General features: G+C 42.7%; 3 protein-coding genes across 3 annotated transcripts; 2 read left to right on the top strand and 1 right to left on the bottom strand.

Annotated features, from left to right (window-relative positions):
* Window positions 1–330: 330 nt before the first annotated feature.
* On the bottom strand, window positions 331–23,552 carry ppl (periplakin). Its single transcript, XM_034226474.1, is given in 23 exon segments — window positions 331–3,387; window positions 3,509–3,601; window positions 4,015–4,131; window positions 4,222–4,305; window positions 4,412–4,562; window positions 4,706–4,899; window positions 6,143–6,281; window positions 6,371–6,549; window positions 6,655–6,714; window positions 6,716–6,813; window positions 7,868–7,974; window positions 8,061–8,212; window positions 9,313–9,459; window positions 9,946–10,068; window positions 10,766–10,861; window positions 13,905–14,012; window positions 14,105–14,266; window positions 15,032–15,073; window positions 15,445–15,570; window positions 15,974–16,094; window positions 16,936–17,090; window positions 17,453–17,552; window positions 23,306–23,552. Coding segments are annotated over 23 exon segments (5,277 nt in total). The 5' UTR covers window positions 23,356–23,552; the 3' UTR covers window positions 331–714.
* A 38,679-nt stretch (window positions 23,553–62,231) lies between these two features.
* Window positions 62,232–68,396, top strand: LOC117552819 (THAP domain-containing protein 4-like). Its single transcript, XM_034226473.1, has 6 exons — window positions 62,232–62,493; window positions 63,358–63,636; window positions 63,796–63,906; window positions 65,151–65,262; window positions 65,507–65,634; window positions 68,352–68,396. Exons 1-6 carry the CDS (start codon window positions 62,446–62,448, stop codon window positions 68,394–68,396), a joined length of 723 nt encoding a protein of 240 aa, XP_034082364.1. The 5' UTR covers window positions 62,232–62,445.
* LOC117552821 lies at window positions 67,798–70,699 on the top strand. The gene is made up of 6 exons (XM_034226475.1): window positions 67,798–68,556; window positions 68,717–68,900; window positions 69,078–69,335; window positions 69,660–69,822; window positions 70,167–70,315; window positions 70,483–70,699. The coding sequence occupies exons 1-6, from the start codon at window positions 68,419–68,421 to the stop codon at window positions 70,644–70,646; spliced, it is 1,056 nt and encodes a 351-aa protein (XP_034082366.1). The 5' UTR covers window positions 67,798–68,418; the 3' UTR covers window positions 70,647–70,699.
* Window positions 70,700–72,089: the final 1,390 nt, after the last annotated feature.

Genomic DNA, 72,089 nt, shown 5'->3' on the forward strand with positions numbered 1-72,089 from the left:
TGTTTTCCCAACTGTTTGGCATGTCGTTGTTGATATGTGTTGTGAAATGCTGTATTGTGAACACATCAGGGGTCCCTGGCTGGAACCATGGACAGTGTCAATTACAAAATACTTAGGGCTCATTGTTAAGTCTTACATAAGCACTTTTTACTTTTGTTTTGTGAGTGTTTTTTAAATAATTACATATCACTGTTACTTTTTGTATTATTAGGATTACCATTAGCTTCCATTTATAAATATACAATGCATTGGACAGCCATCGTCAATATATATCATAAAGAATCAAATATGTTTCACAATAATTAAGTCACACACATAAAATCCATACAATTTTTGCAGTTTGATTTGACTTTATTGAAGCTTACAGAGCACACAGCAAATACAGTAGACCATGGAAAACCCCACGAATAAATGAAACATTTAGTACCCATGCACATTTCAATGGCATTATTTAATCCTGATAATTTAAAAATGATTTACCATAGTACCCAGTGTAATACATCTAAACCCAGCTGAGCAAATCCAAAATGTTATGAAGTCAGTATAGTTATATCAATCCTTATATTTATTCCAGTACCACAACATTATATATGCATTAGCAAATACATTTATTGAGTAATCATAGATAAAGTAATGCCAATGGGAAGTACAATAAAAAACAAGGAGATGGGTTCAAACAGAGATGACGCTGAGGAAATATTTTCATGTTTGCATTCACATGGTCTTGCCCGATACCATAACACCAAACTCCTGGATGGTAATTTCTTTGTTCATGTACTGCTGAAGCTGGTGATTTGTGATATGCCCGAGACGCAACGCATCATCGATGGAGAACTTTTTCCCTGATTTTCTGTCGTGCAGAACTGAGGATTCTCCTTTGGGGCCCTTGACTGAGATCTCCTCCCAGTCACACTCCTGGCTCTGCAGGTTGACAAACATCTTCCAGTCAATCAGCCCTAGTTTGTAGGCCTCCTCTGGTCTCATCTCTTTGCCTGAGTCGGGGTCAATGATCACGATAGACCTACGGAGATGGCTCTCCCTCTGTTCCTTCTTCTGTCTCACTGCCACCAGGTTCTTCTGAAGCCTTTCGACCTCCTCATCCTTCTGTGTGGTAATGCCTCGGAGCTCTGCTAGTTCTCTCTGTAGGGAATCAAGCCTCAACTCCAGGTTCTTTCCATCATCCCTTGGTGCAGACTCTGTGATAAGCCTAGTCTCTTTGCTGGTGATATCGATCTCTGAGCGAATCTTGCGGATCTCATTCTGGAGCCTTTGGTTTTCTTGTTGCAGACGACTGCTTTCATCACGGATGTAGTGCAGTTCTTTTGAAGATTTGGTGCTTGAGAACTCCATATCAGAGAACCTAGAAGTGAGGGTGGTAAACTCCTGATCGAGTTCTCTCCTTCTTCTTTTCTCTTCTTCCAGAGTCATCTTTAGTTTCTCAATCTCAATCTCAGCCTCGGGGTCCCTTTCTACTTGAACTTTCTCGGTGCGAACAACTCTTTCTTTCACATCCATCTTCTCCAGGGTGATCTGCTGCTGGATGAGGACATTCAGCTCTTTCTCAAGCAGAGTGCGTTTGTGCTTCTCTTCATCAAGCTGTAGTCTGAGGATGGAGTGTTCTTTCTCCTGTTGGGGATCCTGCTGCAAGACTACCTTCTGTTTGACAGTCACCTTCTCACGGTTCTCTTTGTCGCGGATCTCGAGCTCATTAAGTGTGACACGAAGTCTTTGGATCTCCAATTCTGCATCGCGCCTTGCCCTACGCTCACGTTCCAGCTCTTCGAGTTGCAGATCCAGATCAGCCTTTTGTCTCTGCAGTTGGTAGAGCTCAGTTTTCAGGCTGTCCTTTTGTTTCTGCTCATTGTTGATATTTTGTAAGAAGGTGTCACACTCTGATCTGAGAATAGGATCTTCTTCCATCTTGACCACTTCCTGCTGAACAACCTTTTCACGGACTTGAGACAGATCAATTTTCCTCAGTCTGATCTTCTCTTCTTGAACTGATCGTTCTCCCTCAAGGTCAAGGCGTTTCTTCTGTTCATCAGCCAGTTTCCTTTTGAGAGTCTCAATTTCCTCCTTAGTCTTAGGGTCTTCTCTGTACTGCAGCACTTCATTGACCACCTCTTTGGTCTGCACTTGAGGTTTGGTGTCCTTCCATCTTTGAATTTCATCACGCAGTTGGCGGATTTCCATCTCAGATTTCTCAGTCTGGTGGGTTTTATCTACAATTTCATTGCGAAGTCTCTCCAGTTCCCGTTCAGTCTGCGGATCCGTCTTGTATTTGATGACTTCTTTAATGATCTCTTTGATCTCCACTTGAGGTCCTCGGCTCCTCAGCGTGGTATGCTCATCCTGCAGGGTTCTGATCTGGAGCTCTGAATCCCTATAGCGCCTCTGCTGCTCTACAAGTTCAAGCCGCAGATTGGCCACCTCATTCTCAGCCTTGGGATCTGGGCGGACGATCTCCCGCATCTTCTCCTGAATAATAACCTTAGACTTCTCCTCCTCTAGGCTGGTAATTTTCCTGTGCAAGTCAGTCTTTTCGCGCTGTGATGATCTTCGTTTGGCCTTCTCATCTTCATACTGCTTTCTGAGGTTTTCTACCTCTCTTTCAAAGACGACATCTTTCTCTACTTTCAGAACCTCTTTGATGGAAATCTTTTCCTCTGCCATTGATTTCTCTTTCTCCATCCTTCTGAGCTTCTCCTGAAGAAACTGAAGTTCATCCTCCAGCTGCTTCCTGCCATCTATTGCCTTCTGCTTCCTGTCCAATAGCACTCGGTACTCTGTCTCAAGCTGGGGATCATTTTGGACTTTGATCACCTCCTCTTCAGTGATGACCTCCTGTTCCTTGTTCTTTTCCTCAGCGAGGAGTGTCACCTGCTTTTGAATCAGAATCAGCTCATTGTCCTTCATCAACTTGTTCCTTCTTAGCTCATCCAGTTCCTCTCGAAGCTTGCGCATCTCCTCCTCCTGACCACGATCTCTCTCAATACGCAGGACCTCCTTGACAGTGTATTGCTGTGCCCCTTCTTTGAGTTCTGTATCAAGGCCACGCAGCTTTAGCTTCAGTACCTCAAGGTCATTCTCCATGACATGGGTAGTGCGGCGCTCCTCTGAGAGTTTCTGCTGGACCTTATGGACTTCCTCATCAAGCTGGGGGTCAGGAACCTTTTTGATAAGCTCCTTCTTGACAATTGTATCTTGGGGCCTCTGTCCTTCAAGGACATAGATGTCAGTCTGTATAGTTTCAATTTCTCTCTCTAGCTGCTCCCTCCTCTGGACCTCATCATCCAGCTGCTTCTTGATTCTCCATGGCTCTTCTCCCGAGACAGAAGAATTTACTGACTTGACATTTGTAGCCTGGATCATAGAGATCTCAGGTTGCTAAGGAGGGGAAATAATTAATTGTAGTTATTCTTTTTAATGTTATTTATGTTGTGATTACAATTTACAAATTATCATGAATATTATTATTATTGTTGTCAATATTGTTAAAATATTTCACCTGGTTGAGAAGACTTTGAGTGAATTCCAGACTCTGAAGCCTTTGCTTGTTCACAGCATTCACCTCAGTGAACTTGGCCTCAATAGCAGCTTCCTGTGAACAACATGGAAAACACTGACAGTGAACACTTGCTCCATTTTCTAGTTGCACCTTGGAAAATGTAGAATCACATGTTTCTGGTGGCATGATTAACACTAGGGTGAGGATATCTCTAATGCTTTCATTATTATAATAATTCTCTCACTAAACCGGTCTTTTGGTGGGGGGTGGGGGTGCTGTTGTGGGGCAATACCACATTTAAAGTGCCCCTTTTAATGTGTGTGTGGATTCACTGGCTAATCTATCCTGATAAAGAGCACAGCTGTGATTTACTTCTTTACTCATGCATATGGATGAAGAAGATGGGGACAGGATGTTTCTCTTCACTGTGTACTATACTCGTTCATGTCACCTAACCAAGATGTTCTGAGTGATGTGACAGAGACATATCTGATGCTGTGCCTCACCTCTGCCTTGACTATCAGTGCAGGTGATTCCAGTCTGTTCCTCTTGTATGTCTGAGGAACAAGTCCATCCTCAAGGTCAAGGATGGATCTGAACTTCTCAGTTTCATTCTCGTAGTCCTACAAAGAAAAATGAATAAACCATCAATTAACATCTTATTGTATTTCTGCAAGTTAAATGTAGTGATGTGGTGGTAACAAATATCTCACTTTGACAGCTTGTTGGTAGAGCTGGGCATTTTTTGACACGTTGTTCAATTCAGACTCTTTTCTGGCAATATCAGAGAGCAAGTTCTGTAGAAGACAGAAGTCGTTATACACAGCACCACTGACACAACATGTCTCTACATCAGGAAATGTGTACATAAGAATGAATCTCCCTGTTGCTCATCAGTCTTACCCTCTGATTCTTCAGCTTGGTCTCCACTTGTCTCGGGTCATCAGTTTCATTGGGCTCGTAGTTTGGGACACGAGACAGCCAGTTGTTCAGATTGTCATAATCATTGCGGTAATTGCTGTAAGACATCTTGGCTCTTTGCAAGCTCTGAGACCTGCAACACACAGCACAAGAGATTATTATGAGGATCTTATGTATGAGTCTATATGATATGCATTCATGTGATGTCATGCTCAGTATTTCTTTCAATATTTATTGATGCACAGATCTTTGTGAACTCTGCCCTGAGCCTCTCACCTGGTGTCGGTCTGCCTATTGAGGTTGTTGAACCGCTTGTTGAGCTTCTGGACGTCCGCCTCCTGCCTCTCGATGTCGGGGCAGTGCTCTTGGAATTTAGTTGCCATGGTGTCACAGCTGCCTTTGGCCAGGCGCAGGCTCTGCTCCGTCTCAGCGATCACTGACCTCTTGGTCCGCAGGTCTGAAGCAATATTCTACCAGAGTAACAAGGCAGTGTAAATACCAGTGATGAACCGTGTCTATCACAACTGGACCTTCTGTAGACACACACAACCGCCGCCACCGCCCCCCCCCTCCACCGTTATAATGTCCGTCTTTTCACTGAATTGTCGTCTTGAAAAGGGTACTCACAACAATTCCGCAACAACATCATCTTCACCTGTTGCACTTGCCATTTCAACGTTAAAAACAATAAAACGGCATGAATTGCTTCGTCGCATTCATCTAGATCAGGGGTCGGCAACCTTTTTGATATGAAGTGCCATTAAAAATTTGTATTGGGATCAGTGTGCCGACAATCGCGAACTGTCAACGGGGGGGGGGGAGCCTCGCTGCGGGGAAGCAGTGTGTGGACCTCTTTCACCTGTCAGCGCAACCTACATGATGCGGTTAAAACACATTTAAATAATTTGTTTAAACGGCATAATAATAATGACGGCCGTCCGTTCTGTGATTCTCCAGAACACACAGATGGCCAGCCCGCCCCTGTGTATTAATTTAGATGAGAGATGAGCAGATCGCCACTGGGCTTTCAACTAAAGACACAGCCACGCAAAAACTGCGGCATTTGTACAGCTCCTTATGGGTACTGCAATGTGTGAAGTGCCGGTGCGCTCCGGCAGCACTACACCCCTGATCGTTTCACCACGGAGGAAAGCAGCAGCAAGTCGACTGGATTTAAAGAGAGCGGGGATGCGTTGCATGCATGGCTTCCTTCTGCAGGTAACGGGGAGACGCGATCTGGCGGCGGTCTCGTTCAGGATCCAAAAATAAAATGTATGGAGGCACGCAGTGTATTTAAGTATAAGAGAGTCAAATCTAAACTATAATAATATTTCTATCTATTTATAACTAGTTTGTTACATTGTGTTTTGGGGGGATTGGATCAATAGCATTGTACAATATCTAAGACAACCTTATGCAGGTTCCATTTGAGTTAATATTGTAATAGCCTATTGTATTATAGAGTGCTACGACCGTTGCCCGCTTTGCTTATTGATAAGCCACAAAGCCATAAGGGACCATAATCCATTAAGGGCCACAGTTATAAAAAACAAAGCATGCTCTTTATAACCAGCTTCAGAGTAAATGAAGACCTGCTACACAGTGTGATGGTTCATAACACTGCTAGTGATCAAAGACTTGTGATTCTTTCATTTCCATTTCAAAGTGGGATCTCATTGTAATGTGATCCAAAGTCTGAAAGAGCCATCTTACCCCAAGTTCCCGCTGAGTTTTCTCCAGAGAGGAGATGTCAGATGGAGCCACCTCCTCCCTGGCCAGCTTGTTCTCGTAGGACGACAGCAGAGTCTTTCCATTTTGAAGAGAAGTCTCCAGCTGGTTGGAATTTTTCAGTCTGAAATAAAGGTAAGTTGCACAAAATGTTAAGTATACAATTGTTTGAATCTTTGAAGGCAGATTTCTAAGTGAAGATGAGACACATACTTCTCCTGAGAGCTCTGCAGGAGCAGCTCGATGTTGGAGAACTTCTTGTTGGCTTCGTCCACCTTGCTGTGAAGTTGAGGAGCGCTGGCACAGGTTGGGTTTGAAACCAGGAAGCTCTTTGACTCCTGCACTTTAGAGGACTTCTCTGGTTCGATCTTACTGACAGCAGCAGCGATATCCTGCAGGGAAATGTCTTTGGTTTAGTGATTTCAAATGCATAAATTCCCTCTGTTAGCTTTTTTAGCTGAATTGAGAAAGTAGACATTTGGAGAGGATTTCATTACCCTCATATCCTGCAGGCGATCAGCGCTGTCCTGCAGGGGCCGGGTCTGCTCCAGGGGGGGGGCGAACACGAGCTTGGATGGCCTTCTCCTGTTTGTCCAGGTCACTCACCACTTTGTCCATCCCGGCCATCAGCTGGCGGCACTGCTGCTCCTGCTTATCTGAGGACACACACAGTCACACACACACACGTGGTGAGGGGCCGCTCTTACAGTAGAACATACGAAGCCTTTGTCTGACACATGGTACATTCCAGTAATAATAATAATCCCTCACAAAGCAGGAAATCTGAGCGTGCACCAGTGAACCAGTGGCGGAAAGTAACTAAGTACATTTACTCAAGTACTATACTAACAGTAAGTAAACATTTGAGGTACAGTACTTGTACTTTACTTGAGTATTTTAATGTTATACTACTTTATACTTCTACTCCACTACATTTTCGACGCCAGTCTTTTGTACTTTTTACTTCACTACATTTATTTTACACGTTTTCTTTACTAATAACTTTATATATATATATATTACGATTTTGAGACAAAATACTTGTTTAAAATATGATTATTTGCTATAGATTAAACCATCCAACATTATAATCAAGTAACTAAAACCATGATTTTAGTAGTAGTATACAGTATACTCAATGGAAGAATATGAATATGTTTTCCACCACAACAACTAACGAAGGTAAGAAGGCCGAAGTCTCCAACCTGTGATGGATCTTTTCTCTAATAAATGTAATCTGACCGTCCCGTAATCTTTACCAACCAGTTAGCAGATCTCAGTGATTCACTCATTGAGAAAAATAGTATTAATGCTAACGCAACATTACAAGCTCTATGATCTAACCAATCAATTCCGTCACTATGTTATCTGTGTCATTTATTATGTTTCTGGCTGGAACTTAATGATCTTGAAATAGTTACAAAAAAATGTTTTCCTAAAGGCTTCAAGGCGTCAAGGTGTTAGTCATTTATGTACAAATGATGAACCTGCTTGCTGTTAGCGTCTCAATCTTAAATATCACATAGGCCAAACCCTGTACCTTTGTTGTTGGTTAAGCACACTTTCATAGAGGAATATAAACAGTATAAGCACAGTGTCAAATGAAATTATTTATATTAAATAAATAAATTAGAGTTTACACAGGGATCATCTTGAAGACAAAGCAAACATGTGTTCCTAGCAGCTGCAGTCCGTCAGAATGTTCTGTACCTGTGGTGCCGGTCCCGCTCGCCTTCTTCAGCTCGTCGAAGCGTTTGGCCAGAACGGTCTTGCTGCCGGACATCCTCTGCTTCACACTCTTCTGCTGGCCAGCCAGGCTGCACACACAACACACACTTATATAGCCTCAGAGGAACCTGGTTAAAGGAGTATGTCCTAATGTGAATGTTGTTCACACACTCACTTGTCAGAGACTGCCACTGCCTCGGGGTCGGTGGGGGGGACCATGAAGCAGACGGCAGGGGCTGTGAGCTGATGTCCAGCAGCGTCCTTCACGTCCCATTTAGTCCCGTTGTTCCGGAGCAGAGTGTACCTCTCCCCACGCAAAATCGCCCCCTGTATACATCAGACTATTATTATCTATCATCGGCTACTGGACATCAAATGTAGTTTAAACAATCCCAGTCAACACACAGGCTGGCAGACTGGTGTGCACACTTTACAGGAAAAGAAAATCTGAAAACCTTCTCAACATTAACGCTGCTAATCCTTTTTAAATTCACGTATTAATAATATGAATTGAATTAAAACACTCTAAAAGAGCCAGTCAGATATGTTCAACATCAACAACAATTCAAAAAAGACTAGACTGAGTAATATAAATGAATGAAGATATTGAACTAATCAATTATATTGAAACACAAACCCACATTCTATTTAATCCTTGCTTTTTTATATTTTAAGAAAAAGAGGACTCTCTCTATGCAAAGCGTCATTATTCACAAGTGATTTGACGTGCCTTTACAACAAGTCAAAGCTTTATAAATCTGACTAAATGGATTTATGTTTTAAGAATAATTCAGTGAGGTCAAACACAGCCTCCTCTGCTCTCCTCCAGAGAGAAGACTTGAAATCCCCTGCTCTGATCCTCACGGTTTAGATAAGGGTCACTGAAGCATGGAAAAGCATAAAGATGATAAAGATGAAGGAAATAATGTAATAATGAAATAATGTTCATTTCCTCCAAAGAGGATTCAAAAGAAGGAATCAAATGCTGTTTTAAACTGTAAGGTAACAGCAAACATCCAAATATCTTCTCTTTGGTCTGAAAACAACTTGAGCAAGGCACCGGACCCCCCCCCCCACTCCCATTGCTCCCCGGGCGCTGTGCAATAGCTGCCCACTGCTCCTAGTACTAGACTCCTGGTACTAGGATGGGTTCAAAGCAGAGAACACATGTCAATGTGTGTGCTGTGTGCTCTGCATGTGTGACCATTACAGAGGGTTTCATCCCTCCCAATTCTATTGAACTAAACTGTGCATCCAACATGTGATGAAAAGGGGGACTGACAGTCTGGTTTCATATGATTAAAACTTTATCTATATTTCTAATACAGACCATAAGTTCTCACACTTCGAATCAGCGATGATTGCCAAATAATGGCAGCTCAGACTCCAAAATAATTAGCACTAGCTTCCAACAACACACTACTTACATCATCTGTGTCGAACTCGCACAGAGCCTCAACAGGCAGCATCTTCGGGGGGGTCTCCCGACGGTACTTCAGAGGCGAAACCTGCAGGCCGCGCTTCTGAAGAGCCTTCACCCGGTCATCGAAGTGGTCCATGGCCTTAGCTTGGTCCTACACACACAAATTAATACATATTTCATGTAAATCTAGGATTAAAGGACTAATGTCACAGCAGGATTTGGAAAAACTTGTCCATACTATAATCTTTAGTAGTCTCGACTACTGTAATGGTGTCTTTACAGGTCTCATAAATATATGAGAAAGCTGCAGCTGATTCAGAACGCTGCTGCTCGAGTCCTCACTAACACTAAGAAAGTGGATCAGTCCAGTTCTGGGGTCTTTACACTGACTTCCTTTGTGTCAAAGAACTGATTTTAAAATACGGCTGCTGGTTTATAAAGCATTGAATGGTTTAGGGCCAAAATACATTTCTGATCTTTCTCTTTTGCTTTTTTTAATGACTCTTTAATTGTATTCAAATGTCCTTCTCGATGTGTTTATTTGCACTTTGTCTCTATGCTTTTATCTCTTTATGTAAAGCACTGTGCATGGCATTGAAGCTGCTGTGTGAGTACAGCTGTCTGAAGAGATACTCACATCCAGCTCTCTGATCAGACCCTCCATCTGATATACGTCTTTGAACTCCGGGTTGTACTTCTGGCTGAGCTCCGTGTCCATTCTCTTCAGCAGGTCCTGAGTGTCCCGTGCCTCCTTGTGGTACTACACACACACACACACACACACACACACACACACACACACACACACACACACACACACACACACACACACACACACACACACACACACACACACACACACACACACACACACACACGCACACACACACACACACACACACACACACACACACACACCACACCACACACACACACACACACACACACACACACACACACACACACACACACACACACACACACACACACACCACACAGCACACACACACACACACACACACACACACACACACACACACACACACACACACACACACACACACACACACACACACACACACACACACACACACACACACACACACACACACACACACACACACACACACACACACACACACACACACACACACACACACACACACACACACACACACACACACACACACACACACACACACACACACACACACACACACACACACACACACACACACACACACACACACACACACACACACACACACCACACACACACACACACACACACACACACACACACACACACACACACACACACACACACACACACACACACACACACACACACACACACACACACACACACACACACACACACACACACACACACACATTGATGAGCTTTAGCTGTTTGTGTGTTTGATTGTGTGTGTTTGATTGTGTGTGTGTGTCACCTTGTGGTACTCGTCCATGTATTTGAGGTGGTTCTCCTCACAGATGAGCAGGTTCAGGTACTCCTTCCAGTCAGCGTGCACAGCCTCCGTATGAGCCTGAAAACCAGAATGTGTGTGAGCATGTGATCAGTAAAATTGAAGTGAACACTTTATTTTTGGAGTAAACGGTTTTGAAGTCACATCCCACTCGCAAACTCCACCACCCTGTTAAGGTGAGTGAAGCAAGCAGGACCCAAATGCAGAATAAACAGAAACAATACCTTTTATTTCAAGGTTTCTAAGGAACAAACAGAACACTACCTCGTGAACACAGTCAACGACAAACAATGAACCAACAATGACAGACAGAAAAAACAGAACTTAAATACACACAAGACTAATCACACAAACAAGACACAGGTGAGGAGGGAGGAGAAAACACAGGGGCACCAGGTGAACACAATCGGGTAATCAGGTAGGAGGGAAAACAGACAGAAAGCGACAGGCAAGACAGGGGGTGAAGACTTTTCAAAATAAAACATGAAACCAAAGACAGAAAAAGACAAGACAAAACACAACACAGACAGATTGTGGGGGGCCGGGCCCGAGGACCACGGCCAGGAAAGTCAGGGGGCCGGGCTCGAGGGCGAAGACCGCGGCCGGGAAAGTCAGGGAGCCGGGCACAAGGACGGGCAGGAGCTGGTGGAACACCTGGCGGGTCAGACGTAGACGAGACCCTGGACGGAACCTGGGCTGGTGTCAGTGGGACCCACGACGGAGCAAGGGCTGGTGTCGATGGGACCCGAAACAGGACAGGACACGGTGTTGGCAGGAAACCCGGTGGAGCAGGTTTCGGCGGGACCCACAACAGGACAGGATATGGTGTTGGCAGGACCCCCGGCAGAAGAGTAGTCGGCGGGAGCCCCAACGGGACAGGACACAGGGTTTGCAGGACCCCCGGCAGAAGAGTAGTCGGCGGGGCCTGCAACGGGACAGGACATAGGGTTGGCAGGACCCCCGGCAGAAGAGTAGTCGGCGGGGCCTCCAACGGCACAGGATATAGGGTTGGCAGGACCCCCGGCAGAAGAGTAGTCGCGAGAGCTCCAACGGCACAGGACATAGGGTTGGCAGGACCCCCGGCAGAAGAGTAGTCGGCGGGACCCCCAACGAGACAGGACATGGAGTTGGCAGGACCCCCAGCGGAACCTCCAACGGCACTTGAGTAGGGACTTGAGTAGGGACTAGAGAGGGAACTTGAGAGGAGACTCGAGAGGTGACTCGAAAGGAGACTTGAGAGAGGACTCGAGAGGGGACTTGAGAGGGGACTTGAGAGGGAACTCGAGAGGTGACTTGAGAAGGAACTTGAGAGGAGACTTGAGACGGTCGGTTCACCGACAGAACATGGGGGGCTGGAGTCGGCCGGAGAGCCAACAGGACACGGGGAGCGGTGTCGGCCGGAGAGCCAGTACTGGAGCCGAAACCATGGCTGCTGTGGCCGGTTCTGGAGCCGGAACCATGGCTGTTGGGCACGGAACAGAAGCCTGGACCCTGGCTGTGTAAGCCAGGTAATGGAGCACGGAAGCATGGCTGTGTGGGCCGGTACTGGTGCACGGATCCATGGCTTTGTGGGCCGGTTCTGGAGCCGTAACCATGGCTGCTGGGGCCAGGACTAAGGCTGGAACCATGGCTGCTTGGGCCAGAACTGGGGCCGGAAACATGGCTGCTGGGGCCAGAACTGGGGCCGGAACCATGGCTGCTGGGGCCGGAACCATGGCTGTGTGGGCCGGTTCTGGAGCCGGAACCATGGCTGTGTGGGCCGGTACTGGAGCAGGAACCATGGCTGCTGGGCACTGAACCGGAACACGGAACCATGGCTGTGTGGGATGGTACTGGAGCACGGAACCATGGCTGTGTGGGCCGGCACTGGAGCATGGAACCATGGCTGCTGGGGCCTGTACTGGAGCCCAAAGCATGGCTTCTGGGGCTCGGGCTGCTAGCCTGGACTTGCGACTCCTTCTCTTAGGAGCCTTTTGGGGGCTCAGTGGACCTCCAAAAGGCAGACGAGTACCCGAGAACGGCTCCTGGACAGGAGCAGGAAATGGGGAAGAAGCAGGGGCTGACTCCAGACGGAACACACAGAGACGTATGGTGTCAGGTTGGGATTTGGGAGGCAGGGAGCTAGCATGCCTGGGGCTAGCAGGCTGGGAATTACATGTCTGGAGGAAGTCCATAATGCAGCCAGGTAAAAACTTTACTAAACATGGTTTCTCTGCTGCCAACCGGTGCGCCTCTACCAGAGTGGCCCTCTTCTGCCGAACACTGGACGCTCCCTTCCACCAATCAAAGCAGCAAGCCAAAAAAAAGGTAAAATTACTTAATTCCACCTCAAATGGATAATCTGCTGGGTCCATCTCTGGTTGGTTCATTATGTTAGGGTGAGTGAAGCTGGCAGGACCCAAATGCAGAATAAACAGGAAAAAAACCTTTATTTCAAGGTTTTAAGGAACAAACAGAACACTACCCCGTGAACACAGTCAACGACAAACAATGAACCAACAATGACAGACAGAAAAACCAGAACTTAAATACACACAGCATGCTCGTGAACTGTCAACGGGGGAGGGGGCAGTTCACATGCGCCGTGTTATGCATGGCTGCTGCACCTCGCGGGAGCGTAAACTCACAGACATTTCAATGATTTGTACGGCAAAGTTAGGTTTGGAAACGGTATAATTTCCTTCTTGGAGGGCATGCATAACACGGCATAACACCGGAGCCTCGCTGCGGGGAAACTTTGGCGCTGTTCCAAGTTTGTTCTAATCTGTCAAAATGACGGACTGCTTTCAGATTTGTCCGTCATTGTTACAAAAAATCCGTCATAGACGGAAAATATTCGGTTAACGCGACCTCTGAAGGCCCCCCTCCCCTGAACCTCTCCACCCCCCCATCCCAACATGGAGGCCTCACAGTTGGAACTCCTCTCGTTTGACCATGTAGCAGCTTTAGATCACATGGCCTACGACACCTAGATGAGACTTTAAGTCTGAGGGCCTCTGAACATATATAAATAAAAACAGTCCAAGAAGTCTGTACCATCATACAGGGAATAAAGGGAAGCATTGAGAATACACATGGATTGGTTCTGCTGGTGAGCCTGTACCTCGATGACGTTCTTCCCTGGATGGTCCGATGCTATCAGCTTCTCTCCGTCGTCGTTCAGTTTGGTGATGGTGGCCTCTTTGGACTCAAGACATTTACCAATGAAGTTCTGTTGGGGCAACGTAGATAAGTAAATAGAGGATCACATGTTGTATTTGTTCTAGTGTATTTGTAGCTAGCTGTGATGTGTGGGTGCGCTACCTCGTACTGCCTCTGGCGGGCGGGGTAGTCGAGGTTGGTGTCGCTCCAGTCGTAGTTGACCCTCTCCTCCGCCTGCTGGTCCATCCAGTACAGCTCGTTGGTGCAGCGCTGCATGTAGTCCCGCAGGCCCAGCAGGTGGCGCTGCCGGCTGCTGGAGCTGGCCTGACAGAGGAAGGAGTGTAAGAGCTAGAACACACATTCACATTCCCTGGATGCTACAGTGCTAAGCTAACACATTCTAATATAAAAAATGGTATGTCAATATTTAACAACATACTGTAAGTAGAGCTACGTTTTATGGAAGTTCGTTAAAGTAAAAGTAACTCAAACCAGTAAATATTAAACAGTTTTAAATCTTTTTTAAATTGGACATTTTCACCTGAAAGGACAATTACAGCATCCTGGTAAAAAGGGGACCACTCTATATTTTCCCTTCAGCCAATACTCTTTTATCTGCAGAGCAGCAGTTTCGAATACAGTATGTCTGTAAATCTTTAATAATACCTCATTAATGTCCAGGAACAGGCACAAATTGTGAATTTGTTGGGGGCCATTTTACCCTGCATATTCATCTCCATTTGGTGCTTCAGTGAGTATTTGTGGCAGAAGGATGATTTTGATGAAACATAAAAAATCCCCATCATTTATTGTTTTGGACTAATGTTATGCATAGTTTATTCAAATGTCAAACTTTTGAGGAGAAGACACATTAGGTGTGACCCCCCACAGGCTGCAGGCAGGCGTATAACTACTGGGATTAATAAAGGTCCATCTTATCTTATATAAGAGCAGCCCTCAGTCTCAGGTTATTCTGATTAGAGGAACACACACAGGCTTTAAGAGTACATGTGTGAGGGTGTGTGAGGGTGTCTGTGTGTGTGTGTGTGTGTGTGCGTGCGTGCGTGTGTGTATGTGGTATCTATTTACCAGTAGTTTGGCGTACTTCATCTGGAGGCTACTGACGTATTCCTGCAGAAACAGAGAGAAAGGAGAGTGAGCAGGAGAGGGTCAGAGAACCTTTCAAACTGCAAACTACTGTTAAATAATATGTTGCTAATATTATTTAGTTAGCATTACAGTACCTTTTGAAACTCTAATAAATAAGGCAACATATAATATCCATCTCAAACTATATTTTGTAATCAACCAACACAGTTATAGTTATAATTCTTACATTTTTTATATATTTTGAAGTAGTAATACAAGTAATGTAGAAACATTTTAGCAAACAAAGAAAAAGAGGGGAAAAAATTGTAAAAGATAACTTAAACAAAGTGGGACACTATGAATACATGTATTGAAGGTAAACATGTATTTATTCTGAGGGTCTAACGTTGTACCTTGTCTCCGCCGGAGGAGATGTGAGGGGCGAGAGCCTCCACCTCGCTGTGGAAGATGTTGTGCTCCTCCACCTCGTTCTCCACTGACGGCAGGTCCTGGCCAAAGCCCTTGTTGTTCAGGTTGTCCTGAGCAGGAAGACAGCATGTTAGTCCATCCATCACTCCTCTGGTCTGGCTCATACTGAACTTCCCTTTTTTTTAAAATAATGTTTAAATTGCCAAGCATATAAGTAATCGACAGTGCAGAAGTGTAAAGCTAAAATGTTAGGAAACAGCTACATAAGGACACAAGCACCAAAACAAAGCAACATTATTATTCATTTAGAGTCTTGATGTGTGCAACTGATGAATTGAAATCCAATATTCACTCTCCTTATGAGAGGGTGGGATCATCCATTTTAAACAATGATTCAAAAGAAACAGCAAGGTAACATAAGGAAATTGTTCAGATGACTGACATAGCAAGATACTGTGGAACAAGATGTGTCCTCTAGTCCTGAGTGACCTCTATGAAGGTCATGCTTCCTACCAGCTTCTCATCCATCATGTTGCCCCAGTTGATGCTGGGCAGGCCCTCCGTACGGGTCAGGTGGTAGATCCGGTCGTGGTCCTCCTTCAGCTTCATCACCTTCTCTCTCAGCTGCCTCATGCTGAACACACACACAGCACAATGTTTTTCTTTTCTTCTTCAGCTTTATATTGTCTGTGTGCACTCGACTGAAAGACCAACAGTTTCTTCTATCCGTCATGTCCAACAATGTAAAGCCCCATATAAAAGCTGCTATGGGGGAACCTGCTCATTTAGACTGACAGCGGTCTTCTGACGTTAGCCGCTCTGCTGCACTCACTTTCTATCTCAACACACAATACTATTTCCATGTTACTGTCAATTCTCAAATAGTTGTTTAATTCAAGAGAGGAACAGGCCTTCAAATCTCATGTTTCCAGTCAATGCAAGGCATCTCTTCTCCATGTGTATCTGCTGTCTGGGACATTACAGTGCTCGAAGTCTCAATCGTTCCACTTTGTCTTTTTCAACACTTATATACAGATTTTAACTTAAATATAAATATTTATATTCAATTTATTGTATTTTATCTTTGTATTCACTTCTTTATTTTAAGTGCAGCAGCTGGATAAATAGAGTCCAGATCTGGATAGTGATTGTAATGTCACATAGTACCAGGCTTGGGGAGTGACAGATGACATGTAACGGGGCTAAGTAATCAGGATACAAAAAAAGGCAACTGTTACATACATTGTATTTAAATGGGGATTATTATTATTACAATGTTTTAATTTGTTTCTAATAAAGAATTATATATTATAGGTAGACTCACTATTTTTAGTTTTCAGGTTACATTACTTTTATATTGTGATACTCAGATTTGTTTTTTTCACAGGTTACTAGTAATTGTAACGGAGTACATTTTGAATGTAACCCCCCAACCCTGCGTGGTCCAGTATAGTTTCAGGTGGGGGAGTACTCACTCCTTCTCGATCATCTCGGCCTGGGGGTGCTGCAGCCGCTTGGCATTGACCGCGTCGTCGTCCAGCCCGTTCAGCAGCTCCAGAGACACCAGAATTCTCTTGTTGGTGTCATCCTGGTACAGAGGCTGCTTCCCCTCGTTGATCTTACTCACATCCTACACACACACACACACACACACACACACACACACACACACACACACACACACACACACACACACACACACACACACACACACACACACACACACACACACACACACACACACACACACACACACACACACACACACACACACACACACACACACACACACACACACACACACACACACACACACATACACACACACACACACACACACACACACACACACACACACACACACACACACACACACACACACACACACACACACACACACACAAGTGGAATGTTGATGATAAGGCGTTGACACACACATCAATAACATTGTGTTGCCAGATCTCTGAGGAAGACTTTGCTATCACACTGTACCTTGTTGAGGTTCTGCTCGATGTCATAGCTGTTCTTCTCCACTTTGTCAGCATTCTTCTGCAGCTTCTCGATCAGAGCGCTGAGTTCTGTGGACGGAGCGCTGCAGGACAAACACAGAGTCGGTTACATCCACGGTTTCTGTTGTCGGGACTAAAGTTCCAGTAAATGAAGTTGCTACATTTGGCTAAATAGAAAATAAGTACAAATGTAATTAAAACTTTGATGAATTCCAAAAAAGATGTTCCATGATATTTAATGAAAACAATAAAACACTATTACTTAAGAAAGACCATAGCTTGGAATTGTCTGCACTTTATGTTTTATGAGAATGTCTTGGAATAAAAAAACACCATAGCAGGTTAGATGGGTCCAAATGACTCAAGGCATCAGAGTTTGTCCCCACTGTTATCTACTTTTATAGCTGTTAATGACTTTATGAGTCACAGTTTGACTTCTTCTTGGAGCCCGGCCCTCATCACAGATAATGCCCGTCACTGTGTCTGCTGCTCTGTTTAATGAACCACTGCCTGGTAGGTTAGGACGCCTGCAGACACGCAGGGTTCCTCAGGGTAACAGACTAACTGAGCAGGTTTTATTCTCGTATCATGCAGCAGACATAATCATCCCTCAGTGTAATGTGTGCCATAGTGCATGCTGAAGTGTGTATCACAGTGACAGTCACAGTGAGTAAAGTGTAGAGTGTTAATATGGAGCACCGTTTGCTCTCCTTCACAACTTTCTAAGAGAAAGTAAGAAATAACACAAATATGTTGAAGGTCATTTAAAGTGGACCTATCATGCTATATTTGAATAATATATTGTAGGGCCATACCTATATAAAACATGTCTGTGAAGTTTTTTTCTTCAAAATACCAAACAGATCCTGCATTTTAGCCATGCCTCATTTCGCTCTATTTGCTCTTTTCCAGCCCTGTTTTTGCAGGGGCTGAATCTGGGAAGTCTTCTTCACTGCTTTTGTGGGAGACTACAGCGCCACTTACAGGCCTGGCATATGTACTACAGCGTCTCCAGCGCTTTCGAAAGGGCAATGGCCGTGGAGCTCCTCGTTCCTGACGTCAGAGATATTTCAAATCTGTATCAGTCTGTATCAGATCTGTTTTTAGAGATTTGGGTATGGAGGAAAAGAGAGAGGGTTGTGTTTTCTGACACTTGGTGAGTTCCCTGACACCGGGGACACATATTCATGTATAAAAGACGTACAAAAGTGCATTTAGAATGATAGGTCCACTTTAAGTAACAGTGTGTCCATTTCACAGTTTGTCCACCAGAGAGCACTGTCAAATACCACTCAGTGCACCTGTGTCAACTTTTGACCAAACTAACATATGTTGTGTTTTTGGCAGACATTGTTATCAGACTCTTTGGACCTCACATGGTGGTATTGGTACCAATTTATATTTGTCAGTTAAATAATTGTTTTATTTTTAATCTTTGATTACTTTTTATAACCTCCATGCATTGATTTTTGTTTATTCTATTTTTAAATAAATGTTTGAAGGAATTCCATTTAGGTTATGTCCCCAGTAAATGTTGGACAATAATGTTACAGATTAACACCATGTAAGCAAATACCATGTGTGTGTGTGTGTGTGTGTGTGTGTGTGTGTGTGTGTGTGTGTGTGTGTGTGTGTGTGTGTGTGTGTGTGTGTGTGTGTATTGGTGGGGGCAAAAAGAGACCATGTCTGTCAACTTGAAGCCACCATCCATCTCCTCCCACACACACACACACACACACACACACACACACACACACACACACACACACACACACACACACACACACACACACACACACACACACACACACACACACACACACACACACACACACACACACACACACCACACACACACACACACACTCACACAGGTCCCTGACTTTAATATGAAAGCTGGGCTGACATTAAATGAAATGAAAGACTGTCAGAACAAGTTTGAACCGGTATAGTGTAGAGTTCAGAAGAAGCAGCAGGCAGTTTGTCTGGTGAAGGAAAAACACCCTGAGGAGTGTTTCTGTCACAACAGCTCATTGTGATAGCAAACACGTGCAGTTCTCTGTGAGAGCTTCAGAGCAACACTCACACCTCACACCTGTGATGTGAGCATTAAAGAGATCAGCTGGCTGTATGATATGCATAGTGGCCAATACTCTTTTCTTGCATGTTTACAAATGATCAAACCACTGCTTATGAAAAGAGCATATAGAAAAAACACAGATATTCTTGTTCTAAATTTGAGGACAGATATAAACTAATGCTTCCTTTGTCGTTATAATGTTAGGACTGCAAGTGAATGTGTCCAACAGCTTTATATTACATAACTAAAACTGTTTTCTCAAATGCAAGATTACTGCTCTTTAGCCATGATTCAGAGGTCTGAACACAATGTAACAATAATGAACCCACTACATATCCTGTGCTCCAAAACATGCTGTCAACAGTTTCCATGGAGGTTCACTGGCTGTAACTAATGCTTGGAGTTGATGTTTCTGGGAAGCACAACTCTCCACATGGAGAGGGTCCAATCAGAAGCAGAGAGCTCCTGCCCTCAGTCACAGAGTGGGGGGTGCTGTCCCACAGCCTCACAGGAGAACACCACCCATAGCAGTGCTGACACATGGCCGGATGATGAAACACAGTGTGCTTTTAACGTGTCTGTGTATTGTTTCCAGCCTCTTTGGGAGTCATGTTGCTCTTTATGTTTACATCTTTTTGTGATTGTTGTGTGCCTCTTCGAGGTTGTTTATGTCTGTTTGTGTCTCCTGGCCGTCTGTTTGTCACTACGTTCATTTGTTGATACATTACATCTCTGTTGGAGGCTCTGAGCCCTGTAGGCCAAAGGAGAGCACATTGATTTCAAACAGTTCCTCTGGATACCCGGCCTTGTTCACTACCTTCAAATAAGAGTACACCGTAACAGGTCTAAACTAGCCTTTCACTTTATTATTGTTTGGATGCACAGGGAGGCACTAATCCCCAGCTTCAGGAGATAGCCATGCTCAGATCTCATTAGCCTGATACCTGAGATCACAGCAGCAAACACAACTGAATAAGAAGAGGGTGGAGCTGCATTATTCAGATTCCAACACTGCACCTACATGTGTGTGTGTGTGTGTGTGTGTGTGTGTGTGTGTGTGTGTGCGTGTGTTTGTGCGTGTGTGCGTGTATGTGTTTGCGTGTGTGTGTGTGTGGGTGTGCGTGTGTGTGTATGTGTATGTGTGTGGGTGAGGGTGTGTGTGTTTGCGTGTGTGTGTGTGTGTGTATGTGTGTGTGGTATGTGTGTGTGAGTGTGTGTGTGTGGATGTGGTGTGTATGTAGGTGGTGTGTGTATGTGTTGTGTGTGTTGTGTGTGTGGTGTATGTGTTGCGTAGTGTGTATGTGTGTGTGATGTGTTGTGTGGTGTGGTGTGTGTGTGTGTGTGTGTTTGCGTGTGTATGTGTGTGGTGTGTGTGTGTGTGTGTGTGTTTGTGTGTGTATGTGTGTGCGTGTATGTATGTGTGTGTGTGTGTGTGTGGTGTATGTGTGTGGTGTATGTGTGTGTCGGTGTTGTGTGTGTGTGTGTATGTGTGTGTATGTATGTGTGTGTGTGGTGTAGTGTGTGTGTGTGTGTGTCTGTTATGTGTGTTGTGTGTGTGTGTGTGTTGTGTGTATGTGTGTGTATGTGTGTGGTGTGTGTGTGTATGTGTGTGTGTTAGTGTATGTGTGTGTGTTGTGGTGTGTGTGGTGTCTGTATGTGTGTGTGTGTGTGTGTGTGTGGCTGTATGTGTGTGTGTGTGCGTGTGTGTGTATGTGTGTGTCTGTATGTGTGTGTGTGTGTTGTGTGGGTGTCTGTATGTGTGTTTGTGTGTGTGTGTGTGTGTGTATGTGTGTGTTGTATGTGTGGGTTGTGTGTGTTGTGTGTGTGTGTGTGTGTGTGTGTTGTGTGTGTCTGTTGTGTGTGTGTGTGTGTGTGTGTGTGTGTGTGTGTGTGGTGTGTGTGTGTGTGTGTGTGTGTGTGTGTGTGTGTGTGTGTGTGTGTGTGTGTGCTTGGTTGACAGTGTGAAGCTGTTCAGCAGTGAATACAATGAGGATATCTTTACTGATGCATCCTTATTGTCTCATGGCCTGATGAGTGGACACCAATGCAATCTACAAAATGCAATTACATGGTTTAGTATGGACTAACTATGTGCCTGCTACATAAAGTTCTTATTTCTTTAAAAAAAGTGTCTTCTCAACCCCATCACTGTTTTGTTAATATGCATAAAAGAAGAGTAAATTCCTCGTATGTGCAAACCTATTTGGCAATACAAGCGATTACAATTCTTTAAGTAAATGAGATTCCATTTCAGAGCCAAGTACAAAGACTCTGAGTTGCATGGCAGGAGATAGATAGGGCATTCCTTTCCTCTCGCAGGTGGGTGTGGCAGTGAGAGGAACACACCTTGCACTGAGAACCATCTGAGAGGTAGATTAGTTAATCTTTTGGAACTTGACACTGTCAGTGACTTGTTTCCCCTAACCCCCTATTACCTGCTGAGTGACAGGAGCAGGTGCTCTGTACTGTCTTTAAAGGCAGAGAGCTGGAAGGACATGTGTTGGGATGCAGTGGGACCAATCTCAGCCTCAATATGCTCTAGATCGTGTCCAGGGTAAGAAACCAGACTGATCTCCCCACATAACTGAAGCCCAGATAAAGGGACAGGGAGCAGAGGTGGGAAGTAACTAAGTACACTCAAGTACTGTACTTAAGTACAATGCTGAGATATTTGTACTTTACTTGTGTATTTCCATGTTTAATGCTACTTGGTACTTCTACTACAAATCAGAGGTAAGTGGTGTACTTCTACTCCACTACATGTATTTAATACCTTTAGTTACTTCACAGATCTGGATGAATGATGTGAAATCTAACCAAGTGTTGAATCAGACTTTAGTTCCACCTGGAGTAAATCCACCAGCTACCCTGCAGTATACAAAGTCATTCAAACTAGCTGCACCTTACCAGGCTTTGAGAACACTTTAATGATCAATCATTATAAATCATATCATATATATTATTCTGAAATGGACCAATCTGCACAACGACTACTTTTACTGTCGCTACTTTAACTATATTTGGATGAGAATACTTTTCTACTTTCACTTGAGGAACATTTTGAATGTGAAGTATTCTCTGGTACTTCTACTTTTACTCAAGTACCAGATGTGAGTACTTCTCCCTCACAGGTCTTGGTGCAGTGGGAGAGGCCGTTCCTCACATTGTCTCCGAGGAGGAGCGAATACTTAGCAAACCAGTTACTACGACTTTACTGCCGCCTGTCCACCACACCCTCCCTGAGTTAAAGCTCACATTATGCAATCTGATCCACAACCTCTTATTTGTGTCTACCGACACATTCTCATTAGGTAATCATGATCAAATAACTCATTGACTTTTAAACGTCAGACCATACTCTGTTAGAAAATATACTGAATCACAATGACGGCATTTAAACGATATGGTTTAAACAACTTTTCTGTTATTAAATGAATCAAGGCGGAAATATGTTTAATCCGGCAGGTGTGTCATACCATTTATTAGCCTACTTTTCACTTCTATTTTCATAGCAGACCAACTACCGAGTAATTCAGTGGAAGAGGTTTGTCCAGAACCTTTGCGGAAGTATTTCCTCGTCATGTTACTCCATTAAATCATACAGGTTTAAGGATTAGTTCAAGTTATTTATGTGACTTTACCGCAGAGCAAGGTCACTTTAAAGATTTTAAATGAAGTTTGCAGTACAAGTACAACAGCCCAGCTCCGCGGGATAAGACACTCCGCCACAGGTCGGTAAAGTAGTCCCTGACTCACCTGGTCTGAGGCTGTGTTATCGCCGTGGTCTTGCTCTTTTTCTTGAACATGTTGACAGGTCACCTGTCAGAGGCTTCCGAAGAGAAAACAATCCAGCAGCACAGGTGAACCTCGGCGGTATGTGTCTGTGTGTGTGTGTGCTCTGCTCGCTCCGCTCCTACAGTATATGTGTGAGATGTGTCCACACTGTCAGAACCTCCCTCCCACAGAAACTGCACTGAGCCTTAACTTTTAGTTTACACACACACACACACACACACACACACACACACACACACACACACACACACACACACACACACACACACACACACACACACACACACACACACACACACACACACACACACACACACACACACACACACACACACACACACACACGCACACCCGCACGCACACTCGCGCGCACACACACACACACACACACACACACACACACACACACACACACACACATACATACACACACACACGCACACCCGCACGCACACGCGCACACACACACACACACACACACACAACAGTATTTACAGCTAAACCCTTACCTATGGTGGAAAGTAAATAAGTACATTTACTCAAGTATTGTACTTTAGTACTATTTTGACATATTTATACTTTACTTGATTATTTTCATATAATGCTACTTTATACATGTACTCCCTACATTTCAGAGGTGTTGTACTTTTTACTCCACTACATTTGTTTACACTCACAGTTACTATTTACTCTGTACATATAAAAACACTTATATGCTGGTAAACACTGAAAAACTGAAATGTTGACTTTAATTAAATGTATTATATACAATCTCACATAGCTGTCTATCTATTATGTTTAAATAAAACTAATCATTGCTTTCAACTAACCTAATGCGGTAATGTAACATTTGTAGACATAATACATTTATTTGGTGGATCATTATAGCAAACAAATGCTAAATTCTACAAGTGTATTTTTGTACAGTGAACGTGCTGTTATGTGTATATATTTATAGCTTTACAGAATAAGTGGTATTACAGAGTGAAGTGTGTGTGTGTGTGTGTGTGTGTGTGTGTGTGTGTGTGTGTGTGTGTGTGTGTGTGTGTGTGTGTGTGTGTGTGTGTGTGTGTGTGTGTGTGTGTGTGTGTGTGCGTGTGTGTGTGCTTGGGTTGGTAAAATGCTTTGTAGCTGGGGGTGTGGTAGCAATGATAACACTGGTGTAACCGGTCAGACTCAATAGTGTCCTCCTATATTGTGTGTGTGTGTGTGTGTGTGTGTGTGTGTGTGTGTGTGTGTGTTTCTCAGTCACTGTAAGATGTGTGACAGTGATACAATGACTCTCCACAGGATTTCCAGGTAGCTTTATGTCCCACCAGAGCTCAGCAGCAGGGGGACATCAACAAAGACCTGCTGACTCAGCACATGTGTCCTGTCATCTCTACAAATAGATGTATAGAAAAGCATCATGTGTAGGGAATGGTACAAGATCTTTGAATTGGAAGCACTGTAGTATCTGTTTTTAGTCAGTTAGTTAGTCGGTATCAACCAATCATGTTTGACCAGCTTTGGTTGAATGCAGGTAAACTGTCCATGAGGGGAGAACGAAGGGTCGATGGACATCCCCAACCAATTGGCTGACAACGATTGAACTTTTTATTAACTTAAGAATGTGCTTGTGAGCAACTTGGGAAACATCATATCAAAGAAGTTGTTCGAAATCCTTTCTCACATTTCAAGGTGCAAAACAAGCGGCGCTTAAAACCGGAAACCCGGATACTTTTTTCTGATGAACTGGAACATCTTATTTCCAGGAGGGAAGAATAAAGGAAAGTCAAAGTGATCATTTCTCAAATTTGTATTATGAAATAAAGTTCAGTGGATCTATAACTCATGCTTTATTTGGTGTCATCGAAGCAGCCTTCACCAACACATCCCTTTGCAGTGTCTTTTACAGACCTTACCACAACTTGCTTTGAACCAGGCAGCACTTCATTTTGTGTCTTTGTAACATTTTAAAACATTCAACCTCTCTGCCGATCCTACACTGCATCCCAGACAAAGACTTGAGAAGCGATTCCCTCCATAGTCAATGAAAACATCAACGTCTTCTGAAACCATGACTGATGCATCTTCTGCTAGCTTTACTTTTACAGTCAATTATAAAATCATACTTCAAAAGACAGTCCTCACGTGTGATCATCCTTCAAACCTGACTTTCAGGTTTCATGTTTAATGTTGGCACTGCCTGCAGCAACACACCCACACCTCTGCAGCTAGTTGGGATGTTTTTCTGGAGGCCTATTGGCAATATGAACATAGGCCATGGTTTTTCATTAACACTTGAAAACACTTGAATGTAGGCCTGGCCTGTGTGGAAATGAATTTAAGTCCTTTGCTAGTTCCTAGTTCTAGAAGCTTTCTAGAGTTAGTGGAGGCTTTCTTCAAACAGAGTTATTCTTTCCATGCCTCTGTTGGAATGAAACAGTGTCATTCAACGTCTGGGCCGACGGCCATGACCTCTCACGAAGGAAAAAGCTGTTATCAGCATGAAGGAAGAGCTGGAACAACCAGCCACTGATGTGGTCCTAAACAATGGTGTGTATGTGTGTGTGTGTGTGTTTCCATGTCGTTTTGGAAATCAATAGTATAGGCTTGAATTTAATATTTTGCCATGGCAACTGCTTTTATAGTGGTTACATTCATTCAAATGAGTCTTCCTGTGGTCCATCCTCACAGGGAAATTCAAAGAGAGGGTGAGTTTCTGTGTCTGACTCTGAATCAGTTGGTCTGTGCATTGCTATCAGCTGCTATAATTATCAGCCCCTTCCACTCTTGCACTTGTTTGTTCTCATTAAAGTAAGTCAGTGACCCCAGGGGGTCATGATAGTTTGACCTCTGACTAAAGAGGAGCTCGAGTTTAAAGGAGATCAAATTAAGTGACTAACACCACGGCCACTGAGCGGGCTCCAATGAGGACAGCAGGGCATGTTTTAATGTCGTCTTTGCTCATTCCACATTAACCCCACCTTAAACTAATATGGATTTTCTGGCAGTTACAGTGTCATTAAGCTGTAAAATAGAACTCCAGGACCTGATGCTTACTGGCCCTCACCTTGTATACACAGTGTGGTTCTAACATGTGGATTCTTTCTGGATACTCGATGTGGATAATGTCATCTGATCACAGGTCTTTTTATTTTCACCATTGTTCTTATAATCTCTTGACAGTGTTGCAGGAATGAGTTAGCATTTGAACACTACCAAAGTCAACGTTTTATTTAACATTTTCTGGTTAGAAGCTGAAGAAATGTTCATGTTTTGGTCAAATGAAACATAAAATATGTCAGCTAATACCCAGAGGTGAATGTCTGAAGCATGTGTGTCTAAATGAGACTAGTAAATGTCATCACGTTGAACATTAGCCGCCTTTAGCTTAGCAGACGTGAAGTCATCTGACCATTGCATTTACACTCATAAAAGTTCTGTTAATATGTGGAGACCATCCTGCTGAACAAAAAACGATGAGCATCCCTGTAGCTGCGATCTTTGTGGAAGGATGTGAGCAGGGGGAGCGCAGAGCCTGAGAGTTTGAAGGTAGATCAGTGGATCACTGAGAGGGGGGCAGCTTCAGAAGTGTGCTGCTCCTCATGTCAGGGGTAACAGAATGGAGAAGGTCCAGAGGGCGGCTGGGGGGTGGGCAGGTAACAGGGTAAAAACTTTGTTTGGAGGGGGGGGGGGGGGCTCATCTCTTAAATGGTAAGAGATGAGCAGGTGTTGTGAGAGGGGGAGTTGGGAAAAATAGTGGGCTTGGTAGAAGAGAGAAGGGAAGTGGGGGGGAGATAGAGAAGATTGTATTTTATGTTTAAAGAGAGGAGGGAGAGAGAGGGAGGGAGGTTGACAGGTACAGTTCATTGTTTGAAGAGAGGGGGAAAGAGTTAGACATATTGATCATGGATGTGAAGTGGGGTTACAGAGAGGTCAATATGAGAGAGAGAGAGAGAGAGAGAGAGAGAGAGAGAGAGAGAGAGAGAGAGAGAGAGAGAGAGAGAGAGAGAAAGTTGTAAGGCTGCTCCTATTCATCTGAAGGACAATAACATCTGCTCTGAGAATTACAGATACAGGCAGAAATACATTGTCTCATCCATGGATATGGAAATGTGTTTGGTTATAAGGGTGTAGTGATTTAAAGTTAGAGGACCTTCCCAAAGATTGAATATATTAGATTTGACACAAACAGCATGAAACACTGAGTATCAATGGGAAGGAGAAGTCTCAGTTCTGTGATCAACTGTTACGATTCGGGAAAAGGCAGGACCCAAATGCAGTTTAAAAAGGGAAGCGGGTTTCAAAATGTAACAAAAAGCGAGCTTTATTTACAAAAAAAACAAGCTGTTGACAATGAAAAATACTTAACAAAACCATAAATCCAAAGAGTAGGAAACACGAGGTAATCCAAAGAGTAGGTAACACGAGGTAATCCAAAGAGTAGGAAACACGAGGTAATCCAAAGAGTAGGTAACACGAGGTAATCCAAAGAGTAGGTAACACGAGGTAATCCAAGAGTAGGTAACACGAGGTAATCCAAAGAGTAGGTAACACGAGGTAATCCAAAGAGTAGGTAACACGAGGTAATCCAAAGAGTAGGTAACACGAGGTAATCCAAAGAGTAGGAAACACGAGGTAATCCAAAGAGTAGGTAACACGAGGTAATCCAAAGAGTAGGAACACGAGGTAATCCAAAGAGTAGGAAACACGAGGTAATCCAAAGAGTAGGTAACACGAGGTAATCCAAAGAGTAGGAAACACGAGGTAATCCAAAGAGTAGGTAAACACGAGGTAATCCAAAGAGTAGGTAACACGAGGTAATCCAAAGAGTAGGAAACACGAGGTAATCCAAAGAGTAGGTAACACGAGGTAATCCAAAGAGTAGGTAACACGAGGTAATCCAAAGAGTAGGTAACACGAGGTAATCCAAAGAGTAGGAAACACGAGGTAATCCAAAGAGTAGGTAACACGAGGTAATCCAAAGAGTAGGAAACACGAGGTAATCCAAAGAGTAGGAAACACGAGGTAATCCAAAGAGTAGGAAACACGAGGTAATCCAAAGAGTAGGAAACACGAGGTAATCCAAAGAGTAGGTAACACGAGGTAATCCAAAGAGTAGGTAACACGAGGTAATCCAAAGAGTAGGAAACACGAGGTAATCCAAAGAGTAGGTAACACGAGGTAATCCAAAGAGTAGGAAACACGAGGTAATCCAAAGAGTAGGAAACACGAGGTAATCCAAAGAGTAGGTAACACGAGGTAATCCAAAGAGTAGGTAACACGAGGTAATCCAAAGAGTAGGTAACACGAGGTAATCCAAAGAGTAGGTAACACGAGGTAATCCAAAGAGTAGGTAACACGAGGTAATCCAAAGAGTAGGTAACACGAGGTAATCCAAAGAGTAGGTAACACGAGGTTGCATCCAGACAAAACTAACCGTGACAAACATGAAGGGAGACAGGAAAGACAATGAACCGACATGGAGCACAGGGGAAGACAAGACTAAATACACAGAAGGGTAATCACAGGACAAGACACAGCTGGGCAGGGGAGGCAGAAACACAAGGGCAACAGGTGAACACAATCAGACAATCAGACACATGAGGGCAAACACAGGAAGGAAGACAAGACACAGGGAGAACAGAATTTCAACATCAAATCATGAAAAGACAGACAACTAGGATTGTGACATAAACTAAACAGGATTTCTTCTTTATTAAGGCCAGTATCCGACCTGTTCTTATCTCATGTCACGTCATCAGGAGCTAACAGTGATATCTGGCAGAGGCGACAGCCCCCCACGGACCACATCACAAACACATTCCTCTACTGATACAAGTGAGAGCCAATGGATGTGACGGATCAATGACAGGTACGGCCTGTTAAACATTAACATCATAATAGCAAACCTGCAGCTCAAAATGAAACCTGAAACTGTCCCTGGGTGAAAAGGAAACAACACTCTGACTCGTGGATAGATTAATTCATGTGTCCATTTATTTCTGAAAAGTTTTACACAAATGAATGAATTATAAAGCATAACAAACTCATAATGGTCTTGGCAATCCAATAGTTCCCCTTAAAAGTCCTTTAAGTATTTTGGCATTAAAAGTGGTGAGATGTAGGATAGAGAGGGATACTCTGAATTGTATCTTTAATTCACAAAGGCTTGACTCTGTGCCCGTTGACCTGAGCCCCCACAGGAATGATACAGAGCTCTAACCCTTGGTCCCTGATAGGAACATTGCTGTAGAACCTGCTAAACCACTTTAAGTGCCATCAGGGTTTCAAATGTACAGTACAATATGAAGAATGATTTCTTTATTTAAGGGATTATACACAGAAGGTATCATCGACTGAGAATATGACTTTCAATGTATTAGATTGAAGTAAGGGACACAAAGTCAATCCCATAATGAGAAGTAAAGCCATCACAGAACAAACCCAACTGAGAATTGGGTTTATGCTTGTTACTTTATTTCTTTATTTTTTGTTGCGCAGTTCGTGTAGCCCACGATGGAAAGGAGCAGGGATAAGGATATCGTATTCGACCTGCCCCTTATTAAAAAGATATGAATAAAATAAAAAAAAGTATGGTCTGCCAGTCACAGCTGCTTTCAAATACTTACAGTAACAAAGACACAGTCAGAATTCACCACAACAATCTACCATCAGAAATAGCTTTGAAATGACTCTTATATGTGTTGCCCTGCACTTCAACACCGTAAGGTCAATATGGCAAAATCAATGAACAATACACCATGCTAATGTACTTGTAGTCAAGCATATCATTGGCTTTGTTCAACAGAATGTGACCATATTTTGGGATATTTTATTTAACTTGAATTACATGAACAAAGAAACATGATATAACAGTTACTTAGTAGCCATGGTCATATACTGCTTTACAAACTATTTTATTTTGATTATTCGATTTATTCAATATGCTGAATTATCATATTCTTAACTTTCAATTATTATTATATCAGTTAATGAGAAAATAGAAAATGAATGACCCTGTATGGACCGGAGGTGAGGTTGTGAGTGTTGTAATGTCCTTAGCAACCCAGCTGGATGAGTGACATGCTGGAAATGCAGACAGGTGATACTGTGTGCAGGTATTCATGAGGAAACAGTACATTCATACCTGTGAGGCTTGTACTCCACATTCCCTGGGGGGGTGTGACCTGGGTGACTGAGGTGTGTCCCCACGGTTTTGGACCTGCAGGAGATGGCAGCACTGGTATGACAAGTATGACACAACTTCAGATACATTGTTGCACAGGGTGGGGCCACGCAGCGGCGGGGGGGGGGGGGGGCGGGCTGTGTTCTTTTGGCTCTTCAGGACCTCTACTGTTAGAAATCCTGCAGTGTGTGTGTGCTGTATTACTGGTCATGCTTTACATTTTTGAACTCTGACTCTCCCTTTACGATCTGCTTGAGCAACCTTTATTTGGAAGAGAAACATGTCTAACCCCCACACAGGCAACAAAAAAGAATATCTGATCCTGTACTTGACATGAAAGACTGCTCCCATTGAGAGCAACAGACCAAAGGCAAGTGTTCCTTGATCACGCGGTGTGTTTTGCTCGGTCAATAGCACACATGAGAAGGTTAGGGTGTGTCGTCGCTCCACACATCTCCGCTGAGGAGTGGCCCTCAGATACATACATCATAATAAACAATATCATTGTTGTCCCTCTGTATCGCACCAACATTTTTGTGAATAGTTATTGTCAGCGTTATGACAAACGCAATACACTCAGTGCTGGAATTGGGCCGGTACTCACCGGTACGCAGTACCGGCACTTCTGGTTCTGACCCATGGAGTACCGGCACTTCTTGCTCAGTACCGGCATGCTGGCGGTACTCCGGTACTCATGCACCGTGCCAGTACTCAACACTCTCCCGCCGTTCTTATTATACATCCATATATATATATATACAGCCGCCCGGTACTCAGTAGATGCGTCATGAGGTGCCGAACGGACATTCTCATCGCTCTAACCGCTGGAGTTTCACAGCGGCTGTCAGCTGTTTACTCCTGTCATTCAAACAGAACGTGCTGGAGAGGGGGCGGGGCTTATCTTCTCCATGTAAATACTGTGGTGGAAACGACTATGTCAAAATTAACCTATTTGACCGTGATTTAATAGTAATACACGTTTCAAAATAATAATAATAATGCCGAAGTAACAACATACTGAAAACTGTTAGTAAAACTATGTTTTAATGCTTTACAATTTACATACCTAGATGCACGTGTGTTGTGTTTATGCAGTGCAACTCCCACCCAGTGGGTGGCTATGTAGAGTGATAGAACAGAGCAGGCACGCCCCCGAGAGAAGGAAAGCACGTCACAAATTAGCATTTCTAAAATGTTAGCGTGGATTAATAAAAGTGCAAAAAGACAGCGGTTGTCGCCGGAAGAAACTTCAAATACAGAGAATGCTGTGCCTGTGTTGGAAATTGTGTCTGATGGGGAGCTTTCTTTGGTTGATCCTCCTGCTCCAAGTTCTAGTGCATTAGCATTAGCACTAGCTCCGCCGCCTCCTCCAGAGCCTCTAACGTTAGCTGCTGCTGGCGCAACTGCCACCACCAACACCGGGCAAAGCGATGCACCTGACTGCTGGACAACGGACCAGGTGCAATATTTTTGCAAGACCAATGCATGGCTCCTTCTTAAAGATAAGAAGCTAGGATGTCGGATATGCAGAGATGTCAAATCTTTGGGAATACACACTGGACAAGGACTGAAACTGTCAACTGAATGGGGTGAGTGTGCAGTGTTTCATTTCGGTGTTGACAAGGGCAAACAACAAGCTAGCCTGAGAAAAAAAATCAAAGAACATAAAGAATCACAAGCCCATGTAAAAGCTGCTGACATCCTTACATCTGCTTCACGTGAAACTATTCAACATCAAGTGCAGTCTATGCATAAATCTGAATTAGACACCACTATCAGAGTTTTTCGAACGGCATATAAAATTGGCAAACATAGCCGGCCATTCACAGACATGCCAATTGATTTGAATGTACAGAAACTGAATGGGCTGAACGTGGGCAGGGTTTTGCACTCCAATAAAACCTGTGGCGAAATCATCGACCACATAGCTCATGAGCTGAAGAAAAAAAATGGCAAAAGACATTACAGAAAACCAAAGAAAACTCTGTGTTTTGGTCGATGAATCTACCACTATTAGTGGTAAAACGGTGCTTGTTGTGTGTCTACGCTCAGCATTAGCTGATGCTGAGCCCGAAACGTTTTTTTGGGAGCTGATCGAGTTGGATGGAACAACGGCTGATGACATCACAAAGGCGTTAATGGAGTGTCTTGGAAGAGATTTTAACGAGGACTTTTTAGGTCAGTGTTTCGTTTATTTTGCATGTGATGGGGCTTCAGTCATGCTAGGGAAGAGAACAGGCGTTGCTACCCAGTTGTGTAGTAAATTCCCAAGCCTGTTTGTGTGGCACTGCTCCAATCATCGTCTAGAGCTGGCAGTTGGGGATGTGGTCAAGGAGGTCTCAGGGCTCAATCATTTCCAGATCTTTTTTGACAAACTCTATTCCTTGTTCCATGCCTCCCCCAAAAATCAGAGGCAGTTAGCGCAGTGTGCGCAAGCAGTCGGACAGCGTCTCCTGGTGATAGGGCGTGTTTTGTCCATCCGCTGGGTGGCTTCAAGTGAAAGGAGCGTCAGAGCAGTCTGGGAAAACTACAGAGTGCTTCATGATCACTTCACAAATGCTGCAAACGACACGAGCAGGGATTCCAGAGACAGAGCAAAGTACAAGGGCCTGGATGATGTGCTCACATCTGCAACGTTTGTCAGCAATCTGGGACTGATGTACGATGCGCTCACAGAGCTCAGCGACCTCTCTCGGCAACTCCAAAAAAGAGAGATGACACTGCCTACAGCAGATAGGCTCTTAACTCGAGAAATACAAGTTTTTGAATCCATGGTCACCATGCCTGGCCCACACATGACTACAGTTCATACAGCTCTAGCTGAGAAGTCCTTCAAGGGTGTTGCCCTGCGTGAGAATGGCAGGCTTGTACAGATTCATGCAGGTCAGTTTTTCCGCAGTATGGTAGAGAATCTGAGACACAGAATGACTTCCACAACCTCCTCTCATGTCAGCACAAGAGAAATCCCATTACATGGCCGGGAGGCCCGGGACAATCAGCTAATCCAGGACATGAAAGTTATCCATCCTGGAAGTTGGCCTGAAGAGGAGTTAGACGTACAGTATGGGGACGTAGAGGTGCTACGTTTGTGCGAAGTGCTGAAAGTGGACAGAAGAGAGACTGTTCAGGGCTTTCGCGAATACAAGGAAACCAGGGCATCCCGTACACCTGCTGCCATGGAGCCTCTACTGAAAGCAGTCCGAACCATCGCTGTCTCCACTAGTGAGTGTGAGCGGGCATTCAGCTGCATGAACGATATCCTTACTGCAAAAAGGAATGCTCTCTCTGTCAGCCGACTGTCCAGCCTGGTTTTCATTAAATGTAATGGACCATCACTAGGACAGTTCAATCCGGAACAGTATGTGAGGTCCTGGCTGGCAAAGGGAAGGAGAAGTGCTGATGAAAGAGCCTGTCCAGCTCCAGTCCCTGATACTGATGTCCCCAAGGCCTTCTGGAGCCTTTTCTAACAATGTGAAGTATATTTCAAAGCAGCTCACCCAGTGAGAAGACTTTTGGCATAATGTGCCGATTTGTACAGATCCTGGAGATAGAAGGACTTCAGACCAACCAGGGAGTTATCTGATCAGCTTGGTGTTCAATGTAACTCTTTACCATGGCTCAGACTTTGTTACTTGCAGTTACAGTTTCTCATTTTAGATTGTGCAAATTTTGCATTTGTTTTTACATGTTCTTTGTTCATGCTCTTTATCATTTTTCTGAGTTGGAAAGTTAGATTGCATCATAGTTTACTTTATACATATTTGTATTCTTCAGTGGTGAAGTATATTGCAAAGCAGCTCAGCCATGTGAGAAGACTTTTGGCACTTTTTCGTTTTTCGTTTTCTGAGTTGGAAAGTTAGATTGCATTCAAAATGTACAGAAATACTTAATTTTGTTAAAGCTTTTTATAAAAAATGCTTCTGACCAGAGCTTTGTTTCCTTGTCATTAATGTTGAACACCACCAGAGGGGCTCTCACCTGAAAGGTCTCTGCTTCATGTGTCTTCAGCAGAAGATCTAGACTTTGATTGCTATATTTTCAGTTAATATTGACCTTACTGAGCTTTAGCCATATCCGCTGCCTATCATAAAAAATGTTAAGTACAGTGAACCTTTCTAAAATATACAGTAGTAAAGAGACAAACCCACCAGCATTATAGTAGCCAAATTCTTGTTTGTGGGCTGTATATATAAAATTGACTTGAAAAAGTTGCTGATTTTAGAGTACTGGCACCTTTTTCATTCCAATTCAAGCACTGAATACACTGTAATGAAAATGCCATTTGCTCTGGGTACCCTATGTTTGCTGTTTCTTCTCCATCAGTAGGATTCAGTCGGAAAGGTTCACAGAGTACTTGTATTGCTTTCCTACAGTAAGTGTGGTTTCTCTGAGCTCTTGCCCCACAGTTGGAGCAGGTGGAGGGTGTGTCCAGGTGTGTCCCACTATACAGGTTTAAAACAGCCATGGAATTCTTCATTAACACACACTTCTATGCAGGCATTCACACTCACAAACAATCGTACTGACAGAGAGCTATGCCGAACCCTTCTGGCTACGCATGATTAAAATCCAGCGACTCCACCCTGCCCTAAAAAATGTGAGCCGCTCAATACACACTTTAAAGTACTTTAAGAGTGCTTGATTAGTCTCATTATCTGTGCTCAGGTGAGGACATGTATATCTCTCAGTAACACATACATCATAATAAACAATATCATTGTTCTGCAGGAGCTGAGAAGCGTCAGAACTTTATTTCTGTGATGATAGTCATGTACTTAACAACACATTCCATGAGAAAAAGCCTAACCCTAAGGAACAATGAATGCATCCACTAACTTAAGGAAAGGACTTTAAAAGGTGTGACATATATTTGGTAAATTAAAATCAATGATTTTTATTTCTCACCGCTTGCCTAATTCACCCCCACATTTACAAAATGGCCTTGTAATGAAAAATAAATCTGTATACATGAACCAACCCATTGCTGAGAGCTGGGAGCAGAAGATCTGGTCCAGAAATGTCAACAGTCAGACACAATGACCAAGAATATTTGTATATAACAGACAGATCAAATGCTTATTTTAATGTGCAAAGTGTGGCTGGCAGTGACACCCCCACAGAGGCGGTCCCTCTACAGAGCTGGGTTATATCAGCCTATCAGCCTTTCACCACTGAAGCTGTGCCCACATTTTATATTATAGTTCCACTCTGTGTGTTTCCACTCTTAGCTTGGTAGTTAAGGCAGTCAGATCATTATTTGTCCATTTACACCCTATCTGATGGACTACGTTGTTATTATGTTAATGTTAGAAAGGATGACAAGGATGTTAGCAGTGGTGGGATGTAATACAGTACATTCCCTCTCTACAGTACAAGTACTGTACTTAAGTAACATGTTGAGGTAATCCACCTGAGTATTTTCACATTATGCTACATTTTAATCAATGTTTCACCTTTTACTTGATTTATTTGACAACTTGAGTTACTAGCTACTTTGGAGATATAGATGAATGATAGAATAGAGACAAACCAATACATCATGATGTGCACGTGAAGCTACCCAGCAGTTATTCATATTTATTATTATGTAATATTTTTAAATGTGGAATGGGCCACATTGGAGAATAAGTACTTTTACTTTGTGTACTTCAGGATATTTTGATGCTACTTTTCCTTGATTACAATTCTGAATGCAGGACCTTTACCTTTAACAGTATTTTTTATTTTTACACTGCAGTATTGCTACTTATACTAAAGTAAATATGAATCTGATTACTTCTTCCACCACTGGATATATATTGTTATAAAATAGAACTTTAACTACTATTTGTTCCTGAACACTGTGGCTCTGTTCAGAGTCTCAGTCTGTACACCTGAAACTTCTGAGGAAGACCCACACCTTGATGTGTGTGTGTGTGTGTGTGTGTGTGTGTGTGTGTGTGTGTGTGTGTGTGTGTGTGTGTGTGTGTGTGTGTGTGTGTGTGTGTGTGTGTGTGTGTGTGTGTGTGAGAGAGAAACTGCTTGGCCACATTAACCATTTTTTGGAGTGTTGATCGTAGGGCGGTGGTGGCGAAGTCCATAGGCTTGGCAATTGGAAGGTCACCAGTTCAAGTCCTTCCCAAATGCAGAGAAATCATTTAGTTACACATATTGCATACATATACATATATTAGTTACCTGTACTCAATAAAAGTGCAAAAAAATCAATCATTTGTTTGCACACACACACACACACACACACACACACACACACACACACACACACACACACACACACACACACACACACACACACACACACACACACACACACACACACACACACACACACACACACACACACACACACACACAATCAAGGAAGTTGTAATTGTATATGTACATAGAAGTCAAGTACTTATCAATACATGCTTCATTACATGACGCCAGGATGATTGGTGGTAATTAATGTCCTATATCATGACATTTTTTAAATATAAACAATGTTTCGACCTATAAGATCTGATCTTGAATTGTTTTTATTGCAGATGAACCATATGCTTGAGTTTGGATCAAAGACACTCAGGGCTTGCCCAGGGACATAAAACCAGATCCATGATATATGAGGGGGCCACACCATCAAGAGCTTTATAAACCACTACAATCATTTACAACGAAATCTAAAAGACACTGGGAATATCCTGCACAAAAATTATTATTTCTTTCAATTCATTTTGTTTGAAATTGTTTGCATTTTGTTTTGCTCACTAGCTTGTTTATTATCTGAATGTCTGGTCGCAGTTTCAACCATTTCTTTTTAAGAATTACCACAAGATGGTGCTATGGGCAAACAATCCGCCTTGCTTCAGCTGAGTTTCATTTACTCACGATTCAAAGAGGAGCTCAGGCCATTAGTGTTACAATATGTGCATTAAACCTGCATTCAATTCTTCAAACTCAAGCACAAGACACACATGATGAATCTTTAACAAAATAAATGCATGGGAACTTAGTTCAACCTTGTTTTCATAATAATACAACATAGTGTGTATCATTATATTATGTCCGATGGTTTAATCAAACAAATAACCAATTGGTAGAAATAAGCTTTTGATTTAGTTCATTAGAGAGTACAGAAGCACTCTTAACATTTATTTGTGACATATCATAGGCTTTTATGAATCTCATCACATATAATTTTGGACATTTTACAACACAACACTTGTTAAATAATATTACATATTTTCACTTTTGACATAATATAGTTTGAAATATTTAAAATCACTTTCTAAATTAAGACATGTAGTGATCTCATATTTTGCTTTTTTATTATATTAATCTGTCTTCTTTCCTCCCTTCCGACCTGCCGTGGAGAAGCATATTTGTGACGTAGTATATTCAATGTTGAGTGCTTTATATTCTGTATATTTGTAGTGCCTATACCAACAGTTAGGGTAGTGTATGTTTGTCTTTTTCAAATGGACAAACAGAATGCTTATCCCAACTATAAATTACATTTAACGTAATTATGAATGCGTCAATAGTTATGTGATTGCATTCAGTGTGTGCAAATCAGAAAAACAATGATATTCCCTTAAAGAGCATCTTGCAGGTTTTTTTTTTTTCTACATTTATGCTAAACTTGCTTGAAAATTACAATTAAAAAAGTGAATGTAGGATTTGATATGTTTTACGAGACATAAGGGCAGGAATTCAGAGGGAAAGGAGCAATGTTGAGCTCTGCTCTTAAAAACGGCTTTTTTTAAAGGTCATACGTCAAACGCGTCACATTACATCACATAGGGTAAACATCTCCGCTCTCTGACCGCGTTAGTAGTTGCGTTGAGTTGAGCGGTTGTGTTTTAGTGAGCTGGTATTTTTCGGTAGTTTTACATTGTATTTCACCATTTGTAATCATGGTGCAGTATTGTGTTTGTGCAGGTTGCACAAATACCAGCCTGTCAGGACATCGAGTCCACAGTTTCCCTAACAGGAAAAGAAAGCTAGCTAGCTTTCGGTCCTGGGTTCGTTTTGTGCAGACAAAGAGACTGAACTTCAATGCTGCGTCTGTGACGAAAAACGCGGTCGTTTGTGGCGCTCATTTTCGACCGGAGGATTATGAGTCAAGTGATGTGAGGGAGCAACCCAGTCTCACGGCATTTCGTGTTCACCAACACGATTTTTAATCTATTGATTTGTGTTCACCAACACGATTTGCCCCTTTTTTTTCGTGTTGCACAGCACGATTTTAAAAGCAATGTATTTCTACTGCCTGCAGCACGTCTTTTTCTCTGGTCGGGTCGTGGGAGACCGGAAGCTGTGTGGTTCATAAAAACATGTTCTTACTCAATATCAGGCCACAGTTATTGCTTTTATTTTAAATCGTATAATTTCTGACTTTTGTTGCCGTCTGTGAGGAAAATAAACGGGGCTCAGAGCCTCAGAATACGGAAATCTGTATTTTTAAATATTTATTTCCTTCTAATTTGTTATTCTTTTCAAAATAACACACTGTTATTTACTCACCAATAACACACAATTATCCTTGCTTTTAGTTATTGGTTTAATTCCATAATATCGGGCTTTTTTTGGCGTCCGTCAGGAACTGAATTTCAAAATAAAAATAACCGGAAACAGACGTAGGCCTATAAGGGACATTTCGAGCATCATTGCGATTGTCAACATTTCTGAGTTTAGGATGGCCGAAGACACTACACTACCCATAATCCCCAGCTATCGTTTAGGACTACAGTCCCCCGTAAGGTTGCGCAGAGCGTCAAACAGCTGTGTGAAATGGAACGAAACCACGCCAGACTATCCAAAACTGGAATCGAACGCCCCCCCAGAACTACACATGCTGGCTATTGTGTTTCGCAAAATGTTCTATGGGACGTCTCTACTGAACGTTTTCGTTTTTCCCACAATTAGAAGTTGCAAGTATTAAACACATTGGTGTTATCAAATGTAAAACATATAATTAATAAATGGGTGAAAATCGCTTGTGTCCATAATGCGCAGCATTAATACCCACATGACAGCTCATTGTTACTTTGTAATACTCCACTACAATTCAGAGGTTAACCTGGTATTTTTACTCCACTGCATTTATTTGAGTTACTTTGCAGATTCTGATTAATGATGTGAAATATAAACAACCCTTAAATCAGACTTTAGTTACACCTGAGTAAAATTCAGGTAAGGTGATTGTCAAGTGCCAACAATCAGGAGAGATATTTGATAGTTGGTGCTTGAGAAGACTAAACATGTATCTGCAATTGACATGAATGGAAACGAGTAATAAAGTATATTCATTACTCGTTATTCTCTACTAATAGTTAATTAAAGACTGTATATTATGGCTATTTTGCACATCCCTTTCAAGATTTTCAAAGGTGTATTGACATATCATATACACAACTACGGTGTAGTTATGCAATGAATGAAACACTTGGGTCGCAGGTTCCTCAACAGTGCATTACAAGACATCTATCAATATGTGTGTACCTCCACCATTAAACTGTCATATTCTGCACATTTCTTATTCTATCTACATACATAAGAGTATAATTCATATGTATAATATCAGTTAAAATAAGTGCTTCAACATAGTTAACATTGCAGGAAAGCAATATATTAGACGTTAAGTACTTTGTCAGGCTTAATATTTATCTGTAGATAGATACCCCCAAAGTTTTTTTCTTATTTAAAAGAAGACCTTAATCTGTTATTTCATGTTTAAATAAAGGTTAATTCGTTTTTCTGTTTTGCACCTCCTCCTATTAATATCTTTGTACATTCTGCACTAAACTGTTTTATTGTAGAGATCACTTATAGTATCTTCTTGATTTTTTATATTCTCTATGTATACTTTCCCCCTATGAAAGTATGTACTCTTAATATTGTTTTAATCAAATAAAACACAATAATTCAATAACGTGCTTTAACCACTAGGAGGTGCACACAAGGTACACACAGCCATAATAACTTTGTATTATTAGTGTAGGACACTTTTGTTTTCGTACAACATCAGAAGATGTGTAGTTTTATTCATGCTTTCACATAATTTTACAGCATATTGCTATACTATTTCAGACTCAGTATTTACATTCTTATATTCAAAGAAAATCAGTAATATCTTTAAAAACTACAGTCCTTTTATATCAGCTGTGCACCGTTATGGTGTAAATATAACCTATCTGTGAATTAGATCAAATGTAAAAGTCAGCCGAATTAGTGTTGATACTGCAAGGAGACGTATTGTGTGAAGAGAAATTGAAGATGTTGTTTAATTGTTGAATATATTTATGATCCACGTCAAGTATTCAGTTTCGGCGGCATTTTCTCAGTTTTTCCAAAGGTCTTCTCATCAGGGCTCTATGAATAAAGAACTACGGCAGATCTGTATTATACAATGCAGCCGAACCGTGTATTACAATGCCGTTATGTGATGACTTTCAAAGAGAAAAGCAAGAGCGCTCGGAATTAAGTATTCTTTTATTCTTTTAAAATGTTTTCCGGATTTCATATCATATAAACACCAAATCCCAGCATGCATTGCGGCTAAAACATCCAATAAGCGAGCTTAAAACCACAGCTGAGGATCTTGGGTAATCGCTCGAAATGCCTACGTCTGTTTCCGGTTATTTTTATTTTGAAATTCAGTTCCTGACGGACGCCAAAAACCCCGAGATTATGGAATTAAACCAATAAATAAAAACAAGGATAATTGTGTGTTATTGGTGAGTAAATAACAGTGTGTTATTTTGAAAAGAATAACAAATTAGAAGGAAAAAAAGATTTTAAAAATACAGATTTCCGTATCCTGAGGCTCTGAGCCCCATTTATTTTCCTCACAGACGGCAACAAAAGTCCGAAATTATACGATTTCAAATAAAAGCAATAACTGTGGCTTGATATTGAGTATCACCCCATTCTGATTGACAAGCTAAAAGCAATTGGTTTTGATAAACTATCGGTGAGCTGGATGCAATCCTACCTGGAGGGGAGAGAACAGATGGTGGAGGTAAACGGTACTCTGTCCCCCCCCCTCCCAGTGAGCTGTGGTGTTCCACAAGGAAGCATATTAGGTCCGTTACTGTTCCTAATTTATGTAAATGACATGTCATCAGCATGTGACTGCAACTTGTTCCTGTTCGCGGACGACTCAGCCCTGCTGGTCTCTGACAGGAACAGGTTGCAGGTTGAAAAAAACCCTCAGCTCCGAGCTCGGCAGAATCTGCACCTGGCTCGCCGATAATAAATGATCATTACACCTGGGTAAAACAGAGTCCATTCTCTTCGGTTCGAAACATAATCTCAGCAAATCCGACGACTTCTCAGTTGCAGTGGGTGACATTATTGTCACAAGTAAGAAGGAAATTACATACCTAGGATCTATTCTTGAGGCAAACCTCTCCTGTGACAAAATGGCATCCAATGTAATAAAAAAAGTCAATCAAAGAACTAGATTCCTATACCGGATCTCCTCTCTGGTAAACAAAAACACCCTGAAAACTCTGGCAGGAGCACTCATTCAAGGGTACTATGACTATGCTTGCACGTCATGGTACCATAGCACCTCCAAGGCGCTACAAATAAAACTTCAAACATCGCAAAATAAACTGGTCAGACTACTGCTTGACCTTTCATCTAGAACCCACCTTACCTCTGCCCACTTTGACAACCTAGGATGGCTTAGAGTAGACGACAGAGTACAGCTATTTGCAATGGGCCTGGTCTACAAGATCCACTACACCTCTATGGTACCCATGTACATGTCAAAATTCTTCCCAAAGGTCAAGGAATACCATGATCATAACACCAGAGGGAGCTCCACAAATCATGTGAAACCCAGATTTGGCACAAAAAAGGGGGAATACACGTTTCGCAATTATGCCACATCAAGGTGGAACGCTCTTCCCACAACTGTAAAGGAAAGTAAAACTATACTTACCTTCAAAACCTCTCTTAAAGAGCACCTTCGGGGGAGAGCATTGCAAAACTGGCCCCGGTAATGGTACAAATCTCAACCTGTCGTTCAATGGACAGCTTCCCCCCCCCCCCCATCTATGTATATACTCGCATTTTAGACTCTGTTACTAACTGTATATCTGTAGACTTGGTATGTCTTAAATGTCCGGTTAGGATGTATTAGAACGAAATCTAAAATGAAAATTGTAAACAAGCAATCTGTATGTAAAAAAAAAAAACCACCTGTATGTAAATTGTAAATAAGCCATCTGTATGTCAAATATGTCTTATATGTCTTAAATGACATGATGAATTGGAAATGGGGGACCCTGATGTAAACAAGACGAAAGTCTTTCTCTGGTGGTCTGCATCCCCTTAACAATTGTATGTTTTGAGCTGTACTGTACTGTACCCAATATACAAGCTGTTAATAAACTTTTCAATCAATCAATCAAGTAAGAACATGTTTTTATGAACCACACAGCTTCCAGTCTTCCTCGGCCCGACCAGAGAAAAAGACGTGCTGCAGGCAGTAGAAATACATTGCTTTTAAAATCGTGCTGTGCAACACGAAAAAAAGGGGCAAATCGTGTTGGTGAACACGAATCAATAGATTAAAAATCGTGTTGTGAACACGAAATGCCGTGAGACTGGGTTGGAGGGAGTGCAGTATGGGATATCGAAGCCAGGACCGTGTGAGGCTGATAGCTAGTGCGGTTCCGTCAATACACACAGCTCCGGCAGCAGCAGCAGCAGCCACCGGAAGCGGCGGGAGTGAGAGCGCGGGAGCGTCGGTCAGAGATTCAGCAAAACGAAAACGTGAACTGTGCACCGTAAGTATTGTTTTTCTAACGTTCACCAACACGATTTCCCCCTTTTTTTCGTGTTGCACAGCACGATTTTAAAAGCAATGTATTTCTACTGGTAATGACGCTCATGGAAGCACGGCATTCGTTTGCGTCGGCTGCCCTTAAAGGCAATGTGAGCGTCCATTCCCATTGGATAACGGAGAATTGTACACCCGGAAGTAAGTATTCCCCTTACTGTCGATTGATTTTACAGTGATATCTGCACTACTCATCGACTAAAAAACACCAGATTATCCTTGTTAATTACACAACATTGATTGGTTTAAATTGTGTGCAATGCTTTTGTATTTTTCCCCTTCGATTCGGAGAAACAAATATTTTTTCGGAGTAAAGGATGGCAGAAGACACTACACTACCCAGAATCCCCAGCTATCGTTTGGACTACACCATGTGCTCTGTTTGACCCCGTTTTTTTTCACCATTCATTCCAATGGCTGGCGTCACTAGAGGCTTCTCAATACTCAAATTTCCCCTCCTCGACTCCTCGACTCCTCGGTCCTCCGGTAGTGACCCGGAAATGAATTTCAGCGCGCCATTTTGAAGGACGTCTCATTTCTCTAAATGCACACCGAGGACCGAGCATCGAGCGTCGAGGAGGCTCTCTGGAGGAGCTATAACCGAGGATACACTGATGGTTCCTCCACGGCTCCTCCGGATGCATTTCCGGGAACGATGGAGGCGTGACGCACGGCCGGACTTATCTCAGCCAATGACAGCTCTGCATGCATCCCCTGGATATTATTTTAGAAACTGCTTTCATCGCATTGCGATGTTTCCAGAGAGAACAGCTGTAAGGTCCATGCATAAAGCAGAGCAGTGTGTATAATATATATCACTCAGTATAACAGGCCTACTCTCTTTATTGGCTTTAGTTTAGTAGATATCTACAAACAAAGAGTCAATATTTTTCTAAGACCATTGCTTCACATAATAAAATACACAACGGCTTATGCTTTAGGAGCTGTAGGTGTGTGTTGTACAGTGCGTAAATGAGGCGGACAGACGGGTCTCAGTTGGTTTGGTGTCCTCTGCTTACTTTTAATAGGCCTACTTGTAAATACAACTTTTGGCCCGTAATTTCAATTCCCCATTTCAGCGACCAGAGAGAGGGGGGGATATATCCAGTCTCTGATTGTGTTACGTTATTATGAGAGTGCTCTCATACTTTAAATTGTATATATTTATATAAATATATTTGTGTGTGTGTGTGTCCGCATCTGTAGCCTGTTATTGTCTCATTATACTGCACTCTCAATGAATTCAAAGTAAATATGTGGGGGAACAATGTTCAGCTGATCTAACAGAGATACAGCGCTATGACAAAACACTGGACAGCTGATGCAGCTGTTGCCACATAATAATGAACGGACGTCTCTTTAAAATGACCGCTCAGGGGAGAGGAGTTCTCATTTCTTTAAACGTCTGCTGCTTCCCCTCCTCTCTCCTCGGTTCCCCTCCTCGGTCCTCCGCTCGCATCTCCTGTGGGCGGGTCTAAGTCTCGAGGAGGGGAACCGAGGAGGGGAGTCGAGGAGGGGAAATTTGAGTATTGAGAAGCCTCTACTGTAACGTGATCTTCAAATTTCTCCCTGCAGAAAAAAAAACATGGCCGAACTTAGTTTTATTCTCGGTGGAAAATGCCTATTTTAAAGTTAGTTTGGCCATTAAAATGCATTTTGATGTCATTTGATGCGAGAAATATGAGTTGTTATTTCAGATTATGTGTGCAGTGGATGTACATGATCTTTAGTTTGCTAGTTATTACGAAGATTACTTCAGGAAATTGCGTCCATAGAACGTTTTCATTGTTACCAAGGTGGTTGCTAGGGATGCTGCTATCGATATTATTTCTGTTATGTTGTGTAACTGTTTAATGGTGTTATCTTTATTGCTACCCCCTTCCCCGTCAATGTATAGTGTTGGTCCACAGCGCAAACATATTGGTTTAACAAAATCCGCATCTAAAGATAGCCTACGTTATTTTCTCCTGTGCAATTCCAGTCTCACATCTCACAGCACATCGTCATTAACAAATACCGGAAACAGACCGAAAACATTAAAAAAAAAAAAAAAATACTTTATTCCGAGTGTGCTTGCTTTTCTCTTTGAAAGTCATCACATAACGGCATTGTAATACACGGTTCGGCTGCATTAAATATTACATATCTGTCGTAGTTCTGTATTTATAGAGCCCTGATGAGAAGACTTCTAGACAAACATGAGGAACTGAAAACGTGACGTGGATCATAAATATATCAGCCATTAAACAACATCTTACATTTCTTTTCACACAATGCGTCTCCTTACAGTATCAACACTAATTCGGCTGACTTTTATATTTGATCCAATTGGTAGATAGGCTGTATTTACACCATAAAGGTGCACAGCTGATATAAAGGGACACCTAGTGGTTAAAGCATGTTATTGAATTTCATTATTTTTATTATTAGATATTAATAGGATCCCTATAAAGTATATTCATTACTCGTTATTCTCTACTAATAGTTAATTAAAGACTGTATATAATGACTATTTTGCACATCCCTTTCAAGATTTCAAGATTTTCTAAGGTTTATTGACATATCATATAGGCCTACACAACTATGGTGTATTTATGCATTGAATGAAAAACTTGGGTCGCAGGTTCCTCAATAGTGCATTACAAGACATCTATCAATATTTGTGCGTACCTCCAGCAATGTTAACTATGTTGAAGCACTTATTTTAACTGATATTATACATAATGTATTATACTCTTATAAGATGTATGTAGATATTTCATCTCCGGCCTTGTCAGGTATTGAACACTCAATAAATAAAGAACACAGAATTGTTAAATATAAAACACAGAATTTGTGTGATTATACTAAATGATGTACAAATAAACACCACTGCATATTTACAACTGTTACACATGCTGATGTAACGCAAATGTTCCAACTTGGGATCAATAAAGTATATCTTATCTTAAGCTGATCGATGGCTACTGACATATTTGCAAAATGTGCCTCTGAACCTTGACAAGTGCATGTTTCAGGCTTATCAATGAACAACAGGGGTCACAAACATAAGACCAGCTGTTAAATAAAGCTCTTCTGACCTTAGCTGGCATGTGTGTATATATATTAATGCTGCCCATTATGGGCACAAGCAATTTTCACCCATTTATTAATTATATGTTTTACATTTGAGTGTTTCCTATCCCCTAAACCTCCAGGGATGTACACAGTTTAATACTGGCAACTTCTTATTATGGGAAATACGAAAACTTCTTTTAAAACTACAACTCCCAGTAGAGATGTGCCATGGATAGAGAACATGTTGCGAAACAGAATAGCCAGCATGTGTAGTTCTGGGGACGGGGTGGGGGAGGGGGGGACGCGGTGGACCCGTTCAAATCCAGTTTTGGACAGTCTGCAGTGGTTCCATCCCATTTCAAGTGCTGTTCGAGGCTCGGCGTAACCCTCGGAGCACACTCTCCAATCACAGAGCTTGAGGACTATCACGGGGTTTGTCAAACAGAGCACATGGTGTAGTCCAAACGATAGCTGGGGATTCTGGGTAGTGTAGTGTCTTCTGTCATCCTTTACTCCGAACAAACATTTGTTTCTCCGAATCGAAGGGGAAAAATACAAAAGCATTGCACACAATTTAAACCAATCAATTTTGTGTAATTAACAAGGATAATCTGGTGTTTTTTAGTCGATGAGTAGTGCAGATATCACTGTAAAATCAATCGACAGTAAGAGGAATACTGACTTCCGGGTGTACAATTCTCCGTTATCCAATGACAATGGACGCTCACATTGCCTTTAAGGGCAGCCGACACAAACGAATGCCGTGCTTCCATGAGCATCATTACCAGTAGAAATACATTGCTTTTAAAATCGTGCTGTGCAACACGAAAAAAAGGGGAAAATCGTGTTGGTGAACACGAATCAATAGATTAAAAATCGTGTTGGTGAACACGAAATGCCATGAGACTGGGTTGGGTCATCTCCCCACTGGTTCCTCAGCCAACATCTGTGCTTCACTGCGGCTCACAGTGTAACCTCAGACCTTTCCATCGTTCATCACGTAAATGCAACACAGAAGTAGCGCGCCCATTTTACATCAAAACGCGGTAAAGACTCGGCATAGTTTTTGTACATGTTAAAAACATATTAGAAAAACATCTCAGTATGATGCAGGCTGTTACAACTCCAAGACTTGCTATGACCTCAATAATTAACATATAAATGAATTAAAATATCTCAGCCTGAATGTCAACAAAACCTGAACATAAGCTTTGTAAAGGTAGATTGTATGGCAGGGCTGTTGTTTATGGCAGGCACAATTATATAAAATATATCTTTTTATCCTAGCTGTCCAGGTACAGCCCAGGATGGTCAGTGTGGGGTGTCAGACAGAATCTCCACTGCCCAGTCCTGCACACAGTGATGATGAGTCATCTTCTGTAACCATGGACCACCCTGGGGATATGCCATGGAGCCCAGAGGAGGAAATGATGAGCGAGTCGTCTGACGAGGAACCATCAAAAGAGCCACTGCAGTGAACTAATGTTGATCTCAAGTAAGGCTTCTTTTAATTTTAGATGATGTGTATTACCAAATTGTGTCAGTCAGAAATAACAAGTGGTTTTTTTTTTTTTCAGTGCTGCTGACAAGTTCATTGTGTGCCAAACCCAGCTGATGTCCTTGTTCACCATTTGCCCTTCCTGTTGTGGGGAAACCCAGGGTAATGTGGAGCAGCAAGAGGGAACATATATAAAGATAAAACAAGTAAGAGGATATGTGTGAATTCCACTGATGTAAAAATAAAGGTTGTATCATAACCTGTATGTAAATGTTTGTTTTATTTTATTTTTATGTTTTATCAATTCACTGTGTCTATACTTCATTAGTTTTATGGTATAATTGATTTTTGACTGACTAAGAGTTGTACTGGCAATGTTCTGCTTTTCACATCTCTTAGGTATGTGCAGCATGTGGGTATGAGCGTTTTTGACAGAACCAGCCAATGCTGTACAGAAACATGCCAGCCTGCAACCTGTTACTGAGTGGGGCCATCCACTTCTCAGGTTGCATGGCTACCCAGACAATACGGATGTTGAAACTGTTAGGGCTTCAGTGCATCAGTGTCGGCACCTTCTTCCGCCATCAACGCCTGTACACAATCCCTACTATTGTGCAGGCCTGGCAAAATGAGCAGGCTGGGATCATCCGAGAACTGAAGGAGATGGGGGGTGGGCTAATCCTCTCTGGTGACTGCAGGTAGAACACTTCAGCTTGTATTATTGATATCAAAAAGAGGTCAAAACAATATTTAAATTACATTCATTTAGCTTTATCCAAAGCAATTTACAATAACTGCATTGCATTGTTTTTTGGGCTTTAACGTCTGAATTAAACTGTTTTTGACACTCATAGGTCAGACTCTCCTGGCCATTGTGCCAAATATGGCACCTACTCCTTGATCGAGGACAGAATAAACAAGGTTTTGGATCTTCAACTTGTCCAGGTAAGTTAACGTTATCAGTCACACAAATCAGATGTGCTTTCGTCTGATGTGACACGGTTAGTGATATGACTGCATAATGTTGTTTTACAGAGCTCAGAGGTTCCAAGCAGCACCTGGTGTGAACTAGAGGGTCTGAAACGCAGCATTGACTTCCTTAAGGAGCAACACATGCAAGTTTCAGCCCTTATTACGGACCAAAATCGCCAGGTAAAGACACACAAGAACGAACAGACATATGTACACACAAAGATTCTTGGCGCACCATATTAACAGCAAAAACTACATTTTCTTACTAGTTAGTAAGTAATTAAGGTGTTATGTTTCACTCTTTAGGTTGCCAAGTGGGTGCGGGAGGAGTTGTGTCCAGGAGGAACGAGTCATTTCTTTGATATCTGGCATATTGGTAAAAGTATGTATATTGATGTTGGTAGGTTTGATTAGGCTGAAATTGGTTTATAATTACATTTTCTTTTTTAACATTTTGTTCCTCTTGTGAAACAGGTCTAGGGAAAGCTTTGGATGCTGCTGCAAAGGAGAGGGAGTGTGAGGACCTGAAGCTGTGGAGGCCAGCCATCATCAATCACCTGGACTGGACTGCAGCTTCCACTCCTGATGGAGATCCAGATGTGATGGAAGCCAAGTGGCAAAGTATGGTGAATCATGTTCAGGACATCCATGAACACGGCACTCCTGCATTTCCCTGCTGTGCACATCCACCTCTGGAGGGAGAAGCAAGGGACAAGGAGTGGCTGGAACCAGGTAACGTACTCTGTACACTGTGTTGCTGAAACATCTTAGTCGGCCAAGTGCTTGTTGGTGCTTAGTTTATTTTGGTTCCAGAGCCCTCCATCAATATATAACCCAAAGTGTGCTAACACATTAACAAGGCGTTATATAAATAACACCTGATAGTATCACACAATCGTGCTTTATCAGTGTAGGTAATACATGCATATGTAGACAATTCTAGTAACATCAGAACAAAATATGTGTTTGTACAGGAACAACTGCAGCCATTAAACTGGAGAGGGTGACTTTGAGAACAGCATTGGTGAAGGATGTCCGGAAGTTGTCTCCACAGCATCAGACCTATTCCCTGGAGGCATTTCACTCCCTCATCCTCCACTTTGCACCAAAGCACACTGGGTTCTCCTTCCTTGGGATGTACAGCAGGTAAATATGATGTGATGGTGAAAGAATGTGTACGGCTTAGGGATGTTAATAATTAACCATTTAACCGTTAACGGACAATACGAAGTTTAACCGACTAATGCTATCAGTTAAACAGTTCATTCACATATGTACAAACAACTTGTGAACTGCATAATCTGCTGTCTCTACAGGCTTCTCATGGCAGCCCTGCACTTTAACCACAATAGCAGCAGAGAGGTTGCTCGAAGCAGTGATGGTGAGGTGCGTTATGCAGTTCGCTACCCAAAGGTGGCTGGGTAGTTCGCCCTATCAAGGAGAAGCCATCATACGGTTAGCTGTTTTACTCGGTCCCTAAATATTATTTATTGTGTGATGCATCTATAATATCACTGAATGTGATCACTTGTTTCCTTCCTTCAGCATACGCTGCAGCCCTGATGGAGTCTCCGAGTGAGGGCTACTCCAGGTCACCAGAGACTCTACAAGAGAGCAGTGCAGTCTTGTCCTCCACTGCCCCTGCCCCCCTTTCCACTTCCTGCCAGGAGATCGCCAAGGATGAGGCAGTTGTCCTTTATCTGGCACGGCATTCCCGGTTTAACACAGGAAATTAGTGTGAAACCAGCAGATTCTAAAGGAAAAAATTGTCTGGCTTCTGATTGTCCACACTCCCTTGTGGCTGGATGCTGGTTTTAGTGCCCCACACTAGGGCTGTGCAATTAATCGTATTTTAATCGCGATTACGATTATGGCTTGCGACGATTAGGAAAACAGCATAATTGACAAAATACGATTATTTTGCTGGGTGCGCTTTCGCCCCTCCCTAAAAGCCCACTCGGCCACGTGGGAGTGACATGTGTTGTGAGTGTTCAGCGCAAGCGAAGATGTCAGAACAAGAGCAGCAACTAGTTAAAAAGAAGGGTCGCGGGGAGATTCCCAGTCGATCGCGAGATGTGTCTAAAAATAGAACAACAATATTCTGTTTTATCGTTAATGTCCTGTAACATAATGTTCCCGTGCCAGAATAATGCACTTGAACGCATCAAAGCTTTGTGATTGGCCGGCCTCAACCCCATGTGTCCGGGCGTGGCTGGTGAGCAGTGCACTAGTTCGCTGACGTTGTCCGTGTCAACAGCATGGATGGTCAACAGGAGTGACAGTCCGCACACACACAAGACCGCAATTATGGCAGAAGCAAAAAAGCCCAAAATATATAATTTTCACTCCAAGTGGGGAGGATCATTATTTTTGTATCTATTCCAATTCAAAGTCCATCTGTCTCATCTGCAATGCGAGCGTGGCTTTATCGAAGAAGGGTAATTTAGGAGCGGCATTTCAAAACAGTGCACAAACGCTACGAGACGGAATTCCCTCCTAATTCTGCCCTACGCTCCAAAAGGGGAGGGGCCTGAGAGGACAGCTAAATGCACAGCAGTCCATTTTCACCAGGCCCAACAACAAGAGCAAGGCTGCTACCATAGCATCTTATCGTGTCAGTCACGTTCTTGAGAAACACATGAAGTCTTTCAAAGACGGCGAAGTTATGAAAGAAGCTTTCCTGGAGGCTGCGACGCGCTTTTGTGGGACAGTAGCATTTCAACAGGTTTTTGATATAATAAAAACTCAATTTAGATACCGTTATTAATCTGCTGTAAGTTTTAGTTTGTTTGAATTTATTCATGATAATTATTGTACAAAATGGTATAAGAATGCAAACATTAAGATCTGTTCTGTTTAAATTGATTATAGTCTATCAGTTCAGAAACTAGTGTTGCTTGCATCCTATTTTAAAGGCATTTATTTGTATACTCTAATAAAATGCAACAAAAAATGGGTTTGATTCTATTAATGTTGTCTTTTTTATTGCACTGTTGCTGCAGCAGATTACTGTGTAGCTTCAGATCTGAGTTGTCTTATTAGTAAGCCTAATTTATACTTTTGTAGCAACACTATTTTTATATAATGGCAAAGAAAGGGTTCTTCAGAGTCTTTTCTTTTTTTCCTGTGTCATATGTGGCAGCACTGCCACAAGTTCCTCTTCAGAGAGGGTCTTCAGTACAGGTGGCAATATCGTCACCTGCCTGCGCTCATCTCTGAAACCAGACCATGTAAACAGGCTGGTATTTCTTGCAAAAAAATCTTTAAGAGATGACATGAGCAGCCCTACCAGCATTTGCCATGGTGGCCTAAACATTTTTATTTGGTCTTAAATTGTAGTTCAACATTTATTTCCTGTTACTTCTGGACCATGACGGTTGGCCAGCCTTCAACGTTTAACTGAGTGGAATATGTTGAATATGTTTTACCAAAATGTTGGCTATATGTTAAGGAGTTTTCAGTAGGTTGTGACAGTGCACTGCAACATATTTGATTTCATTTATTTTGGTCTAATTTATTTTTATTTATCATATTAATATATGTTTAGTATGGTTTTGGAAGTGCGCTCCAACACATTTATTGATCTTGTTTATTGGTAAAATATTATTTGTTTTGAAGTTCAATAAATGGTCAATGAATAATCGTCAAAATAATCGTGATATCAATTATTGACCAAATAATCGTGATTATGATTTTTGCCATAATCGCACAGCCCTACCCCACACACACACACACACACACACACACACACACACACACACACACACACCATACTCCCTTGTGGTTGGACGCTGGTCTTAGTGCCCCACACACACACACACACACACACACACACACACACACACACACACACACCACACACACACACACACACACACACACACACACACACACACACACACACACACACACACACACACACACACACACACACACACACCACACACACACACACACCACACACACACACACACACAAATAGTGAGAACAAATCATATTGAAGGTAAGGCTTCAGATTATCTACAAATATTTTTAACCAACCTTTGAGAAGAAATCCATGCCTACACACAGCAATTTCAACACCTTCTTCATCCAACTTGTTGGCTCGCTTAGAGGTCTCCCTTGCTGCTGCCCAGTGAGATTCCCCACACATGAACATATTAATATATAAACATATTCTATTTATATTTAAAATGTGTGCATTTTATTATAAAGTTGTGTATATTTACAGACTGTTGCAAAAACTAAGAAGTAGTAACATTTTCTTGGCTGTGGACTTGTACTCTACATCATTATGTTGAGGTCATGGTAATCTAATTCAATAAACAATAACTGCAATGAACAGATAGCATTTTCTGACTCGTAAAATGATTGGATATGGTGTAATTTGGTAAATGATTCTGTGTTGAAAAATGTATATCTTTAAAAACTGCATTGGTGTATTAGGGCGGGCCATACTATTTTTTTTTTTGTAAATCGATCGAGAGGAGTGTTCAAATAACGTATTTTGGTGGTTATTAATGAAAAGACACTATATATCTATGATTGTGATTAATTGTATTGATCGTCACCAAAATGAGGCCACTCAAAACCTTTGTAAATTCCTCCTCCTTCTTCCGGGAACTGTCTTATGATGGCAGACACAACACATGAGGGTAAGGGCTTCCTAATGTGCCTGCCTAGAACTCCATAGGCCCAGCGGATGACCTGCCTGTAAGCTGTGTAGCGGTATTGCCTGGGGATAGGGACACAATCTCTACAGGTAAACTTGATAGCCTTGTTACCATCATCAACAAGTGTTATATAGTATATAATCTACAGGTTCTGGGTTTTGAAACCTGCTAAACACTCGGGGTCAATAGCAACTGTATTATCTTTAATAGTATTTATCTTTTTAATTGTAATCTAAACATACTCATGTCTGCTGGCCTGAAGCGGGCCATGCTCCTGCCTGAAGTTCATGTAGGCTATCTGTAGCATAAAGGGATTCAGACAGCATGCTTCAAAGCCTGGGTGCAGTGTCAGGCATGTTATGTCTGGTCTGGGGGTGAGGTTCTCCACCAGGGCCCAGAAGGGATCCACCTCCCTGCAGCACATGCTCTCCACAGCTGAGGTCATGGGCTGGCATTCCCCACACAAGCACCTACAAAACAAAACGTTTATCAGGAAACCGTATTACATCTTTCTCCCCCCCTTCGCTGCTCTCCCCCCCCCCCCCCCCCCTCCTTCCCTGCTCTCTCTCTCCCCTCCGGTACAGCACTATAACGTAGTGTGGAGTTGCATTAGGTAACGCGAGATACGGCTGATACTTGCGCATTAGTTTCTGTTATGGATCAGTATCAACAGTTCTGCCAGTAACGTTACTATATTATCAATAATACTTTAGTTATAGCCTGATATATGATAGCTAACTTTACAATGTTGTGATGTGACGTTAGCTAACATTCTGTAGCTAACGCCGGACACTCACCAAGATAGCTGCCCCTTCCCTGCTCTCCCCTCCGGTACAGCTCCGAAGGTAGTGTGGAGTTGCATTAGGTAACGCGAGATACGGCTGATACTTGCGCATTAGTTTCTGTTATGGATCAGTTTCAACAGTTCTGCCAGTAACGTTACTATATTATCAATGCTACTTTAGTTATAGCCTGATATATGATAGCTAACTTTACAATGTTGTGATGTGACGCCCCCCCCGCGTCCGTCTTTTCACTGAATTGTCGTCTTGAAAAGGGTACTCACAACAATTCCGCAACAACTTCATCTTCACCTGTTCACTTGTCATTTCAACGTTAAAAACAATAAAACGGCATGAATTGCTTCGTCGCATTAATCTAGATCATCTGTCTCGAGACAATTAACTAGCGGGCCTTCTAGAACACCCTGGAACCGAGGGGAACTCTGAAAGAATACGCCCATTGGCTACAAATCAATATATGATTGGTTGATCAAACTGTCAGTCCAAACGTACGCTCTCATTCAGTGCAACGGCCAGGGCATTCTATCAAGGATGTAGAATACCTTGGTTGAAGGATATTCTACCCAGAGACCCAGAACAAGATTTGATTGGTTGCTTTCTTTTCTAACACAAAACCACTGAAATGCGTAGTGCATGGTCCGAGAAGGACAAACAAATCAACGTAACACTGTAATATTACAGATCAACAACACAGATACCATTCTCATGTATTCATTTTATATACATTTTATTTATATAATTAAATCGATTTTTTGTTTGTTTTATCTGAGTGTTCCAGGGTATTCTCTGAATACCTAGAAGGCCCTGACGGTTCACCACTGTTATTCTGTAGTTTTACAAACCTGCGTTTACACCTGGTTACATGAACATGTTGTCAGGATAACCCCCAAAACACACCAGGAGCATCTGCGCCGCGTTACGTTGCGGCTGCGCCACGTTACATTGCAGCTGCGCCACGCTGCGACCTCCTCCTGCGACAACACACACCAGACGCGTTTCAAAACGTTGCGGAAGCGGAGCGTCGTGTGTGCAGCCTCGCAGTTGTTGTTGATTTTGGAATATTTCCTGGACATTTGTACTTCTACAAGTAAGTAGGCTATACGTAGTTAAATGGTTTATGTTTGTGTCTGTTTAAATCGTGTTTATTGTTGTTATTTCCTATTTTGTTGTGTTGTAGACTACAGACACAGTTAATAATAATTGTAATATTCCAGTTATAAACGACATGAATCAAAGATGTGTTGCTGTATTTTAATGGTAAAAAAAAATGCATTCATCATCATAATTATTATAAGTATTAATTAACTTTAAAACATTAATATGTAGTTGTTACCTTCCACTCCACAAACTGCAGCGACTAAAAACCAGGCCTTGTCCTTTCTGATGTTGTCCTTGTAAAAAGCATTGGTTACATCATATAAAATTGTGTGTTTCTCCACTTCCATTATGAACACCTCGTCGTCCATGGTGCGTTTCGTAGTGGAGGTGTTGTGGGGTCTGCTAAATTAGTATATGTGGGGGATGGACCTGGCCCGGATGCTCACCTTTCCACTTCCTGCGAGGGGGGGGCTGCCTGCCCGACTTTACCTTACGGCTGCGCCGCTGCAAAAATAAGATTCATCCTAATTTTAGAGAAGCGCTGCGCCGAGCCGCTTCTGGGACGCGTCTGAGCCGTAACACGGTGCGTGTGGTGTAATAGCACCCATTGACTAGAGTGGCCGCGATCCTTACGACCGGCGCGGCCGTAACACGACGCAGACGCTCCTGGTGTGTTTTGGGGGTAACCCCCAGTTTCCACTGGGTCCGTCTGCGCCGCGCTGCGCCGCGTCGCGTTACGCCGCGTCACGGCTGCGCCGCGGTTTTGGTCCGACCTCCTCGAGCGCCATAACCCACCGGACGCGTCCCAGAAGCGTTTCAGAAGCGTAGCGTCGTGCGTGCAGGCTCGCAGTTCTATTATTAATTCGAGCATCCTGGACATTTGTACTTCTACAAGAAAGTAAGTAGGCTACGTAGTTAAATGTTTTATTTTTGTGTCTGTTTAAATTGTGTTTATTGTTGTGATACATTTCCTAATATGTAGTTGTTACCTTCCACTCCACAAACTGCAACGACTAAAAACCAGGCCTTGTCCTTTCTGATGTTGTCCTTGTAGTAAGCATTGGTTACATCATATAAAATAGTGTGTTTTTCCACTTCCATGATGAAAACCTCGTCGTCCATTGTGCGTATCGTAGTGGAGGTGTTGTGATGAAGGAGGGGGGTCTGCTAAATTAGTATATGTGGGGGATGGGCCTGGCCCGGATGCTCACCTTTCCACTTCCTGCGAGGGGGGGCTGCCTGCCCGACCTTATGTTACGGCTGCGCCGCGGCAAAAATAGGATTCATCCTAACCCCCAAAACACACCAGGAGCGTCTGCGCCGCGTTACGTTGCGGCTGCGCCACGCTGCGACCTCCTCCTGCGACAACACACACCAGACGCGTTTCAAAACGTTGCGGAAGCGGAGCGTCGTGTGTGCAGCCTCGCGGTTGTTGTTGATTTTGGAATATTTCGTGGACATTTGTACTTCTACAAGTAAGTAGGCTATACGTAGTTAAATGGTTTATGTTTGTGTCTGTTTAAATCGTGTTTATTGTTGTTATTTCCTATTTTGTTGTGTTGTAGACTACAGACACAGTTAATAATAATTGTAATATTCCAGTTATAAACGACATGAATCAAAGATGTGTTGCTGTATTTTAGTGGTAAAAAAATATGCATTCATCATCATAATTATTCTATATATATATCATTTACAGTGCCTGTAAACCGGAGGAGAACGCTGGCATGTATTCTCCTACTTGAAAGACTACGGGGGGATGGGGGCCTTGTCCTTTCTGATGTTGTCCTTGTAAAAAGCATTGGTTACATCATATAAAATTGTGTGTTTCTCCACTTCCATTATGAACACCTCGTCGTCCATGGTGCGTTTCGTAGTGGAGGTGTTGTGGGGTCTGCTAAATTAGAATATGTGGGGGATGGGCCTGGCCCGGATGCTCACCTTTCCACTTCCTGCGAGGGGGGGGCTGCCTGCCCGACTTTACCTTACGGCTGCGCCGTGGCAAAAATAGGATTCATCCTAATTTTAGAGAAGCGCTGCGCCGAGCCGCTTCTGGGACGCGTCTGAGCCGTAACACGGCGCGTGTGGTGTAATAGCACCCATTGACTAGAGTGGCCGCGATCCTTACGACCGCCGCGGCGCGGCCGTAACACGACGCAGACGCTCCTGGTGTGTTTTGGGGGTAATTTTAGAGAAGCACTGCGCCGAACCGCTTCTGGTACGCTTCTGGGACGCGTCTGAGCCATAACACGGCGCGTGTGGTGGAATAGCACCCATTGACTAGAGTGGCCGCGATCCTTACGACCGCCGCGGCGCAGCCGTAACACGGCGCAGCGCGGCGCAGACGGACCCGGTGGAAACTAGGGGTCACCCCCAAAACACACCAGGAGCGTCTGCGCCGCGTTACGTTGCGGCTGCGCCACGCTGCGACCTCCTCCTGCGACAACACACACCAGACGCGTTTCAAAACGTTGCGGAAGCGGAGCGTCGTGTGTGCAGCCTCGCAGTTGTTGTTGATTTTGGAATATTTCCTGGACATTTGTACTTCTACAAGTAAGTAGGCTATACGTAGTTAAATGGTTTATGTTTGTGTCTGTTTAAATCGTGTTTATTGTTGTTATTTCCTATTTTGTTGTGTTGTAGACTACAGACACAGTTAATAATAATTGTAATATTCCAGTTATAAACGACATGAATCAAAGATGTGTTGCTGTATTTTAGTGGTAAAAAAATATGCATTCATCATCATAATTATTCTATATATATATCATTTACAGTGCCTATAAACCGGAGGAGGCATGTATTGTGATTAATTTTATTGATCGAGGCATGTATTCTCCTACTTGAAAGACTACGGGGGGATGGGGGGACGAGAAGGAGCCGGTGATTTTCATCACCTCGTGGCTGAGCTGAGGCTGGACAGCCAACGACATCACCAATATTTTCGGATGAGTGCAGAGCAGATGGATGAACTTCTGTCCCTCCTGGGCCCTGAACTGACTAGACAATCCACAAATTTCAGAGCTGCCATAGAACCCAAGCAGAGACTGGCTGTTGCACTGAGGTAAGATGCCCATTTCACAGACAATAAATCAATGACCACAAGTATAATAAACGTTTTAATTCGAAACATATCACCCAAAACAACATTTTAAACACAAATAACAGCAAATCAACACAAAAAAAGGAACTATTTACAGTAAAAACTATGAATTACAAGTCTTCATATTGAGACCCATCCTGCCATGCAGAGCCACTGTTGGAGAACAGCATGTTTGCGAATGGCCCTGTTGATTGGGCTTGTGGGGGTTGGGGTGGAGTTGGCCGAAGGGCTACTGGCCTGGAGGTGTGAGTGGAGTGTTGTGACGTGGGGGGATGGACAATTGGCTGCCAATGTTCCTGTGGTTGTGTACTCTTTCTTTGAAGACTATGGAAGGTGTTTAAAATAGCTATTTTTGCCCGATGTTTCCTGTCTATGTCCAGCCTTTGTAGCAGAGGCACCAGACAGAGCAAAGTAGTATGACTCTTCAAGTGGTGAGTCTGGCATATGTGGTGTGGCTGGAGGTTCCTGCAGTAGAGAAATTAGTTGCTCCCCAAGGTCTGTGCTCTGTGGCCTCCTCTTTGTGGAACGCATGGCCGCCGCTGCTGGTGTGGATCCCTGGGGGCTACGGGACCTAGAGGGCCTCCTCTCTGCAGAGGTTGTGGGTACCAGAGGTGGTGGGGCTGTAGGTGGTGTGGGTGTGCGTGGGCCTGAATATCCAGATGCTGCTCCTGGTGTAGATGCTCTCTCTATCTCTTCTAATGGGGAAGGATTTCCCAAGCTGCTTGTAGAACTATATTAAAAGAAACAACAACATGAAATCAATTAAAATATTTGTTCTGGGGATTAATTTATGCAATAGGAACATATTTATGTAATTTAAAATAAAGTCTTTCATACCCTTTGCAATACATCATCACAAATTACAAAATTATATAAATTAAAATATGTGCATACATACCTCCTTTGCTGTACATAGGGCAAAAGGAAGGACATTAGGTCTGTATACTTCCAGCCCTTTTGCATGCCACCTGCAGATCCACTTGGGAGAGATTTCTTCCTGTTTTTAACAAAAGCATCCCGGAGTGACTTCCATCGTGCCTTGCAAATGTCGACTGAAACAAAGAATAGATTCAGATTAATAACATGATTTCACATATTTTTTCTGTGTATGTAATACAATTTATAATAAATAGTTTTGTCTGACAAATGACTGCCAAATTATTCTTGTCTGTCCTCACAATTTATCTGACTATAAATGCAAGGTTTTCCACCACAGCATACTGTATTTAAACATTATTGAGAGTATTTTGGGTAGTTGTTATAACACATGAATAAAAACAAATTATAATACAAAAATATAATATCATTATAAAGAGTTAAACACAACTGTATTGATCCCTGGGCGAAATTCACAAGATAAAGTATAGTTAAAAAACCAATATTTATAAAAATATAAATACAAAATAATAATAATATAATAATCTTGATATAGGAAATAAGATCTTACTTTATTGTGAAATGCAAGTTTACTGAACAGTTTTCACAAGACTTTCACAAGATGTTAAACTACTGAATGGCTCTGTACTGTACCTATAAGTATTAATTAACTTTAAAACATTAATATGTAGTTGTTACCTTCCACTCCACAAACTGCAGCGACTAAAAACCAGGCCTTGTCCTTTCTGATGTTGTCCTTGTAAAAAGCATTGGTTACATCATATAAAATTGTGTGTTTCTCCACTTCCATTATGAACACCTCGTCGTCCATGGTGCGTTTCGTAGTGGAGGTGTTGTGGGGTCTGCTAAATTAGTATATGTGGGGGATGGGCCTGGCCCGGATGCTCACCTTTCCACTTCCTGCGAGGGGGGGGCTGCCTGCCCGACTTTACCTTACGGCTGCGCCGCGGCAAAAATAGGATTCATCCTAATTTTAGTGAAGCGCTGCGCCGAGCCGCTTCTGGGACGCGTCTGAGCCGTAACGCGGCGCGTGTGGTGTAATAGCACCCATTGACTAGAGTGGCCGCGATCCTTACGACGATCGTAGCAACATCGGGCCATTCGTGAGGGCATCTTAAGCCATCGTATGACCGCCGGTGAAGTTTCTCAGGCTCCGGCAGCAACTTCGTGAGCGGCAACTTCGTAAGGCATCGTGAGGGCATCTTGTCAAATCGTGTCATCTTCGTGTTATTATCGGTGCATTCACCCTCACTCTGATCGGGGCGAATGCCCGATGGCACCGATGATAACAAGATGCCCTCACGATGGCCTTACGAAGGGCAACATTGACACACGAATTCAACACGAAAATGAACCTTCGCAAGGTCCTTCGGCAATTTTAAGGCATGCCAAAGATTTTGCCACCGCTCACGAAGTTGCTGCCGGAGCCTGAGAAACTCCACCGGCGGTCATACGAAGGCTTAAGATGCCCTCACGAATGGCCCGATGTAGCTACGATCACAGCCGAATTTGAACATTTCCTTTATCGTGTGTCCATCGGGTTGTTTTATTGCACAACAAAATCATGTAAATATATTATGTAAATAACCCAATTTGTGTTCTGTGAAACTAAAAAGGATATAATATATTATTTTGAAGGACAGTTGACAGGAAGTTGTTGTTGTTATGGAAACAACATTACGGAGAAAACGTAATATTTTCTACATATAACGACGGATAAAGTAAAGAACAAAGTCTGAAGATATCAGTACAGTATCATAGTACTGTAACATAATTGTTTTTGGTACTTTCATTGCAGTTGTATGTCTTAAATGTAATGTAAATGTTGCCTTCGTGTGTGGTTCGGGGCCATCATCGTGCAAAATTCACAATTCCATATTCGTGTGTCCATCGGGTGTCAATTTCGGGACAGTGTGACAGGGCCTTTAATGATACTGCTGTGACTGCACATTATCTGTAAGCCTTTTGAAATCTGGCTGATATTAGTGATTGCCAGCCGGAGGCAGTCAGTAAGATGTGCGTCAGTCATACGAGTTCTATACTTGGATTTAATTATTTTCATTTGTGAAAAGGCCGTTTCACATAAGTATGTGGAGCCAAAGTAGGCCTTCAGTTTAAGCGCACATGGCACAATCAGTGGATACCTCGCTCTACTCACGAGTGACCAAAAGTCCTGATCTCTTGCTCTGGTCTTCAATTCAATGTCGCTTTGCATTTCAATGATCTCCATGTCAACACCCATAGGTAATGTAAACACCTCCTGCATTTTAGCTGACAGCTGTTCAATGTCAACGCTGAGGAAAGGGTTTGATACAAAACCAACTACTTGCCCCATGTCTTGTAGCTCCACAAATCGAGCACCAAATTCTGATGTCAGTTTGTTCAAATGGGCGCAGAATTGTTCAGGATGGGAAGCAGTTTTGTCTGTGATGTTTTGTGACACCTTTTCAAGATTTGGGAAGTGTGTCAGCCTTGCATGTCTTAACTGAGTGGTCCACAAACTGAGCTTCACTTTGAATGCCTCCACTGCGCTAATCATGTGACCAAGCTCTCGGCCTTTCCCTTGCAATTCTCGGTTAAAGACCCCGTGTGCACCTGTGCATGATCTGTTATGCTAATACGTATAGTAATGACCAAAATTGTCCATTGGAACCCATATCAAAAGATGTTGGAATAGCAAGGAATTTGACGAGTTTTGAATTTGCCGCCGTGAAATCCGCAGTTGACCTCCGCCTTCGTGGGCGTGGCTTGCGATCTACTGCGTGACGTTACGAGATGGTCGCCGCCGAAGTGTTTACATTCATCACAGTTTATTGTTTCTCTGTTTCAAAGTCGAATTTATCAAAGTTTTTGAGCGAGTATTTGACTGGAAAGTGTGTCGGAGTCGACTGGAAGTGATTGCCAATCGAGAAAACCTGACAATGGAGGCGACAGTGAAGAAAAAGGGAGGAAAAACACACGGGAAGCGATGCATTGCCGCTGGCTGTAGTAATGTCAAGTCTGCCGAAGTGGCGATGTTTCTGTTCCCAAAAGATGAAGGTGAGTCTGGCTGCTGTCATTGTTTCGTAGATTCGTTGATTGTTCATGACAAATAAAGGCCACTGGTCGATTTGATTGAAAAGTTTTAACAGCTTGAGAGAGAGAGAGAAAGAGAGACTGAGAGAGTTACAGGGTTGTTGTTAGCATCTGGTGCTAGCTCGGAGCTAACGGAGATTAGCTGTTTCAACAATAAGGAGAGGGAGAGTCCTCTCCTGTGGGACTGAGAGAGATAACGTCAGCTCAGGGAGGTAAAGGACTCTGAGTGATTAGATTATAAACTGTAGCCTAAGTTATCTCAGTTGGTTTGGTCATCTATGTAAACAAATATTTCCATCTATGTTAGTTGTATAAAATAGGTTAAGAAATCCTTCCAATGTTTTTTGATTATTGAAATATATGTTTAATATGAGTGTTGAGAGCTGTATCCATAAATCTCTTAATGTTGCCCTCAAAGTGCACCAGATTGATGCCTTTAACTTCAATTTAAAGAAGGTGCATGCCCCCGGACCCCCCTAGAGGGTGTGAGGTCATCACAAATAAAACAGGTTCACATGGATAGGATACTAGATAAGTGTGCACACTCATTATGTACATTACACATTTTTCTTGGATTTGTTAACACTATAGTCCCTAATATATTTGTAGAAAGGCAGGAAATGGAATTAAATCGAGAACATTTTTCATTGTTTTGTGTCCCCCCCACTTCTCAAACCAAAGTTACACCCTTGTCTAGATCTATGACAAAATATTGTCCTTAACTAAATTGACTTCCATGGCCATGTTAATGATGTCATAATAGATTACCTATAGAATAGAGAGCTTATCTTTTGACTATTAATGGTTGGATTTATTTTATTTCTACAGATCTGTCAAAGGCATGGGCAAAGCAAACAGAGAACCAGGAAGGACTGGGAGCCTACCAAATACAGTGTTCTGTGCAGTGAACACTTCACAAGGGACTCCTTTGATGAAAGTGCTCTACTACGAGCGCAGATGGGCATTGCGACAAAGAGGACCTTGATCCTGAAGAAGGGAGCAATTCCAACTGTTTTCCCCAGAGTTGGGACTTCAGCTGTGGGACAACTTTCAACATCAACATCAAGACCGGCTCGATCTGCATTTGCAATGAGAGAGAGAAAGCGGGTAAAGTTGTTAGGCCTAATTTGTTGATGTTAAATCAGGATTGAATTCCGGTGGCTAGTAGTCTCCTGAATTATTATTGTTGAAATGGTATGAGCAAGGTGTAGGCCGATACTGTTTTGAATAATTTTGTAATCCATTTCATATTGTGTACATTTGCAGAAAGTAGAAGAACTCCTGGCAGAATCAGAAGTGGAGAGTAGCAGTTTTGCTTCCACAGAGGAATCAATGGAGATGGCATTGGCCACTGACACAGACATGGCACCGGAACAGGTTTGTGATTGCCCCCAGGTTTTGTTTTAGATGAGCACATTGGCTGGTTTTACCTTGCACGTTATCATGACTGGCACACACATGCAGCTTTCACACCAGCGCTTTTCCCTTTCTAGCTCCGAGCTAGAGCTTTTCTGGTTCAGCTCCAGTTTCCCTTTTCTGCTCCCGCTCTGTTCACACCGCCCAGCACCCGACTGGTGCTGCCGCTGCTGCGTCATGACGTCACCGTTTACATCGCTGATTTGCTCCCCAACGGCGTTACGGCGCTCACAACAACAACAACAACAACAACAACGGGGAACTGCTTCGGGTCGATGATCGTGTTGCTTTTAATCACACAAAGCCAGATTAAATTAAATAACGACTTCTCCAACCTTTTCTTTTTTTTTTTTTGCATAGCAACCGAAGCTAAACTGACTACTTGCTATTGCTATCCTATTGTGGCATAAACCGTTTTCTACAGGCACATTTTACCGGCGTATTTTTATTATGATTCTACTTGTGATAGTCGGACACGACAACCTGTGCAGCCCATGTATTGATTCCATCCGATAGCTGCTATACTACCAAACAAAACGTCTGCCTCTCTCCACAATGATCAATAACAGTGAACGGATGGTCAAAGTAAGGTACAAATAAACAGAATCACACGAAGCCTGGTTAGTGTGGCCTGACTTTATAAAGTGTGTTTATAAGCACTACTGCTTGTAGGCAGGCATGACAGTCGACCCATGTTCATGGGAGGAGGGTTTAGTTTCCTGCACGCCTCGACGTAAGAGAGACGTAAGCGACGCCACCTCTTAGCTCCGAAGCTCTTGCCTCTAGACCGATAATTTTTTGGAGCTGGAAGTGAACCGGATTCCGGAGCTAAGAGGCGGCGCCGCTGCGGTGTGAACAGGAAAAACCGGCACTTTTTCAGGCTGTGAAAGGGGCAACAGTGGACACATGAAAAAAAACCTTCTTTGTAATATGCACACCTTAGATCTTACACTTGTTATGTAAAACAAAAAGCTTAGCATTAGTCTTGTTCCAAACACCAAACATGCAACCGGCAAACCAGTCTGCTAAATATAATTAGTGTAGAAAGTTGCTAGTCAGGCATGATATTGACTTACATATGCATTGGCTCTAGCTAAGCATTACTGTAGGGTACATGTTTATCATGATAATATTGTCTAGAACTTCTAACCCCTCGAAAATATTTTACAACATCACACTATGAAATGTATGTTTTCACCTGGCAGGAACGACAGAGTCAAGATCAGGCCTGCCAGACAGACTGGACTCCAACAGCTACTGTCAGCATCAAGACACAGACTGGGAAACAACTCACAAAAACAAAGACACAGTCAAAGGGTAATGCCACTATTGATTGGTTAATAGTACTGCACTATTAAATCAAAGTTTAATCAGTTCCTAAAAAAAAAACCCACAACAGTTTGACAGGATGAGCGAGTGTGTCATATAATACTGTATTACAGTACGGGATATTCCTTCTAATGTTGAGTTTGTTAACTCTAAATAGTAAGCAACAGATCAACATAGATTTGTGGTTTTATATAAACACAATATAGTATTCCATTGATCATTTCATTTCCAGCATGCCAGGTGACGCCCGAGATGCTGACTGCAAGTCTACCAGTACCAGGGAGGCAGAGAAAGCTGAAAGTCCATGGCACCAGAGACCCAGCTACACCTGACCAGCCACCACAGGCTGCCTCTAGCACAGTGGTTCTCAAACTTTTTCTGTCAGGCCCCCCCTTTGGAGAAAAAAAAAAGTCGGGCCCCCCCAACACAAATAGTCAGGCTCAGTGGTGGCGCCAGAGATTTATTTTGGGGGTGCTGTGGGGTAGCTTGACGTTTCATAGAGGGTGCTCAAACATTTAGGGTTTCCCATTAATGTACCAGGCGCTACAGTGGAATGTTCTACTGCAACACTCCCCACGCATATACACAGTGTGACAGTTACAATGAAGGCTCGATAATCAGCTCACGGCATATAGGTGTAAGCAGGGGTAAAGTGCTATTTTTATAGGTGGTGTGGTTTATTTTTAAATATTGAAGTTAAAAGCATCAATCTGGTGCACTTTGAGAGCAAAATGAGAGATCTATGGATACATTTCTCATCCAGATGAAACAGAACTGTAAACAGATTTACTTTTTCTTTATGGATATTTTCACCCTTTTAAACTGTATTCTTTTTTTAATTATAGTATTTCATACCTGTTTTTCATTTATTCTCTTATTTTTGTATAACTATAATGATCATATAAACGTGTGCCTCGGAAATAATTGTTTACATTAATGGTGACCAAAACGTTTGAGACCCACTGAGATGACACTGAGAGTCCTTTAGCTCACTGAGTCTCTCAGTCTGGCAGGAGAGGACTCTCCTCCACTTTGTTGTTGAAAAAACTCCTTATTAGCGTAGCTCGCTAGCACCAGAAGCTAACAACAACGATCTCCAGTACTGGGTTGCGTTCCAATAGTCCATTTAGCTTAGGAACCTTCCTAACCAAGTGAAATGACCCGGAAATACGTCACTGGCAGCCATGATAAGTGCCGTTCCAATTCTCCAAATGAAAGGAAAGGAGGTTTCAAACTTTCTTTATAACCTCCTTTAGCTTAGGAATCACTGGACCTCCCTTGACGAAAGGAAAGAAGAAAATGCTGCCCCACAATGCATTGCAGCCGCAGCATTTGCCGTCACTCAACAGTCGGCCGTTCACGGAAACAACCGATTATGACCGAGAAATGATATCATGAAAGTTACGGTGCTTATTAAGCATTTTAAAACGTATGTGGTAAGTTGCCAAAGTGCTTTGTTTTGAACGTTCATCAGTATTATAATCAAAAAGAGAAATATGAACGTTAGTTTTTACTGAAATGATCAAATAACATTTCACAGTCTTTACTGAGCTGTGTGGAGTTTGTTCAACTTTTAAAAGATGTTTGAATGGTGATATACACAGTGATAGATGTTAAGGACTAACGTTTATAATAAATACATCTGTATTGATATTAAGATATTTTCATAGTTCATACAATCATACGTATTGGGATCATTTGTATTAATGTGGACCGGAGGGAGAGGGTGACGAGCAGAAGTTTCACTTTCCTTTTTTATTTCAATTCCAACTTTGGTCATGAAGAATATGTTTCTCTGTTGTCCACGTTCATAAAGCATAAAGCAACAGCATCAGAGCACGGTGCAGAGTCTCTAGATGAGTTTACAGTAGTCCCTCGTTCTTATTAAACATCCATGTTGTAGTCCGCTGTATAGAAAACTGTAGTTTCCATAGTTTCCCCACAGCAGCAGACGCACATTCATGACGTCCGCTGGCGCATCATAAACACGTCGGATAGTGAAAGTGCATTCGGATTCTCTAAAGTACCGCAGTCTCTTCTCCTAAATCCTTTTGAATTCTCCTATCCACTATCCCTTAACCCCGTGACGTTTCACTCAGAGGTCAAGGAATAGGAGATAGGGTTAGAATTTAGGAGCTGATTTTTGGATTATCGGAACGCAACCCTGGTGTGCTCTCTCTCTCGCACATACAAATGGCTCGTTCCACACACACACACACACACACACACACACACACACACACACACACACACACACACACACACACACCACACACACACACACACACACACACACACACACACACACACACACACACACACACACACACACACACACACACACACACACACACACACACACACACACACACACACACACACACAGAGAGTCGAGCTTTAATGAAACACAGAGACCCAGACGTAATAGTACTGTTGCATATTATTTTCAAATCAATAATTTTTCAAATTATGATTTAAAAAAAAATGTTTTTAATTTTTTATTACAATTTTTCCTCCTGGTCTCTCGCGCCCCCCCTGGCATGCCTCTGCGCCCCCCAGGGGGGGCGCGCCCCCCACTTTGAGAACCACTGCTCTAGCAGCAGCAGCAGCCAGGCGTCGAAGCTGGAGCAACACCAACTGGAAGACGCGCCGTCCAGCAGTCCAGCTGCACCACCATCAGTATCAGGCTCCTCAGACTGGGAACCCAGTAGCCCCATTCTTCTGACAAGTCAGATCTGTCAGAAAGTCGGGAAGCATTTGGGGATGAGATCTGCCACAAGGAACCCAAATACATCGTCTTTGGCTCCAGCCTCGGGAAACTGCTACAGTGGTGCCACTGTCCATCTTGCGGCAGCGTCGACATCCGTCAAGTGTGGACAACCACTGGAACACTACCAAACATGTGACTCCTGTCTGCAGGCATCTAAGTGGCACCGAGCATTGGAAACTTCCCTGCAGGCAACATGCTGTTGTCTGCAGGCATACTGTTTGCCGGTGCGTCGCCAACAAAGGTGCTGCGAGTCCTAAACCACATGGGTGTGATGACCTACGGGAAACGAACATTCTTCTCACACCAGCGAGACATCCTGCAGCCTGCAATACAGGGTGTATGGACCACCTAACCAACAGGCAGCCCACATTGCGATGCTGCAGACTGAAGGGCGACCTCTGGTTCTGGGGGGTGCCGGCAGGGCCGACAGCCCTGGACACTGCGCAAAATTTGGAACATACACTACAATGGAGCTGGAATCAAATGTGGTGCTAGACCTACAGCTGGTGCAGGTACAGTTTATATTGTTCAAGTTCAGGGTTTTGTGTGAGAAATGTAAATGTATATCTGTAAATATTGTAATAGTAACAGTGTTTCAAATCATATTCAGCTCATCGCAGAGCTCCTGTCTAGTTATCTGCCTAACTGGAATGTTCCCTGCTGTATTTTCAGAGCAACGAGTGTGGTGGGAGCTACCATATGGAACTGGAAGGCCTGAAGAGGATGGTAGCCTTCTTTGAGGACATCCTGGAGATTGGCACTCTCGTCACAGACCGACATCGCCAGATTGCCAAATGGATTAGAGAGAATATGCCGTACACAAAACATCTGTATGACATCTGGCATGTAGCCAAGTGTATGTGTCAATGTTGTTTCTTTTGAAGTTCAAGGAGTAGAGTCTTCTATTGAGTTATCGCAAAGTTGTTATCACCAGACAGACATTGCAGCATGCAGTGTCACAAATCTTATTTGCACACCTCACTCAAATAGATAGATCTCTTTATGATGTCAGTTTTATTTATTGTCTTTGCAGCTGTTGGGAAGAAGCTGAAAGCCATCTGCAAGCTCAAGGGCTGTGAGGACCTGAAAGCATGGCAACAGAGCATCATCAACCACTTGTACTGGGCAGTGGTTTCCTCCACGCAAGACAACGCGGAACTGATTGTGGATAAATGGAAGTCGGTGGAGCGGCATGTCCTAAACCTCCACAGCGGCCATGGTGGAAAGTTCCCCACATGTGCGCACAAGAGACTACAAGGCAGGGCTCACAAGAAGAAGTGGATCAAACCAAGTGAGTTTAGAGTCAATACTCCTTTTTCTGATATGGCGGCAGACGTGACATTTAAAATTACGTCTGTTGCGTCAGCAACGGGTGACTGTAATTTTAACCGTCATCCACCGCCAAAAGGAGTATGGAATGTATACAGTGTATACATACTGAGTGATTAAAAACCCAGGACATACCCAGCAACAACAATGTACTGACTGTCTTATGGTTGGGTACATAATCCAAAAAGTTACATCTGAGTAACAAACATTAGAATTGATAATCCATAATGTCAAGCACTGCCATTGAAATGTGTTGATGATTGATTTATTGATCTGTTGATTGCAGGTTCACTATCAGCTGTCAAACTGGTGACAGACAAGATGCTGTGCAAGGACATCGGCAAGCTCTCTGCCGTACACCAGACGTCCAAGGTGGAGGGCTTTCACAGCCTCATCATTCAGTTTGCACCAAAGTCTTACGTGTACTCCTACACTGGCATGCTGTGCAGGTTGGTCTTTTCAGCATATCATTCGAAGGCTTGTACCAGCTAAAGACTTGTTTCAGTTACTTGGGAATGGGCGTCTTTGTACCGTGCTGAACCAGGTCCCCGTGCTGTATAAAAGCTTGCGACGTTACGTCACATCTCCCATAGTGTGTCAAAATGGAGGAAGGAACTGTGATGAAGTTGTCAACTCCAAGACACACATTGCCAGGACTAAAATAAAACACGAAATCACTTTCTGAATCAATATCAAGTTTAATAGAGCTGTTCATGTATAGACGTGGAATAATTACAAAAGAGAGATATTTCTTTTTACATTTTGAAAACTGTTTCTTTGTTTATGTTAACAGAACCCTTCTTGCCGGACTGCATTACAACGAGAATGCCAGCAGACATACTGCAACTACGAAGGCGGGAGAACAGAGGTTCAAAATCCGCTACCCCAAGTACAAGGCTGGAGGTCATGTTGTGAAGAAGATCCTAGTAGAGGCAACATTCAGTGAGTTTGAAATTAAATTACTCAAAATAATATTGTCCTGATTGGTAATGTACCGGTACTAATGATTTAGTAACTAATTCAGTTCAAAACCCCAATTGAAAGAATGATCTCGGCTTGATGACAGACACCATTTATTATTATTAACAGAATTTTGTATTCTGTTGCAGGCTATGTGGATGATCTCATGAGAGAGGTGGTCGACCTCTGCAAGAAACCCAGCGCAGACAGGCCTGTACAGCTGGAGGAGCCTCCCACTCTGTCCTCGGCAATGGAGAAGCCTGACAAAGCAGAGGCCATCAAGGCACATGCCAGTCGTTTCAAGACCAAATAGTCTGTCACTGTGCAGCTTCAACTGTGGAACTGTATTAAACATTCACTTCAGAACTGTATTGTCACTGTCCTTCTTCATAACCGTGATAGTCCATGGATGGAAACTGTCGACGAATTCGGTTCACTGCACAAGAGGGCAGTGGCACTCTTATGTCGCGTCCTAGGTAACCCCAGCAAAGTCTCACCAGCTGGCGGTACGCTGTGTATCGGTGGCGTCTGCAAGATAAAACATTATAGCATTGATATGACGACAGCTACTGTCAAGAGACTACTACAAATGAAGGACAATAGATGATAATAGGTCAACTTCAAAGTTACATTTTCTTATACTCAGATCATAAAAGACTAATATTCAAACGTATAAAGTTGCAAAAGTTGTCATGACATCATATAAATTGATACATTTATATACTAGTAATAGACTTTATTGTAAATAGTGTTTGTAAGGCTTACTCATTGCCCTCTTGCTGGAGATGGCCATAATGTTGCCTGTATCCATAGTATGCTATACGCAGCACCCAGATGTATAGACAGCCAGATCGGAAGCCGGGGTGGTCGATTATGCAGCTGTGGACACCATCCTCCTCCATGGTCCTGGTGACAGCGGGGATTTCCCGACAGCACACACTCTCGGCTACAGTGTCCATGTTACAGTTGTCGCACTGACACCTAAAACATATAAAACAGATGTAACATTATGATTAGCAGGAATGCCAGGATGTTTCAGTGTTGTCAGGTTGCGACATTTTGCAAGGTCACTGGATTTTATCATTTTAACTTGGAACTGTATATTGTTGAATTTTATGCAGAAGATCCAATAAAGTTAGACTATGTGCGCATGAAAATCATTTCTTGTTCTCGCCCCCTGATTATCTGATAGGTGGAATTATTCCCATAAGCTGCAGATAAGCAGAAAAACAGGGCTGGTCACCCAGGCGTATGTTTTAATTCAATGACCAGAAAGTTCTAATTCTAGTTGAATAATACTCTAGCACAGTGTTTTTCAAAGTGGGGGCCCCGACCCCCCGGGGGGGCGCCAGGGGGGTCACGCAAAGTTTGAGGGAAACAGGATTTTTTTTTTAGATGTTATTAATAACTGTATATCTATCAATCTATGTGTCCTTTGATGCCAATCTTTTAATATTTTTTGTTTTTGAATCACACAACCGCCCTTCAAGCCAATCAGAATCGAGCTGCCGCTAATGAGATTGAAACTGAGTCTCTGCTCAGCTTTTGGAGCAAGTGAGAGCTAGTGAATGTTTCGCTCTGCAGCTGGATGAGAGCACGATGTAGCAAATGTCGCAGAATTGCTTGCAAACATCAGATTTATTTCAGAAGACAACTTTGTTGAGGAAATATTATTTTTGCAAAGCACTGGAAGGTAGGACCACATGAAGAGACATTTTCCAAGTTTTAGATGAGTACATCATCTCAAATGGACTTG

Source organism: Gymnodraco acuticeps, unplaced genomic scaffold (genome assembly GCF_902827175.1).
Source record: "Gymnodraco acuticeps unplaced genomic scaffold, fGymAcu1.1, whole genome shotgun sequence".
Lineage (NCBI taxonomy): Eukaryota > Metazoa > Chordata > Actinopteri > Perciformes > Bathydraconidae > Gymnodraco > Gymnodraco acuticeps.

Coding starts and splice junctions, on each gene's coding strand:
- LOC117552819 (XM_034226473.1), top strand. CDS start 62,446: ATGTCAAGTCTGCCGAAGTGGCGATGTTTCTGTTCCCAAAAGATGAAG. Junction 63,907..65,150: donor CAGACATGGCACCGGAACAG/GTTTGTGATTGC, acceptor TTCACCTGGCAG/GAACGACAGAGTCAAGATCA. Junction 65,635..68,351: donor CACAGGCTGCCTCTAGCACA/GTGGTTCTCAAA, acceptor TTCTCACACCAG/CGAGACATCCTGCAGCCTGC.
- LOC117552821 (XM_034226475.1), top strand. CDS start 68,419: ATGCTGCAGACTGAAGGGCGACCTCTGGTTCTGGGGGGTGCCGGCAGG. Junction 68,901..69,077: donor CATCTGGCATGTAGCCAAGT/GTATGTGTCAAT, acceptor TTGTCTTTGCAG/CTGTTGGGAAGAAGCTGAAA. Junction 69,336..69,659: donor GAAGAAGTGGATCAAACCAA/GTGAGTTTAGAG, acceptor TGTTGATTGCAG/GTTCACTATCAGCTGTCAAA.